The sequence below is a fragment of the Schistocerca americana genome, chromosome 2 (assembly GCF_021461395.2).
Source record: "Schistocerca americana isolate TAMUIC-IGC-003095 chromosome 2, iqSchAmer2.1, whole genome shotgun sequence".
NCBI lineage: Eukaryota > Metazoa > Arthropoda > Insecta > Orthoptera > Acrididae > Schistocerca > Schistocerca americana.
The window spans coordinates 323,362,892-323,434,980 of NC_060120.1; positions in this window are offsets into that span (position 1 = coordinate 323,362,892).

Here is a 72,089-nt window from a genome sequence, read left to right on the forward strand (position 1 = left end):
CATTTCCTACAGAATTTGTAGTTGCACTCAAATAACTGCACGGTAAGCTTCAGTTTAGGAGCTGTAACATATTTCATTCTAAGTTAAGGCTGAAACAAAAGCCTTCCTCCTTTCTTCTGCGTAACACTGATACCTTCATGACCACACATGACGGATCCACTGTATAAGTTTTGTAAGAATAGAAGTGGACTGAGATCAGCTGAAGAAAAATCGGGCGGAGAAGTTACAACTGCTAATATGGTATTTCATAAGGACAATGACAAGAAAACTGATGCACTTATTAGATTACTATAATATTTTAACAGCTGAAGCGGTATAGAAACGAAGAAATTGCACTCCGGGAGAAATGCGTTTGTTTTTCTTCGAGTTTGTTGCGACTGAACGCTGAGAACTCCCATGTGCACGCGAGAGCAAAACCGCTTACAGGCCACCACTGGGGTGTTCCGAACAGACCCGTGAGAATATTGCCAGCTATTCACACATTAATTGCAAACGCTCTACTCTTCACAGACGGGGTGGCACTAAAACTCAATGTGCTCCAGAGAACAATCTTATCGGAGTTGGAAAAATTTTGATACCCTCGAATCACTATCAGCACGTGAAATATTTTTTCACTATCTTGCAATGAAGCGTATGAGTAACAGTATTTTACCTGCTGCCACAGGTAGATAAACTAAGTTAGAACCAATAATTTATCCTCGTTGGATGTCAATGAGATTTGGCATGACGAATGTGAACCCAATACTATAATTATAAAACATCGCTGGAGATGATGCAGTCCGAGGAGAAACTAAAGACTACGCAAGTATTTCATACGTATCTCAGAAAGAAAAGGTATGATAATGAGATATTTATAGCAGTGGAACTTCTGCATGTTTTTTAATACTACGTTTCATTCCAGAAGATACCTTGTGTTCCTTCTCCCTTGTTGGGCTTTGCTAAGTCATGAGTCTTTAAACCGATTGAATGCTGCCTACAATGTTTTCCTAACGTATGGAACATAACACAGTCTAGTCTTCGTCCGTACATACTATTTCCCCCATCCTGATACTACTTCTAGCTCCACGTTTACTATCCACGGATGCCGCAGCAAATGTCCACTGAGCATTCTCTTCTTCTGATATTATAATCACATTGTCATCTTTCTTCTCTTATTTATTTTAGTACATTTCCCGGTCAAAAGTATGTGGAGACCTATTAGTGGACATTAATGCGTGGTGTATCCACCCTTTAACTTCATGACGGCTTGAACTCTGCTGGTGACACTTTACACTGTGTTTCTGAATATCTGTGGAATTATGACACCCCGTTCTTTCTCAAGAGCAGATACCAAAGAAGGTTGGACGCTGGCCTCTGAAGCGAATTCCACGTTCTAACTCATTTCAGACATGTTCTATTGGGTTCACCTCGGCATCGAGTAGACCAGTCCATTTGAGGAATGTTCTGTCCTCAAACCACAGCCTCTGCTTTGTGTAACGCTGCCACACGTGCCCGCAGGAGGAAAACGGTCTTCCCGGGTTGTCTAATACGTAGGCGCTTACAGGCCACTGCTGCGGCGTTGAGAACCGAGCCGTGAGAATACTGTCAGCTGTTCCCACAGTAGTTACAAACGCTCTACACATCGCAGACAGAGTGGTCTCTAAAACCCACTTTGCTCCTACTATCCCCTTCTACAGCTATTGTGTCTAGAGTTACAGATCCACACAGAGTTCGTCTCAAAAAATTTTCTGTTAAGCAAAATAGTGAAGAAATATTTCACTCTTCCTCTATTGTAGGCAGCACACAATACTGTAAAATGTGTTCGTATCCATGTACATTTATTGTTTTCTTATGTGAAAGAAGGGGTCAATGTCCTAACTACGAAAACCATCTCCATGCCATAACTCCATCTCTTCTGTACTTTTCTGTTGACACTCAACATGATACCAGACAAAATTCTCCAGTCATTCGCAAAACCCACACCCTTCCATCGGATAGCCACAGGATATGGCGTGACTCGTCGCTCCAAATCATTCGTTCCCAGCAATCCACTGACCAGTGGCGTCGGTCATTGCAGTGCTTAAAGCGTCATTTAGCACAAAATTCAGAAATATTTGGCTAATGAAGAACTGCTCGAACATCGTACAGTAACTGTGCACAGATATTGTGCTAGCTGGGCTGCTAGTAAGTAGCACCTTGGAACCCACGAGTGATTACTTTCTGTGATATCCCGCCATTTTTTACAACGCTCCTCCACAATGCTCGACGGGCTCTTTCAACAGTGGACGAGGTTTGACGGTCTCGGTTTAGCTGTGGTTGTTCCATAACGTTTTCACTTTACAGTCAAAGCACTTGGACAGCTTTAGAAGGGCTGAAATACCCACGGCAGATTTGATACTCAGTCCACGTTCTAAGTCGCTAAGCTCTCCTGAGCAATCGATTCTGCTGTTACTTCTTCTCTGCTGACAACACTCCACGCCTACTTTTATACTCACAAGTCCGCCTCTCGTGATATCTTGTGGTCAGTTCTGCATTACATAGGGGTGTTTGGATACTTTTGATCAGGTAGTTTACTTGTACATATCGTACTTGCCCCGTCCACTTAGTCTTATCATTCTTCAGAAGTACCACATTCCATATACTTCCAGTTCCTTCCTCTCCGCATATCAGATAGTCAAGGTATCACTTATATTCTGTGCTGTGCTCCAGGCGTACACTTTCTTCATCTGTGCAATCTTTTCATCTTCCTTTTTCAACCACCCTGCGTGATCTTGCTTACTAGACAGGGGAATTCTTTCACTTCCTCAGCTGCAGTGTTCTCCACTATTCTGCTGCTAAGCAAGTCTATAGCAATATGTTACCCAAGGCCAAGCCTGTGCACTTGTCCGGTTTGCTATTGTGCACACCAAAGGATGTTTCCTGCATTTGGAGAATGATGGGCCACTTGTCCAGCCTGATAGTGAGGTGCCGCACTTTCTGAAGCCCTAAACTGGTTAGAGCCTACCAGGCCGGCTTAATGACAAGCGTCTTTTCTCCCGGTGACTGTTGTCTTCCAGCTCCTGTTGGAAGAACATTTTGGGTGGCCGTGGACAGAAAAACGGAAGTGCTATTAAAGGGAGTTGCAAATGGCCAGTGCGAATGCCTGCAGTTTGATTCTAGGGTTGATTGTTTCAGTGGTGTTGATGTTAAAAATAATTTCGAAGATCAGTTTTGCAGCTCGCGGAATCGAAAGTCTACCAGCAACCTTGGAGGCAAGTACTGTACGCTCTCAATCGGAGGTAATGTTGAGAAGAGTAATTCTAGATCCGGTGGCTTAGCACTTTGGTTGTAAGAAACAAGTCGTGGATTCTGCTGAGCGGCGGTGTTGTTTCAGTAATGTTGAGTGTATCAAGTTATAGATGATTGACCCTCCCCCCCCTCCCAGTGATCACTAAAGATGTTTTGCCTGTGAGGCAAGCTTAGAGTGAGTTTACGAGTGCGTTTCCGGGTATGGTCGTGAAATTCGGGTTGGTCGTATACTTGTCTTGCAGTTTTGTGGGCAAACACATACTCGCTAGGAAGAGGCTTCGTCTTCGTTTGCTTATACGAGTATCTTCACACTGGTATTCAAATGTGTACCACAAGGTGTCAGCTCACGAGATACCAGGGAACAACTTTCATGGTACTAGAGGGAGCTATAGAGTTTAAAAACTGTACATTAAGACATTGGAGTTCATCCCACAAACAACTAATCTTGTAGGAGGTAAGTGTTACTGTGAGATGAAGAGGTTGGCGCGGGAAAAGAATTCGAGAAAGGCCGCATCAAACCAGTACCAGTCCTTAGACTGTTGACTCGAGGGAAAAAAGGAGTTCACAGTTCGTTTATGGTGGAGCACATAAAATTTTGGCGGATTATTTATAGGAACAGGTAACGTCAGTTGGTAAATTTAGAGATGGGTAAGTCAGCACACTTTACCGACATCCCCAGTAATAATTCTCATGCACTGTTACACAAAGAATATAAAGATATATGGGTGCTTTCATAATCCTAAACTTTTATCAACAACGTATGCAACACAATCTTTAAAAAAAGGACGAGGCTGAAAATGTTATCGTTACTCAGTGGGGATTCAACAAGGTAGCAGTGTCAACAAAATGTAAGACATTCATTCTGTCTGGGAACGAACTACTAACAGTGATATAAAACGCAAATCGGAATAACTGGAGGAAGCACGAAGTTATTCTCGTGAAATGAAGGTAACCTATATTCTATGTAGACTGCACAACTGCAGATAAAGGCGCAACCCTACTGGACTAACCGACCTCGTAGAAATTGTGCAACAATGATTTAATAACTCTTTCATAGACCACTAAGGAGTATGCATTATTTATTTATTGCTACTTCAAGAAGATCTTCTCCATTTGAATCTCTATTGTAGGCCCTTTAACACACGTGGTGGGATTATATCACAATCAAATGTTTTAAAAGTTGCCTTGTGCGACGAAATGGAATAAATGTATTTCAAATGCCTCCTACTTGCAGATAAAGTCGGTAAACTGGGTGAAACTTCCAATGGAGCCCACACAACTCAGAGCCTCAAATAGACACTCATCACCGACCGAGATGAAATTAGTCCGGAGCCAACCATTATGAGGAAGTGGTACTAATTCAGTCGGAAAAGTCCGTAAAGAAAACGTCAGAGTGTGGCATTCGAGAAAACATCTTGCTGTCATTCAGACCCAACACCACGGCCTAAACGTAAAAGTATCTTGTGCGGCTCGATTTATATATCTACATAGTGGACCTATAACATTGCACATGTGCCTCAAAGCGCGAGAATATTTCACGTTGGAAGTTGAGCAGGAACAGCGGTTCATTTTACAAGAACATAGAACCCCACAACATCCGAACATTCCAGAGTCCTCAGTTTTTTTTAATGACGTTGGGTGGTCTGTTATCGAACGCAGACATCACTTCCTGAACCTGTCAGCCTACATGTCGTTTTTCTTACCCGAGTGAATTAATAAAAAGGTAAAGTCACATGCGGTCTCTGCTTTTACAAGAATTGAGTAGAAGCATTACGAAAACTTTCGAGAATGTCACATAGGACTTGGACGAGAAGGCTTGGCGCGAATGGGACGACTCGATGGCTGACGCACACGGGGCTTATACAGGGCGAATCTACACTCCTGATCATTTAAATTAGACACACTGGCATAGTAGTTAGTAGCAACTTCTTTCGCCCGTTCGACAGGGTGTAGTAGCATATTGTGTGTAAGGCACCATAAGTGTTGTAGAGCCATCGTCATTCATGGGTATTAAGCTGTCATCCAAAACACTAGGAGGTTCTTTGGAAAGGGGTTCATTGTCCCAACAGTAGAGGATCGCTGAGGATTTGGTCTTAGTAGCTGATGTCGGCATCAGCATTCCCAGAATTGATGACATAAGCATTAGCATTCCTGAAAACGCTGAGGCCAGCATCTGGCAGTCAGGTAGTCACATCAGCATCATCATTCCTGGAAGTTGCAAGACTACTGCGACACAACTGCGACTCAATTACGCCACACACACTTTAGTTACACCACAAATAGACGCGAATAAATTGTACATACACAATATGTATTTTGTCATCCCTACAGACGTGCATTTCCACCAAGCAGATGATTGCCAGATTTATTGACTAAGTACGACCACAACATCGTCAAGCATTGCTATTTCGTAGCTCTTAAGAAAAAGAATCAGTGCATCAAATACTGAGTATTATCTACCTATGTACAATTATATGTTGTTGCTCCTGATCAATAACAGTAGGGCTCCACTCATCTTAGACGATTTGCTCACATTCTACGTCTGTGCTCTGTAGTGAAAAGGTTAGAGTGTGCTTATTTGTTACAAGAACTTATTTTTCTATTATTATTCCAGTTACAAGAGTTTTTATCATTTGCTATAGAAGAACATTAGTAGCAGAGTTAAAAATGATGAGGCGAGGTAGTGAGATAGTGTAGTGTGTGTGATGTCGTAGCATATTCTGCAAAATTGTGCTAAATGCTAATGTAAGGTTCTTTGACATTACAGTGTACGACACCTTAGTACACGCTGCGAAAATTTAAAAAAAGTTGTACCTCTAAGAGAAATTTGTGTGAGTGACAGAGTACTATGCCATCTAAAAACTCTAGCCTATGTATAATCATAACTAATGGCTACCTTCAAGCTCCATATTTTATTCAGCACAATGAGCAGTAGTGTATGGGCTAGATTTTGTAAACTGCTGAACTCTTAGCTGATTTCTTAGGAAAATGTCCTCTCTAAGTACAGGATCACAATCATTGCTACGAGATAACGTTCCTTGCACTGCCTTCTGGCCCCATCTACATCAAATATTCGACTGAACTCGGATTTTTGCAAATTCCAGTATGCCCCCATACACATGCTCTTCTACCAACTCAGTGACTGCTAAAAGTATTTGTCTCGCACTTTTGCAGGCCCCAGCTTGTCAAGACATTCTGTCTACTGGCCAAATTGGACCGTAGGGCTTAGGAAAAGGAACGAGTGTATCAATCTCTGACTATGGTTTATTGTGAAATTGCACTGCAGGTGCATCGAAAAATGACGTTTGCATGGCCACATTTCGTCGTTGTCAAGTGTAAGCAGCCGTAGAATGTACTGGAATAGGCCACAGTGCAAGCGTTTATAAAAAAGTAGAATTAGCTGCTGACGTTATGATAACACAGATCACTTTGAGTGACAATATGGCTGTCTTTAACAGAATCAGGAGCACTCCCTCCGCTGTAAAGAGAGAAAAACTTTCTACTTTTTACCAAAGAGTCCATGCGTAGCCTGTAAAGCACTACAAAGGACGAACGCCATCTGCATCGGCAGTGGTGAACCGAGCACGTTTGCATCTCGCCTGTTGTGCTGCTTGCGAGCGAGCGCAAGTTAGTTGGCATTGTTGCCAAATTTATTCAAGATGGAGAATCCAAAATGGCGGCGATAGATGTGGCAACATCGCAATGATTTCATGGAGGGAAGTTCAAATTTTGATGGGAAAATGGGTCAATTTGGCTACCTCCACGAACCCAACCCCCTCCTCTCCCTCCTCCACTCCCTTCCCCTCTCCAAGAACGCGGTGGAAAAATTTAGGGGGGGGGGGGAAGAATTGCGGGAAAAAAGATCACTTACGCTACCTCCAGTAACCTAAGCCATCCAACCACCACCTCCTCCTTGGAATTGGTGGGAAAAGGACTCAGTCTGTGCTGGGCTGCTGGATACTGTGCACGTAAGTTTTTGTTTTGCATACATTGTTTATTTAAACAATCTGAAATGCCGTTGACGTTGTCGTGCCCACGTTTAAACCTTATGGCAACGTCTTCAGTCACACTGCTGAAACGTGAAAGACGTTCTAAATATACTGTGTCCTCAGTTGGGTCTGGCAGATAAAAAATGAACTGAGGAATCACGTGCCTTCTTGCATGGTAATTGTAGGCTGCATTGCTGTCGTCATGTAGGATGGGATACTGCGGGATTGTTCAGATTGTGACCAGGAAGGCCATGTCCGCTCTTAATGTCTCCGACGTAGACTGGTTCAGAAGCCGATCGGAGGATTCACTCTCCCTTCTGCACCCACTGTGGTAACTCTATTTTATGCGTTTGTGGTGGGGCTGCCTGCTGTCCACCTCTGAATCAATTGTCACCGGCGTCGACTGCTTTCGACAATACGATGGACATTTTGCCTGTCTCGCTTCCAATACCGCAGGAGGCAGTACCAACGGGCGATGGCCGTCAGGAGAGGCAAGCCGTCCGTCCCAACCCAATGGTTGTTGATCATGGAGCGTACCATCTGGCCACTTGTCGAACGATAGCCGCCCGACATCAGACACGGAACAACATGTTAGGAGGCAATCGTAACAGAGGAAACGGAAGAGACAATGGCGTACCTCTTCTGATGACTGCCTCCGTCGGATGTGAGCACAGGTTAACGACACTCCTAATGTTGATGATCTGTCGTCTGACGCTCTAGCACCTGACGACGCAACGTCTTTCCCAGCCTCCATCTCCAGTCAGCGTCCACCTACGGACTCCGAACTTCCCCCATCTGCGTCTGATGCGGTTGCGTCCTGACACCACCTGTGGGCCACCTCTGGGAATGTTCCACTGAACTGGCCCTGTGAGACATCTGTCTTCTGAGCGGACGATGTCGATGCTAAGGATGGCCGTTCTGGAGGGGTAGGCAGCATTGGACCCCCTTCGTTGGGTCGGCTCCCTCCCTTTCACAGTAATGTGAAAGGGTCTAATAGGTAGCTTCCCATGCTTCCCCCATGTTTGAGTCCCCGGTCCTCCTACCGATGGCAGTTTTGAAGACTTATTATATAGCCACAGTCAATGCCAATACCATTTTCGTACGCCAAAAACAGGCCTTAGTCCACGACATGCTGTAAGAATGCAGACATTGACGTATCCCACCTTCAGGAGGTGTAAATAGTAACGTTTTGTGTTTCCCATGGATTTACAGCACGTCTCCCATGCTTCCCGTACTGGTAGTGGGGTGACGATCTTCCTACGTGCCGGTATCCTCGCAGATACAGTTGCCACTTTCCCTGATGCCAGAGGCATGGCTCTCGCGTTTAATGGCATCAGTATCATCAACGTCTGTTTGCCGTCTGTTTCGGTTCGCCGCCGTGAATGTGAGATAGTCACCCGTCTTTTCTTAGGTCAGCATGACACATTGATCGTGGGAAGCGATTTCAGCTCCACACAGGCACCTACAGATCAAATAGCACGTCACTTTCCATGTGCAGTGCTAGCGACAATTCCCCAGCACCTCAGTTTTGTGGATCCTCAGGAGCATGTTCATGGTGATCGTCCATGGTTTACGCATTTCACTAGTCATACTACCAGGCTCCTCGATCGTATTTACATCTCCCACGACAATGTCAGTGGGGTGTATGCTGCTGAAGTCTGGTCCATTGCGTTCTCTGACCATGATTCACATATCTGTGCCATCAATCTCTGCCGCCAAAGGGTGTGGCATGGCCGTGGACGATGGAAACTAAACACAATTTGCCTTACTTCATCCGAATGCCACCAACTCATTGAGACCATGTGGACAGCTTGTCTTCGACGTGTGCTGCGTATCAGTCTGCCCTGTCATGGTGGCTGCTCGGCGCGAAGCCTGCCCTCTGCATTCCGTGATTGGTCGCAGAAAGGAGGTCTGTTTCACAATTCTCTAAGAATATAGTACGGCACCGTATTCGCCAGAGCATCGAGCAATAGTGAATCGTGTCAATGCACACCGCATATCCCTCTCTCTACGTCACCTTGAAGGAGCTATGGTTAGGGCGCATACATACTGCGGATTAGCGCAGGAGTTTCCGTGTATGTTTCATGTGGTAGTGGAACATCGCCATCGTTGAAGAACTTGAATGTTTTTACGAATGATGATCGGCGGCGCTTAGATCCTCAAAGCCATATAGGGTCTGCCCTCTGTGCACATTATGTTTCGTCTACTCTACACAGCGTCACCATCCTGACATTACAGCGATCTTCGGACTCTTATTTGAGACAGTTCCTGGGGATTCAACGACGGAGTGCTTGCCGACGTCACGGAGGAAGAAATCAACGATGCTATCCAGGCGGGTTCTACGAACACGTCGCCTGGCCCCGACGGCCTCCCACTGGAGTTTTAACAGACACTTCGTCCCGTATTGGCACCGGTGTGGACGGAAATTTGTTGGGACCTTATGACACCTCTCACGCAGATACCGGACAGTTTCCGCGATGTTTCCTCATTCTTATCCACAATCCTCGTGGTACATCATGGGTATGTGATTACAGCCGTTTGACGTTACTCAACAGGGACACAAAGCTCTTTACCCGGCTGCTGCAAATGTCTGATCAAATTTCTTTGATAGGTGCCAATAACATCCACACCACCCTCTGCCGCTATCGGGACGTAATCGCTCTGGCTCACGGTCATCATATGACTGGACGTTAGTTATAGAGCCCCACATTGGGTGACATTTGAAGCCTTTCCCTTCTCTAAGGAATGTAATCTTTCAATGTAATTTTCTCTCAGTAAGTAATGGCACGTAGAGACAATGAATACGAAGAAATACTGCATGGTTTGCATATCATGACGAGAAACGGGATGCCTTAATGACGAGGAGTAAAATTAGATTCAGAACAAAAACAGTCTCGGCTGCGAAATTATTTCACTAGGTCTACTTTATGGTTTAGATGTCTCATGACAGATGGATGATATATTCGGTTACCCCGGTGCCTATATTACATTCTTGTGGTTTTATGACTGATGGCTCACCTATCCAGCTAATTTTACGTAAGTTTTTATTACGTTTACTTCACATTATCAACGTAGCCGTGCAAGGTATGAACATGCCATTTTCCTCCATTTGTATGTAAGTGACTGGTTCCTTTTTTTTTTTTTTTTGGTACATCGTCTTTTGATGTCCTAAAAGGATGAAACGTCGTTGACATTAAATAACTTCTCAACTGAGATTGTTTTTATCCTGAAACGTTTTTAACCCGGTTGCTGTAACAGCCTACCGTGATGAATGAGAGATTTTTAGTAATATTGGTCTCTTTTTAGAAAAATGCCACAAAATTCAGAGTATCATAGGTCAGCATTAATTTATGAAATAGTACATCGTCAAAAGTAAACCGTGAAGTGGGATACATCAGACCACTGTGGCGATCGAAGGCGTCTTTCTTTGGAGTTAGACAACCAATCAGTTTAACAGAAATCTTATAAAAATGTGAGCAAGAATGAGGACTCGATCGGCAAATAAATCTCAGGATTGTTCTGTTCTGTAATAACGAATAAATAACAAGAGAACATCGAAGTATCCGAGCGCTTTACCACCAAACAGTCCCTCCTCAATCTTTCAGATGTTTTAGCCGAAACAGTAGGAAAATACATACAAAATTATATTCGTCACTCTGTAATCGAGGAAAGCAAGATTTTTTAAAAAAATAACGTTAATTTGTATCAAAATTACAACATAATCTATTTCGATCCAATACAGGACAATGCCATAATGTGTTCATAGTTCGACATCAGATAGAGAAAAGGCGCAGATATGAGGAAGGACAAACTGAAGATAGCTATTTCCTAACGTAAAAAATGGATAGTACGACTTCTCGATGCTTCTAACGATGCAGCTCGTGAATTACAGCCTCTGGCCGTGTTATGGTATTCCATAAGATAAGAAAAGGAAAAATACATTATATCGAAATAAATGATTCAAGTACTTGACACATATCCCACACTAGCGAATGTAATGTTTAACCATTTCGTTCTCTAATGTCACTGTATACTACTCCCGTTTCTATTGATTATGCGGTTTTGTAAAGCTTGCTTCAATAACTGACTATAATAGCACTGTAAGCTGTGATTATAATTTGTTATTAACCCCCAAGCTGGCGCGCGGCGTACTTTGTACAAACGTCAAGAATAGCTGTCTTTATGTTACCAATGTGAACATATATGAGCAATATCACAGTTAAGTCTTAGTTTAATTAAACAAAGACAAAATAAAGTTACGTTACACGAGGTAAATCACGACTTAATTAAACAATAATAAAATAAAAATTGATTATATAACGTTATTGCCGCCTACACGTGTTAACCGCTTACACTATAGTGATGACACACTGTACGCTTTATACAGCGCAACTGAATCAGATCCCAGCCAACTGCTTATTAGATCGCTAATTATCTCTTAGAAAACTGCCTCATTATGGGACTGTGCTGCTAGCTTCCAGTCTGTGTCTCTTTTTCCATGGATCGTAAAGTTTTTTCTCGCCTAGCTCGTTGTTTATTGTATATTACTTCTGCTCCCTTGTTAAGTGCTATTTCAAATTAGACGGCACTGAATTCTGCACGCTCCCACTGCCATGACTATTTTCAGCCCCGATGCCACAGTGTTATAGAAGGATCGTTACACTACTTTAAATGTGGCGGCTAGATGTGAAGCTCCTAGTCTTGTGTCTTGATGTAGCAGTTAACCAAGTGAATTGGTACCTAGCAGTTACGCCAAAATAGAATCTTACGGCTGGGAACAGAATATTCACAACTTCACTCTGTGTCAGTCGCTTCAATATAATGAATTAGCGAATAATTTATGAAACAGCTAATGTGTGGTGTTTAATAGAGTACTGTAGTTTGCCTACTGTGGTAATAAGCTCCTGAGCGTGGTTAATGTATTATGTTTACGAAAGAAAGAAAACTGGAAATGAACATCACGACACCGAAGTCAGTATACTGGCTTATATGGTGCAGACAACTGGTACCAAGAAACAATATGTATACTGCTTTTGAAAAAAAGAAGAAGTTCTCAAAGTGTGTAAGCATTTACTGCAAATAGCGTTGGTAAGAAGCCATACATTGGAGTACTGGTCGAAAAATACTGTAATCGAGATTCGTTACTGCATTAAGGGATACACGAAAAATCTATTTATAACGTTCGTTTCACATCCGGATCCGCTTAAAAAAAGGACAGTTATATCGCATCTAAATGTGGTGGACTAGATGTCATACACCTAGCAACGTAACAACCCTTTTTCTGAATTTACCAATACCAATTGAACACCTGTTGATGAACATCTGTTGATGAAAATTTGTTTAAAAAATTGTTATCTTAAATGTTCTACACATTTACGCAACGCTGAAAGCAACAGTCTGCTGCCGTGATCCAAATGGGACCCTTTCTGTATAGGGAAAAATGACAATCATTTTAATATCTGATTTGATGTACACACATCATCTGGAAAATGTGTCTTTTCTCCTAGCCATGCTCTGCGCTGGCGCGTACGACCTCACGTGATGTGCTCAACACGAATTCTGATGCACGACTGCATGTAACATCCAGTCTGCCCCATGTAGATGCAATGTAAACATCGGCTTTTTAGGCAGGTACAGCTTTATAAACAGTATTTTCGTGTTGGCCTGTACAGTGTACAGTGAAGAGTTCCGATTCCGGCATTATTTCGTTCAGTACTCCAACATATGACTACTTGTCTTGCTGCTTACAGTAAATACAAATATCTCTTTGTCTTTAAAGCAATATCAGAATACTTATAATGCGTTTTGTGATAACTTCTTCTTCTTTCAAAATGTGATTTAAATATTCTTTCTTTATGGCAGTTGCCTTCACCATATAATTACTTAAGTTTTCCCTTCTTATCTTTGATGTCCTCCATTTCTAGTTCTTTTTCAAATACAACACACATCAACCGTGCTTATGACCTTATTACCGCAGGATTCCAACTGCAAACGCTGTTAGACACTAAGCCACTGCTCCGGAAGTTATTCGTTAATTTATTGTGTAAGGTAGAGATTGGCTTAGAGCACAGTGGAGTATTTTGTAAATAACATTTTTTTTCCTCTTTTCGTAGAATAAAGTGCATGATCCGTGCTGTTCCCAGCTACACGATTCAATTTAACATAAACTGGTAGACATCCATTCATTTGCTAAGCTGCTACTTCTCAGCATAAGAAATTCTGAGGAAATTAGGGGTAGACTAGAGAGAGGGACGGGTAATGCACAACATGTACAGAAGCCTGATTTAGATATCAATAGACCTCTTTTGCCAGTGATAGTCTGCTCTTGATGTCTTCCTTGCTTCTCTGCCATTGATTGATTTCTTCCCTAGGTTGTAGAATTCCTTAATTTCATCTACTTCGCGACCAGAAATCCTAACGTTTTCTCGCATTTCTCATTTCTGCTACTTCTCGTTACTTTCGTTTTTCTTCAATTTACTCTCAATCCATATTCTGTACTCATTAGACGGTTCATTCCAGTCAGCAGATCATGTAATTCTTCTTCAATTCCACTCATGATAGCAATGTCATCAGCGAATCGTATGATTGACACCCTTTCACCTATAATTTTAATTCCACTTATGAACCTTCCTTTTATTTCCCTCATTCCTTCTTTCATGTAGAGATTGTACAGTAGGCGCCAAAGACTACATCACTATCTTACACCCTTTCTAACCCGAGCTCTCAGTTGTTGGTCTTCCACTCTTGTTATTCCCTCTTCACTCTTGTACACGTTGTACGTTACCTGTCCATTCCTATAGTTTACCCTTAATTTCCTCATAATTTCAAACATCCTGCACCATTGGATACTTTTGAAGGCTTTCTCAGGTACACAAATCCTATGAACGTTTCTTGATTATTCTTTAATCTTGCTTCCATTATCAACCGTAACGTCTGAATTGCCTTTGTGGATCCTTTACCTTTCCAAAAGCCAAACTGATTGTCGTCTAGCATATCTTCAATTTTATTTTCCCTTCTCCTGTAAATTATTCTTGTCAGCAACTTGGATGAATGAGCTGTCAAGCTGATTGTGCGATAATTCTCGCACATTTCAGCTCTTGTAGTCTTCGGAATTGTGTGGATGATATTTTCCCGAAAGTTAGATCGTACGGTATATCGACAGACTCATACAACGTACACATCAACGTAAATAGTCGTTTTGTTTCCACTTTCCCCAAATATTTTAGAAATTTTATGTTATGATTCTAATTCCAGGTCCCCAGTCTCACCTAAATCGGCTCCTGTCTCTTCTTCTATCATATCAGACAAATCTTCCTCTTTCATAGAGGCCTTCAATGTAGTCTTTCTACCTGTCCGCTCTCTCCTCTGCATTTAAAAGTGGAAGTCTGGTTGCGGTCTTAATGTTACCATCTCTGCTTTTATTTCACTGACGGTTGTTTTACCTTTACTAAATGCTGAGTCAGTCCTGACAATCATTTGCGCATAAGCAATTCAACTGAATACCTGGTCACCAAGAGACAACCCAGAAAGGCGTTGGCCAAGGCCGCAGAGCAGTGGTTCCATGGCGAAAGCATACAACAGTGCACAGAGCGGGCAGCCATGATGCACCGAACGGCGGGTCAAGATGGGAGGAGTGAGATTGCGTTGTAGAATACATGGAACGTAGCTCTACGAAGGAGATTTATTACAACGTCTACAGTAGTAACAGGTATCCCTTATTAAAGAGCACCCTCTCCAGGTAGTCGTGATCGGGCCGATCGAACTGGTGGCTGAAGTCAAGAGCTGCCAAACGTCCAGTCATACGACGACCGTGAGCCAGAGCGATTACGTCCCGATAGCGGCAGAGGGTAGTGCGGATGTTATTGGCACCTATCAAAGAAATTTGATCAGAAATTTGCAGCAGCCGGGTAAAGAGCTTTATGTTGCTGTTGAGTAACGTCAAACGGCTGTAATCACATACCCATGATGTACCACGAGGATTGTGGATAAGAATGAGGAAACATCGCGGAAACTGTCCGGTATCTGCGTGAGAGGTGTCATAAGGTCCCAACAAATTTCCGTCCACACCGGTGCCAATACGGGACGAAGTGTCTGTTAAAACTCCAGTGGGAGGCCGTCGGGGCCAGGCGACGTGTTCGTAGAACCCGCCTGGATAGCATCGTTGATTTCTTCCTCCGTGACGTCGGTAAGCACTCCGTCGTTGAATCCCCAGGAACTGTCCCAAATAAGAGTCCGAAGATCGCTGTAATGTCAGGATGGTGACGCTGTGTAGAGTAGACGAAACATAATGTGCACAGAGGGCAGACCCTATATGGCTTTGGGGATCTAAGCGCCGCCGATCATCATTCGTAAAAACATTCAAGTTCTTCAACGATGGCGATATTCCACTACCACATGAAACATACACGGAAGCTCCTGCGCTAATCCGCAGTATGTATGCGCCCTAACCATAGCTCATTCAAGGTGACGTAGAGAGAGGGATATGCGGTGTGCATTGACACGATTCACTATTGCTCGATGCTCTGGCTAATACGGTGCCGTACTATATTCCTAGAGAATTGTGAAACAGACATCCCTTCTGTGAGCAATCACGGAATGCAGAGAGCAGGCTTCGCGCAGAGCAGCCACCATGACAGGGCAGACTGATACGCAGCACACGTCGAAGACAAGCTGTCCACATGGTCTCAATGAGTTGGTGGCATTCGGATGACGTAATGCAGATTGTGTTTAGTTTCCATCGTCCACGGCCATGCCACACCCTTTGGCGGCAGAGATTGATGGCACAGATATGTGAATCATGGTCAGAGAACGCAATGGGCCAGACTTCAGCAGCATACACCCCACTGACATTGTCGTGGGAGATGTAAATACGATCGAGGAGTCTGGTAGAATGGCTAGTGAAATGCGTAAACCATGGACGATCACCATGAACATGCTCCTGAGGATCCACAAAACTGAGGTGCTGGAGAATTGTCGCTAGCACTGCACATGGAAAGTGACGTGCTATTTGATCTGTAGGTGCCTGTGTGGAGCTGAAATCGCTTCCCACGATCAATGTGTCATGCTGACCTAAGAAACGACGGGTGACTATCTCACATTCACGGCGGCGAACCGAAACAGACGGCAAACAGACGTTGATGATACTGATGCCATTAAACGCGAGAGCCATGCCTCTGGCATCAGGGAAAGTGGCAACTGTATCTGCGAGGATACCGGCACGTAGGAAGATCGTCACCCCACTACCAGTACGGGAAGCATGGGAGACGTGCTGTAAATCCATGGGAAACACAAAACGTTACTATTTACACCTCCTGAAGGTGGGATACGTCAATGTCTGCATTCTTACAGCATGTCGTGGACTAAGGCCTGTTTTTGGCGTACGAAAATGGTATTGGCATTGACTGTGGCTATATAATAAGTCTTCAAAACTGCCATCGGTAGGAGGACCGGCGACTCAAACATGGGGGAAGCATGGGAAGCTACCTATTAGACCCTTTCACATTACTGTGAAAGGGAGGGAGCCGACCCAACGAAGGGGGTCCAATGCTGCCTACCCCTCCAGAACGGCCATCCTTAGCATCGACATCGTCCGCTCAGAAGACAGATGTCTCACAGGGCCAGTTCAGTGGAACATTCCCAGAGGTGGCCCACAGGTGGTGTCAGGACGCAACCGCATCAGACGCAGATGGGGGAAGGTCGGAGTCCGTAGGTGGACGCTGACTGGAGATGGACGCTGGGAAAGACGTTGCGTCGTCAGGTGCTAGAGCGTCAGACGACAGATCATCAACATTAGGAGTGTCGTTATCCTGTGCTCACATCCGACGGAGGCAGTCATCAGAAGAGGTACGCCATTGTCTCTTCCGTATCCTCTGCTACGATTGCCTCCTAACATGTTGTTCCGTGTCGGATGTCGGGCGGCTATCGTTCGACAAGTGGCCAGATGGTACGCTCCATGATCAACAACCATGGGGTTGGGACGGACGGCTTGCCTCTCCTGACGGCCATCGCCCGTTGGTACTGCCTCCTGCGGTATTGTAAGCGAGACAGGCAAAACGTCCATCGTATTGTCGAAAGCAGTCGACGCCGGTGACAATTGATTCAGAGGTGGACAGCAGGCAGCCCCACCACAAACGCATAAAATAGAGGTACCACAGTGGGTGCCGAAGGGAGAGTGAATCCTCCGATCGGCATCTGAACCAGTCTACGTCGGAGACATTAAGAACGGACATGGCCTTCCTGGTCACAATCTGAACAATCCCGCAGTATCCCATCCTACATGACGACAGCAATGCAGCAGACAATTACCATGCAAGAAGGCACGTGATTCCTCAGTTCATTTTTTATCTGCCAGACCCAACTGAGGACACAGTATATTTAGAACGTCTTTCACGTTTCAGCATTGTGACTGAAGACGTTGCCATAAGGTTTAAGAGTGGCCACGACAACGTCCACGGCATTTGAGATTGTTTAAATAAACAATGTATGCAAAATAAAAACTTACGTGCACAGTATCCAGCAGCCCAACACAGAGTGAGTCCTTTTCCCACCAATTCCAAGGAAGAGGTGGTGGTTGGATGGCTGAGGTTACTGGAGGTAGCGTAAGTGATCTTTTTTCCCGCAATTCTTCCCCCCCCCCCCCCCCCCAAAAAAAAAAATTTTTCCTCCGTTTTCTTGGAGAGGGGAAGGAAGTGGAGGTGGGAGAGGAGGGGGTTGGGTTCATGGAGGTAGCCAAATTGACCTATTTTCCCATCAAAATTTGAACTTCCCTCCATGAAATCATTGCGATGTTGCCACATCTATCGCCACCATTTTGGATTCTCCATCTTGAATAAATTTGGCAACAATGCCAACTAACGTGCGCTCGCTCGCAAGCAGCACAACCGGCGAGATGCAAACGTGCTCGTTTTGACCACTGCCGATACAGGTGGCGTTCGTCCTTTGTGGTGCTTTACAGGCTACGCATGGACTCTTTGGTAAAAAGTAGAAAGTTTTTCTCTCTTTACAGCGGAGGGAGTGCTCCTGATTCTGTTAAAGATAGCCATATAGTTACTCAAAGTGATCTGTGTTATCATAACGTCAGGCAGCTAATTTTGCTTTTTATAAACGCTTGCACTGTGGCCTATTCCAGTACATTCTACAGCTGCTTACACTTCAAAACGACGAAATGTGGCCATGCAAACGTCATTTTTCGATGCACCCGCAGTGCAATTTCACAATAAACCATAGTCAGTGATTGATACACTCGTTCCTTTCCCTAAGCCCTACGGTCCAATTTGGCCAGTAGACAGAATGTCTTGACAAGCTGGGGCCTGCAAAAGTGCGAGACAAATACTTTTAGCAGTCACTGAGTTGGTAGAAGAGCATGTGTATGGGGGCATACTGGAATTTGCAAAAATCCGAGTTCAGTCGAATATTTGATGTAGATGGGGTCAGAAGGCAGTGCAAGGAACGTTATCTCGTAGCAATGATTGATCCTGTACTTAGAGAGGACATTTTCCTAAGAAATCAGCTAAGAGTTCACCAGTTTACAAAATCTAGCCCATACACTACTGCTGATTGTGCTGAAAAAAATATGGAGCTTGAAAGTAGCCATTAGTTATGGTTATACATAGGCTAGAGTTTTTAGATGGCGTAGTACTCTGTCACTCACACAAATTTCTCATAGAGGTACAACTTTTTTAAATTTTCACAGCGTGTACTAAGGTGTCGTACACTGTAATGTCAAAGAACCTTACATTAACATTCAGCACATTTTTGCAGAATATGCTACGATATCACACACACTACACTTTCTGACTACCTCGCCTCATCATTTTTAACTCTGCTACTAATATTCTTCTATAGCAAATGATAAAAACTCTTGTAACTGGAATAATAATAAAAAAATAAGTTCTTGTAACAAATAACCACACTCTAACCTTTTCACTACAGAGCACAGACGTAGAATGCTGAGCAAATCGTCTAAGATGAGTGGAGCCCTACTGTTGTTGACCAAGAGCAACAACATATAATTGTACATAGGTAAATAATACTCAGTATTTGATGCACTGATTCTTTTTCTTAAGAGCTACGAAACAGCAATGCTTGACGATATTGTGGTCGTACTTAGTCAATAAATCTGGCAATCATCTGCTTGGTGGAAATGCATGTCTGTAGGGATGGCAAAATTGAGAGATGCCTAATAGAGATATTACACCGAAAAAATACTCTAACATATGCCATCACTAACACATATTCACAGCACCTGAGCATTTAATGTAATATTTGTGGATTACTTCGAGAATATGTCAAATATTTCGCTGGTTGATGCTAGAGGCATTAATTGTGCTAATATTGGCTATAGCGATGTCAGATTCAGCTACCCACAATTTTTTTCTACCTTTGTGGAATATGCTATGACATCACACACAGTGCAGCGTCAAAGTATTTCACCTCGTCATTTTCTTAACTCTATCATCCATCACATGGATGGCAACGATTCAGCAATCATTAATGCATAGCACCCAAATATTCTATTAATGTAGATGTGCCCCTGCAAGAAAAGGCAAATTTATACATCTGGCAGTTCGTTTTTTGGATGGTACATCAGCACTTTTGGTTTATCCTTACAACTTCACCCATCTCCGATTTGGCATCGTACCAAATTGGCAATTTTTTTCTCTGTTTTCACCAATTCCTAGATTTGGTGCCACTTGGCAAACATTTTACAGATCATTATTTTATACTGTCCAAGTTTCTAACTGTGGCATGTGTATGATGTGTGTATGGCATACATATTGTGTATGTACAATTTATTCGCGTCTATTTGTGTTGTAACTAAAGTGTGTGTGGCGTAATTGAGTCGCAGTTGTGTCGCAGTAGTCTTGCAACTTCCAGGAATGATGATGCTGATGTGACTACCTGACTGCCAGATGCTGGCCTCAGCGTTTTCAGGAATGCTAATGCTTATGTCTTCAATTGTGGGAATGCTGAGGCTGACATCAGCTATTAAGACCAAATCCTCAGTGATCCTCTACTGTTGGGACAATGAACCCCTTTCCAAAGAACCTCCTAGTGTTTTGGATGACAGCTTAATACCCATGGATGACGATGGCTCTACAACGCTTATGGTGCCTTACACATAATATGCTAGTACACCCTGTGCAACGGGCGAAAGAAGATGCTACTAACTACTATGCCAGTGTGTCTAATTTAAATGATCAGGAGTGTAGATTCGCCCTGTATAAGCCCCGTGTGTGTCAGCCATCGAGTAGTCCCATTTGCGCCAAGCCTTCTCATCCATGTCTTCTGTGACATTCTCGACAGTTTTCGTACTGCTTCTACTCAATTCTTGTAATAGCAGAGATCGCATGTGACTTTACCTTTTTATTAATTTACTCGGGTAAGAGAAACAACATGTAGGCTGACAGGTACAGGAAGTGATGTCTGCGTTCGATAACTGACCACCCAACGGCATTAAAAAAAAACTGGGGACTCTGGAATGTTCCGATATTGTGGGGTTCTATGTTCTTGTAAAATGAACCGCTGTTCCTGCTCAACTTCCAACGTGAAATATTCTCGCGCTTTTGGGCACATGTGCAATGTTATAGGTCCACTATGTAGATATATAATTCGAGCCGCACAAGATACTTTTACGTTTTGGCCGTGGTGTTGGGTCTGAATGACAGCAAGATGTTTTCTCGAATGCCACACTCTGACGTCTTCTTTACGGACTTTTCCGACTGAATTAAGTACCGCTTCCTCATAATGGTTGGCTCCGGACTAATTTTATCTCGGTCGATGATGGATGTCTACTTGAGGTTCTGAGTTGTGTGGGCTCCATTGGAAGTTTCACCCAGTTTACCGACTTTATCTGCAAGTAGAAGGCATTTGAAATACATTTGTTCCATTTCGTCGCACAAGGCAACTTGTAAAAACATTTGATTGTGATATAATACCACCACGTGTGTTGAAGGGCCTACAATAGTGATTGAAATGGAGAAGATCTTCTTGAAGTAGCAATAAATAAATAATGAATACTCCTTAGTGGTCTATGAAAGAGAGAAGAGTTATTAAATTATTGTTGCACAATTTCTACGAGGTCGGTTAGTCCAGTAGGGTTGCGCCTTTATCTGCAGTTGTGCAGTCTACATAGAATATACGTTACCTTCATTTCACGAGAATAACTTCGTGCTTCCTCCAGTTATTCCGATTTGCGTTTTATATAACTGTTAGTAGTTCGTTCCCAGACAGAATGGACGTCTTACATTTTGTTGACACTTCCACCTTGTTGAATCCCCACATTCAGAATCATGTACAGTTCTGTCATTTTGGGTAGTTGTGTACTGCGCTATAATCGTTGGTATAAAGTGCATTTCAGTCGTAGATAGTCTCCTCGGATCTGAAATTTTCACTAACTAATAACGGCCTTGATACGCCTGGGCATTGAGTCAGACAGAGCTTGGATGGCGTGAACACGTACAACTGCCCATGCAGCTTCAACACGATACCACAGTTCATCAAGAATAGAGACTGGCGTATTGTTACGAGCCAGTTGCGCGGCCACCATTGACCAGACGTTTTCAATTGGTGAGAGATCTGGAGAATGTGCTGGCCAGGGCAGCAGTCGAACATTTTCTGTATCCAGAAAGGCCCGTACAGGACCTGCAACGTGCGGTCGTGCATTATCCTGCTGAAATGTAGGGTTTCGCAGGGATCGAATGAAGGGTAGAGCCACGGGTCGTAACACATCTGAAATGTAACGTCCACTGTTCAAAGTGCCGTCAATGCGAACAAGAGGTGACCGAGACGTGTAACCAATGGCACCCCACAACATCACGCCGGGTGATACGCCAGTATGGCGATGACGAATACACGCATCCAATGTGCGTTCACCGCGATGTCGCCAAACACGGATGAGACCATCATGATGCTGTAAACAGGACCTGGATTCATCCGAAAAAATGACGTTTTACCATTCGTGCACCCAGGTTCGTCGTTGAGTACACCATCGCAGCCGCTCCTGTCTGTGACGCAGTGTCAAGGGTAACCGCAGCCACGGCCTCCGAGCTGATAGTCCATGCTGCTGCAAACGTCGTCGAACTGTTCGTGCAGGTGGTTGTTGTCTTGCAAACGTCTCCGTATGTTGACTCAGGGATCGAGACGTGGCTGCACGATCTATTACAGCCATGCGGATAAGATGCCTGTCATCTCGTCTGCTAGTGATACGAGGCCGTTGGTATCCAGCACGGCGTTTCGTATTACCCTTCTGAACCCACCGATTCCATATTCTGCTAACAGTCATTGGATCTCGACTAACGCGAGCAGCAATGTCGAGATACGATGAACCGCAATCGCGATAGGTTACAATCCGACCTTTACCAAAGTCGGAAACGTGATGGGACGCAATTCACTTCCTTTCACGAGGTATCACAACAAGTCTCTCCAGGCAACGCCGGTCAACTGCTGTTTGTGTATGAAAAATGGGTTGGAAACTTTCCTCATGTCAGAACGTCGTAGGTGTCGCCACCGGCTCCATCCTTGTGTGAATGCTGTGTAAAGCTAATCATTTGCATTTCATTCCTCCTGTCGGTTAAATTTCGCGTCTGTAGCACGTCATCTTCGTGGTGTAGCAATTTTAATGGCCAGTAGTGTATCATATCGACAGAATGTGCCTTAAGTTGATCCACATTTAAGAAGTGCTGGTGTTTAGTAAACTGAATGAAAATAGAACATCTTCATGCAAATCCTTAGAATCACTACGTTGTCGACAACAGTTATTTTTATGGTCGTGAAGTGACGGACACGGTGGCTCCCACGTTTTAGCTCGAGCCACTAACAGTGTGGTTCTGAGAAGTGGACAATGCGGTCTGCAGTTACCAAGGTCGTTTACGAGACACCAAGCCTCCATTAGCGCGGTGAGACAGAACGGTCTAGGCGAGCGCGGATTTTTGCCCCACTGAGAGAGGTATCATCTCCGAGGCGAGTTCAGGAAGTCGGCCTCCAAATTGCCACTGTGCCAGGTAATGGTGGTCGCGTCCGGGGTGGCCGCCGGCCTTGCAAAAACCGGGACAGCTCCGCCGGGACACCTGTCGGCTTCTTGCAGCTTCTGCGCCGCCGACGCTAATGACGCCTTCCGGGGACGCTCCGGGAGGTTGCGAAATCTGCCGCCTACTCCTGCGTGTCGAAGACCTGCTGATGGTTTACTTGCGGCGAGAGGCTCTTGTTGCAACAACGCCTGTTACAAAACACATCTACGTCCACATCTTAATTCCATGAACCGTCTTACGATGTGTCACGAAGAATACTACCGATATATTATGGAAAATTCGAATCCTGCCGTTCATTGACGAAGGTACCGTAGAATTGCCCTTGGGTATGGGTAGAACCCCAGTAGTCTGGACTATGGAAAACACTACAGGCCTACGCATCTATTAATTCTGTTCAGAGAAATTACACTCCTCCCTTGCTCCAAAATTTTTGCTTTTGATTCTTAAAGAAATTTGTGGGGATGCACCAGTGCAACATTCTGAACCAAATAAACCATACACTGTTTTCCCAATTTTCCTATAAAATGCAAAAAAAAATAATAAAATATGTATTTTAGTTACTAGTTAGCGCAAACAAAAACCAGTTTTTATTTCTATTTTCTATTCTACCAAAACGTGATGTTACCGACTAGATTTTAAATAGCGTTCTGTTCCTAAGAAAGGATTTGGCAACAATAGGATATTTTTATGATTTGCAGCAACTATTTGTAAAAGAAATTATTTCTAACATTCATTTTTTATAAAAATGTTACTATAACCTTGGATGAGTTTGGCAACTCTTTCCCCACACAACAGTTGTGTACTGAAATGTCTCACGTTCACTTTTGTAAGCATGTCACCTTTACATGTTGGGCGGTCTTTATCGAGGAAGTTCCTGCTGAGAGGCAGTATCCTGAAGACAGCAACAAAATACGAGAACTCAACGTTTTCAAGGAAAGAAATATCGGTTTGTTCCGTATTATACTTCTCAGATTCACTTTACTTATTCTTACTCTCCCTCATCTGCGTCTACATGCAGTGTAGCCGATATAATATTGGAAAAATTTTTGCAACAGACTTACTGACTGCTAAATTAATATTTTGATAACTTTTCTGTTGATACATGGACAGAAATTAATGATAAGCTACTTTCATTGCTTATGATGACAAAGCCCTTGTTCATACATACACTCGAGGAAGGAAAATATATATTGTCCTTATGGACCTCTTCTCCCCATGACATAACTCTAACAGAACTTTAGAGAGGCATATTTTGAATGGAAAAACCCCCTTTGTCCATCTAGTATGCCCTCCCGGTATGAAATAACATCCTGTTCTTCGAAATGCCACCAATTAACTTTGAAACTTTAGAATAACCACTCGGGGTTGTTAGTACGTGGAAAGGTGGATTTCAAGAAATCTGATGCTTATAGCGGACGTCATCAAGCACTTGATTACTACTAATCATAAAAAAGTTTTTCTCCAGCTTCATTTAGGCTTCTCTAAACCTTGGGAAAAGCATCGTGTCTTGAGCAGAAGTTATACTATCAGTGAGTCGAAACAGTTGCAAAAGAAGTAACTAAAATACTGTAAAGGGCCTCCTTTAATATCAGAAGGGTTCTCAGCCCCCATGTTGTCGTCTGAAGCACATGCATAATTTTAGTTATCGTAAAATCCGGTCTGAAGTGTAAAATTATATAGTTTTACGTTATTTCTAATAAGTGAATATCAAAATTTTACTGAGCCATGAAGTTCATTTCATATGAGTGACCTGCCCTGCTGTAGCAGGGAAAAGAAGGGAATCAGCGGGAAAATACTCCTATCGGAGCAGAAAAAAGGCAATATGCTCCTATTTATTAAAAGAATCTGACTTAAAAGTGAGATATTAGGTGCCTGGTACTACCTTCCTCAGCACCTTGAAAAAATTTCCTAAAAATATTCGTGTTTTTTTATGCTGAGAGAGAAGGACTCAGTGGTACTTGAAAAGAGGTGGAAAAATAAGAGAGACTGGAAGAGAGTAGACAGTGGTTCGCCTTTTTTGTGCTCCAATAGGAACATTTTTCTGCAGTATGTGGGTACCTGAAAAATGTGTTGTTCGACATACAAGAATTGTGTCTGTTGAATCCAGACAAGACAGAGGTGTTATGAAAATAATGTATCCTTTTGATATACTTCAGTAAGGAATCGTTTGAAGATGTTCCATATTTCAGAAAATAATACCATTTTCAATATTTTATTGAAATTTAATTCTTACGTTTCAGAATGCATGCCATTTTTTTATCTTGGTAAGTCAATGTAATGAACCAATATTCAACTATCTTGCGTAAACTATAGCAAGAAAAGAAGTTTATGTTTCGTTGTTGAACTCAAATAATGCAAGTCATTTTATTTCGGTAGCAGCCCGGTGAATCACATAAGATACTTGCCGTGCAAAAACACGTAAGAATAAAATTTATTTGTGTTATTATCAATGGCACCAGCCAAATCAGTAATGTTTGTTTGATTCGTTTTTGGTAACTCTGGCGTCGAGCTTTTGTTGTTATGGGGCATGGGCAGTTGATGCGTCCTTTTTCCTTAATGGATGTCCAAACACACAGAAGTGAGAACTGTAATGTACCTCTTACATAATTACGACAAATTACTTTATTAGTAGCCACTCTGTTGGAACTTCTTCATTACGGTGACTAGAGTAGGTAGGAATTTAACACGACTGATATGAAATCAACTTTGGTACTAACCGTCGATGTGACAGCAGAAAGCGAAGCGTATGGCCGATTCATAGGATATTTTACCCCTAAAGTCATGGAGGCATTACGGTTTTCATGTGTCGCCCTGTCCAGAGTGAATGGTGAATTATTTATTAATATTAATTCACCTGATGTGTTTGGGATTCAGGTGTAGTTGTAAAACATTAATTGTATTTTGATACTGCATAGCAGATTCTTTTGTCGATACGTGGTACAGATTTTTAATTAGCCAAAAGAGTAAGTCCCCCGTAGGACCTATTATCCTATTGTGATATTTAGTTGTTATAGATGTTCAGTTCTTGGTAGCAACTACAGGATAATGAATTTATATAGTTTCAACATTCGAAACACGGATTTCTTACAGTGATTTGAGTCACTGAAACCACATCTTTAGAAGAAGAGAAGGCGATGACTGTTAACGATAGATTGTAGAAGAGGTCTCGATTTCTGGCCGGGTTGAAGATTTTCTCCGCTCGGGAACTGGGTATTGTGTTGTATTCGTCATCATTTCAATCCCATCATCGGCCTCAAGTCTCCCAATGTGGCCTCGACTGAAATAAGGCTCGCACCTGGCGGCCGAACCCGAATGGGACCTCCAGGCCAACAGTGCCATACGATAGTTTCATTTCATTTGTAGAAGAGAGACTACCTGCAACTGTGATGTCGTCTCTCCAACCATGAAGTTGATGGTTGAAAAGACATCACAGTTGGAAGTAGTCTGTGTAAATCAGTTGCTGGTCACAGATACATTACATATATGGATCGTGATAACCCCTTCAGCATCAACTAAAGCCTGAAGACGGCGCTTTGAAGCGTCGAAACTGGTAGCTACACAGTAAATGATAACATAAGAACGGCTGCAGGTGTTTCATTTTTTTACAATGACTTTCTCCCCGTTTTGTCTCCTCTTCACTCTCATTAACTTCTTCAGGTTCTGGATTTCATACATAGCGCTTTCTGTTTCAGAATTACCGGCCTGTTTCAACATAATGTGGTATACATGTAACTTATTGTCTGGAAATCATCGCTACTGGGATAAGAACCAACTACCTATCACAGGAGTGTGGGTGAAAAAGAAGTGTAACGTACGGTGGACGAATATTCATATTTTATTCATCCAGTATTTGAGAATGAGAGCACTTAATGACCTGCAACATACTTTATACATAATATCAAATCTTTATGGAACTTTTTCTCACTGCCGACTCTCACAAAATGATGAAAGCAAGGAAGTTTAAAGCTTACTACATTTTCGCTCTTCATGCAGTAAAACAGCCGCATGTAGCAAGACGTTTTGATTTACTTCTTTTTTACTGCTAACTTGCTATTCATGACACATTTTGCAGACAGTATTTATATATACCGCTGAATGTGCCATAGAAATTATATCCTTGCACGACACGTATTTGAGGACGTACTAATTTATTACTACGTTGCCACTCATTCGATTCACAACAATGTCACCAGACAGAATCCACAGCTGCCGTTTAATGTACCCACAAAATGAATCACTGTGCGCCACATAGTTCAGGAGGTATGACTTGGTAAATACTGAGATGCGTGAAAACTGCCGCATCATACATGACGTTTAAAGTAATTACTTCTTTGTTACTTATTCTGCTCGCAAAACATTTCGCAGACAGCATCCGTATATGCCACTGAATGTACTTGCGATATTATATTATGATCCATTTCATACTTCGGAAGATCTGATATCATAAAAATTCAGCTGCATGAAAATGGAACTGCGGAACGAAATTCCGTTCATGGGCAAAGCCATGGGTAAAAAGCTTATCCTAAACCCCATGAACGATTTCAACCAAGACATATTGGTTGCAATGAGGAAAGAAATACTGTAGGAGTGAGAACTACCAGCCTCATACTGGACTGAGCGCAATGAAGTGGAGAGAGAAGAGGGGGGGGAGGGGGAGGGAGATACACAGACGGTGAAGGGAAGGAGAGGATGGGCACAGATAAGGGAAGAGATAAAGGAGGACAGAGAGATGGAAGAGAGAAATAGACAGAGAGAGAGACAAGAGGAGGAGATGGGTAGAGAAAGGAAAGCGAAGGAAATGGACAGGGTGAGTGGGGAGGAGAAGATGGACAGAGAGAGGGGGGGACGAGAAGATGAACAGAGAGACCGGGGTTAGGAGGAGATGGACAAGGAGAGGGAAAGGAGGAGATGGAATTAGGGTTGGGGAGGAGCAGATGATGCAGAAGGGGAAGGAGCAGATGGAGAGAGGGGATGCAGCACATTGTGGGGGAGGAGATGGTATACAGAGAGAGGATCTGTAGGAGATGTACAGAGAGTGAGACGTGGAGATGGGGAACAGAGAGAGTAGGCGAAGGATATGGACACAAAATGGGTGATGGAGATGGAAAGAGAAAGAGTGAAGGAGGAGATGGATTAATAGAATTCTCTGGGTCAGTATGCCAGAATTATACGCTTTCATAAATAGTCCAACAGATCTTAGCTGGATTGTGACATCATGCAATAAATACATACCTGGACAACGCTAGGAGGTAAATAAATAACGGTAACATTTCATGCTCAGCTCTTAGAAAAACAATGGTTAGTGGTTGGTTCTGACACATGACGGGTTTTCTGTGGATGATAAATAACTAAAATGCTCCTTCTGTAGACTATATCGTATAAGATATAATCGATTTTCTTACGAAATACAGCCTGCCTCACAGGTTGAATGGAAGTATCTTATGGCTTACGGATGGTCACTAGTGGATATACAAGCCTTACACACTTTTTTGAATTCGTCATGTACCAATTAATCTGCTAACTGTGCTACATTCATAAATTAGCATCTCGTGCTATGCACGGAGTCACTTCAGAACGTAGATGCGTCCTCAAACGCTTGAAACGGTAATAGTCTAGGACTATTTCTGCTTGCAGGACATGTTTTAAGCGGATGGAAGAGCATTAACGAGAGCCCTGTGTTCACTTATAATACTTGTTGTGGACTGTTATTACTGAACCGTTCTCCCGATTTCCTGGTCGACAGAATAAAGAGCCCAACACTTTAATGGTCGGAGGACGCCTTAAAAGAATGTAGAACAGGATGTCTACAAATTAGAACTCGTGTCATAAAAGTGTAGCAACTTATAACTTCAGTAACAGTAAGTAGTTACGGAGCACACACATCACAAAACATCCTAACAAGGAATCTTTTACGCTTGTGTTAGGAGCACCCCTTTATCTAAATCAGAAGTATGGGAGTATGCACAGTAGCGCAGGGTATGACGGACAATATTTATATCTAATTTTAAGTTTTCTGTCAGTTTCGTTCACTGAAAGAGAGTGAGGAGAATTACTGTTTATATGTTTCTGGAAGACCTGAAAAAAAGGAATTGTTTCTTCATGATCCTGAAGAAATAATATATCAGATATCAAAAAATGTTGACATATTTAAGTTTAAAATCCCATTCTCCCACAGATAATACTATCTCACATATCTTTTTCAATCTCTGCTAGTTCAGTGTACATGAAGAAGAGCGCTGGATAGTTGTTAATGCATGTGGAGGAAGATAACAACAGACAGTAACCAAACAGCCAGGAGACTGCAGACAATCAGATGGAAACTTCCACATCTACATCTCTACTCCATGTGTCACATTATGGACAGTATATAATTATCTGAGGTATAGTTTTTTTCTGATTCTCCTCGTCATGGTCATTTCGTAAGATGAGCGTTGGAGGCAGTAATATGTTGCTTGACCATTTTTGGAAAATTCGATCTTGTAATTTCAACCACAATCCTTTCTGTGATGTGTAATTTCGACCATAATATTTCTGTTTGTACTGGCTCACATTTATAAACTTTCTCTAGTAGTTATCTATGCTGCTTGACCTGCAACGGGTTGGGGAGCGTCTCCTGAAAGAGCGCAGCCTGTCATCCTGTGAAGCTTAAAGGTACTTACCATCCCAGTTGTATGAGGGTTGTCCAGAAAGTAAGTCCCAATCGGTCGCAAAATGGACACCACAATGAAAACCCAATGAAACTCTGCACAGATGTGTTGGGCAGTGTCTCTAGTATGATCGCCGATCGCATCAAGACTCTCTTTTCAGTTGTGTGCGCACTGTGAGCGAGTAAAGGTGCCTAGAACAACGATGTCTCTCGCCAAGTAGGAGGGCCCGCTGAGAGGCTTCGCCTTAATGAATGCAGCCCACCTGACACAACTGCCACGCACTTCCTTCTTCATGGCAATTCTCAGCCTCACTCGGCAGGGGCAGTGAAGACGCGCCTGCAACCTTTTCGATGGGAAGTGTTCGATCACCCACAACACTGCCCTAATTGGCTCGTCCTAAGCATTATCTCTGTTCACATGAAACGCTGGATACGGAGACAACACTTGGGCGCAGGCTACGCGATATAGACCAGCATAGAGATCTATCGGAAAGCACAGGCGGCTGCTCTATGACGATGGTGTTGGAAATATGGTGTAACGCTCCGACAAATGTCTGAGCCGGAGCGGCAACTATGTACAGAAGTATCTGGAAAGTGTAGCTAACTCTTGCAAATAAAATGTTCCTGATTTTCACTGCGGTTCCCATATAGCGATCGATCGGAACTTACTTTCTGGACAACCATCTAATTCTGTATGTTTTCGGCCTTCCATTGGAGCACTTGGAAGAGGCAACAGTGGCCGGGCACTGGCCGAGTGTGGTGCACTGTACCAGAACCGACCTAGAAGAGGAAAGGTTCTTGCTAGCTGGAGGCTTTCCAGCTGTAATACGCACAGTCAGTTGCAAGCATCCATTGGACGTACTGGTGCACTGGCTGTGGAAGCATGCAAGGCCCATCTTGCTCGTCTCTGGTTGATACAAGGAGCAAGCGAATTTAGTGAACATCTTTCTGAACATTTGTCCACTACTTCTTTAAACTCTAAAAATTATGCTTGTGACTGCGCAACTTTGTTCGGCTCCATGCAGTTTTTTCGTTTTTCCATCCTTGTGTAAGGTCTGAATTTTCTATCGTCTTGTCTGCCACTTAAAGTTTACATGTTAAATTATTTATTTTTATGTTTGAAAATTTTAGATTTATTTATTTGCGTTCAACCTCATGCCATTTGGATTGTCTACAGGTTGCCCTGTATTTCCACAGATGTTGGTCTTTGTTTAAGGGGACCTGAAATTTAGAAGTGTTTATAACTATCCAGATGATGTTGTGGTGTATAGTAGAAAATTTCATTAGCATTTTCAGTATGTTAGAGAAGTACAGCCTCGTCTGCATACTGCAGGTTTCAACGTTAAACTAGCTAACATAAATCTTACCTGTTAGGAAATTTCATTCCTAGGGCATTTAGTTGCTGCCAGGTGAGTGAAAGTCGACCAAGAGCGTACCAAGGCCATCCAGAAAATAAAAGTTGTCCGGTTTTTTGGACTGGTAAATTTATCAGGAAATTTATATCCAATTTTGCGCAGTTGACGGCATCCTTAAATCAGTTACGCAAAAAGCGAGGGGTTTTCCAGAGGACAGAGTCAACAGGCAGCATTTGATGCCCTTAAAATTGCCCTGACTAATGGTCCTTTCTTGGCCATCGTGGATTGTGAGTGGCTTTTTACAATTCAAATTGATGCCTCAATTTCCAAAGTCACAGTGGTCTTTCTTCAGTAGCAAGATGGTGACAGGCGAGTGGTGGCAGATGACGTGTGCTGTCTGCTACTGAATTGAAGAATTCGGTCTATGAGTTGGGGGCATTGTGGTCTTGTACGCCTTAGAAAAAGTCAAATATCTAGAACAACGGGAATCCTTGTTAGAAACAGATAATCAGTCATTGAGCTAGGTCACTAAAAACTGGACGAAGAGCGCTTTGGATGATCCACATTGCCACCTTCCGGTTTTCCTTAAAACACATAAGAGGATCAGAGAATCAAGTTTCCCATGCCTTAAGCCGTGTGTCTTAGCGGGACGGCAGTGGTTTCAAAGACTTGGACTATAATGAAGGTGGAGCTTGGGTCTTCCGGGGCGTTACTGGGATACCATTGCTATTCAGTAACCCAAAAGAAAAATGGGATCAGGGCCCGAGGATTCATGTCTGAAGCAGAGACTTCTTGCAAAGGGACAAGCCTGGGATACCAACTCAAAAAAGAGTTTCTGTTTTATCTCATTCGCTGCAATAATAAGCTGATGATTTGTCTGCCCCCAAGAATAAGATGAAGATTTGTCTGCCCTAAGGAGCTCGTTCCTGCTGTTTGCAAATACGTCCATGAAACCGTACTTGGAAATATTTGGGGATTTATAAGACACCAAGGAGCACCTCTCCTGGTCGATGTTAAGTAAGTATTAGAAGGCCAGTAATGTGGTGAAGCTCAATATCAACACATGTTGGGGTTTTCTTCTCTCAGCTTATGGGGAATACAGTTACGAGGTTTTTACTGATTATTTGGTGCCTCTTCCTCGTAATAAAAAGGGGAGTTGATACCTACTTGTAATTATTGAAACGTTTGCTCACTTTCTGTGGCTGGTGCATCTGTGGAGGCGACCGCTGGACTGACGATTCTCCATCTCAATGACGTGTTTCTTTACATTTTTTCCTGTTTTTGCCCCGCCTTAGACCTTGATTAGTGATAACTCAGCCTGCCTTTGTCTCTAGACAATAAAATAAATTTTGCTTTGAAAATGCAGTATCTCATGTGACCACCATTATTTGCTACCTCGGCCAGCCTTTGCTGAATTACTTAATCCCTGTATCAAATCTCTTGCCTGCAGAAGTGGAGAAAAACTATACATGGCTAAACCTGGCCTTCCGTAGCGACATTAAAACAACTCCATCTGCTCTGATGTTTGTGTGCCCCCTTAATTCTTCTCTCCAACTTGTGGTCTGTGGACGATGTCCTCTGAGAGCAGTTTACCTCAGAGATTAACCAAAGAAATTGGAGGTAAGACAGGGGCAACACAGAGCTTGCACATTGGAATGAGTCACAGCTCTGTATTTGCGGTAGGCATCCTGCCACATTGAATGTGGGTGATGGTGTTTTTATAAAAACTTGGGATTCCAAGAACATAGACATAATACAATCGCGAGTAAACAGATGCCACGTATTGTAGGGCTTTTTAAAGTCATTAAAGTGCTGCCACCGGTCAGGCTTTTGGTCAAAAAGCATGTCTTCTAACGAGACTAGAAGGGTTCACTTAAGCCAGATTTAAGACTAAGCCTTGTATACAATCACTGTAAAATACACTCACTCTCGTCATTTTTTTTCTTTTTTTTTAAATGGAAGGTAAATTTGGCCATGTCAGATCATGTCGTCTCTCTCTAGAAGTTATCAATACTGCTTTTCCAGCAACAGGTTCGGAAGGGTCTCCCGAGAGGACGCGGCATACCCACCTATGAAGCCTGAAGGCGCTTGTCTCAATAGTTGGATTCAGTCCGATTTCGGCCTTGAGCGTTTGGAAGAGGCTACTGTAGCCAAGCGCTGGCTCGGTGTGGTCACTGCGTCATTACCGAGCCACAAGAGAAAGGGTCCTTGCTGGCTGGAGGCTTTCCGGGTGCCACATGTAGTGAGTTAAATGGCACAATCAGTCGTAAACACTCGTTGGATGTACTTCTGCACTGGCTATGGAAGTGTTCAGGGCCTATCCTGTTCAACATTGAATTTTCCTGTGTTGGTTCAGCTCTTTTCAGGGTCACGATTCTGTGTTACATGGATCGAACAAGCTCTTGCTAGCTGAAAAGGAAGGAATACATGTTGTTGTTATCCTGTCTCCAGAAACGGCTTAAGATGTCCAAAATTAAGCAGCCGACTAGCTCTAGCGATATAGATGTTTAGTTGTATGCATCAACTCGATGACGCTTCGCACAATGCATTTTACATACCTACTAAGATTTCGAACGAGCGGAACAGATGTAGTTTTGACACGTGGTAGTATTCTGCATTGCATTACCACGCTACAGGGCTCTCATTTCTGCTACAGATCCACAACAACTAGGAACCTCAGTTTTCCACACACATTTTGACGCGTACTGGTGCTAATGATATAACAACTAGTTAATGTTTCCATTAAATCTAAGTCTTCCACCAACTTCTGCTGTACTTTACAAAGCCAAAGGTTTCTGTATGTTTTACGCAAAGTGTAATGGCACCAGATGTCTCCATTAGGCTTGTAAGTCGAACGTCAAAATATCAAAAGCACAGCCGTATCGCCTCTACAGAAATCAGAAAACATATCAGATTTACTGTTAGACATGACTATGAGAGTGTTAAACAAGGGGTTGACAATGTGATTACAAAGCGTCAAATTCTGTCTGATGCAAACCACTTAAAGCTTTCCAGAGATGTACGACGGAACTGTTTACGAAATTCACGTCCGATTACGGTACGAAAATTATGGTATATTTTCATTATTCCCCCTAAGTTACCTGAGAGTGGCACGTATTCTGTCTCCCGTTTCTCCACATGCGGGTGTAATAGCAAAAGGGGTCAAACCATTCCTCTCTCTCTCTCTCAATATGAGTGTCGAAAAAAGGAAGATATGCATATTCATCCTCCTGATGGTGGACCATACACCTCTTATAAACGACATTTCAGCACAAAACACAATCAGCAATGCCACAGGCTAAACCACAGTGCACCTTATTTTTTAACACAGAACTGAAGTCAGAAACGATAATTTCGTGTTCCAACAAATACTTGACAACATAATCGAATAGAAGGTAAGATATGTCAACCATAGATATGTCTCTCCATATCGACACATATTGCGGAGTACAATTCGTACAGGTTCACCACAACTGAACGCTTAAAGTTACTTGACAAAGGCACGTATTCGTTCTCCAATGCTCCATACGCAAGTGGAACACCAGAAGGCGACGACCACCAGTGAATATCCAAGACTCGGAATACTGGCACTGACACAGGTTCTATGATGTCCCAATCCAGCTCAGATCTGTTGGACTATTTATGAAAGCGTATAATTCTGGCATACTGACCCAGACTTGAGATACTGAGCCAGGTTCTATGACGACAAAATCTAATTTCTGGGATACTAGTGCAGTATAGGAAAATGTGCTACAGTATTTCATACAGACGTACAGGCCACTCTGTTCCTTTGGTATAGTACTAACAATTACAGTAGTAGCAGATTCAGTAAACTGAAACAGTAGGTCTCACGGCGAATTGAAAATGTTATAGGTTGGATTCTCAACCAGCTATACCGCAGCGATACACACATTCTTTTGATGAATGACCGTACTAACATTTAGCGAAAAAAAAAAAAAATTTTCACTGTAGGTACACCTTTGTGTGATGGAAATTTGACATCGATGTAAATAAAACGTTAAACTGGAACTATCATTCCTATAGAAAGAATGTGACCTAATCCCCAGGCTATAACTACATGTTTATATGATTCCTCATACTAATTATGTTTTATGTTGTGCATAGGATACCTGGAATTTCCAGTGGATTTTTATTCGCCACTTACCCATAGCGTACAGGTTTACTAGAAAACAAGAATATATTGGTCAATTTGACCATCCTGATATGAGACTCTATTACAATGGTAGAACTCACAGATCGCCAGTAAGCACCGTGAAATGTGCAACACTCGTGTGTTGGCGGGAGCACTAAGAGTGTTAATGAAGAAGATGTTAATGGAAACTATAGTTTGAGAAGCAGCTTTCTACAAATGCAGTGTATTATGTTCGACATTTTGGTGCAGTTTGGAGGCATTCTGATACAATGTTTTCTGGTGTAACACGTACGAGTTGTGGTCTTATGTAGTCTCTACGGATCAGTTTCCTGCTTCATTAAATTCTTCCAAGTCCTAACGCCATCTCAAATATTTCAGGTTTAACATAACACTTCAACAGAAGTTTCTGCTATGAATTTCTAGCATGTTATTCATATGTGAAATGCCAACACACTAAACCACTGAGCAAGATAACAGCACGTCTGTGATATCGCCGTGTAGGTGCTACCCTGCATGTTTCTCAGACTTGTCGTCTGCAATGATGTCAGAATCGAAGATGGCTGACCGGGGGATATGAGTGCAGTTAAAAATAGTTGTTCCAATTCCTGTGGCGCTACAGTCGACTATCCCCTCCACTCGTCCTCAGCTTTCAGACTCACCACTTGTGTACCATATTCCGTAGTGAAAGGCTGTTCATCATCATGAAGCGTCATCGGAGATCTGTCACCTCCAGGCAAAATAAAATGACTCACAATCTTGATTCTTAGTATGAAACCATTTTTCTCAGTTATTATTCGTTAAGAGTGTATATGTATGTATTTGTTTTTCATGGTTACCTTTTATTTATCACACATTTCAAGAGCTCTATGATGTAGATGATACAGTGCCTGGTACATCGAAACAATATCAGAAATCAAGTCAATGCAGTGAGGCTCCCTGATGCACCTCCCGACACCATGGATCAGAAGTCAAATCAGCGTGGAGCACTGTTTTCAGATTTTGAATTCCCACTACATTCATCACTGGTATCCCTAAGCCAGCACACAGATGGAGCGCATGATGTGAGTGTGGCACAGAATTATTTCCAGATTTCGACTTCCCTCTGTATAGAGTGCCGGCACCACTTGTCAAGCCTCAGCTAAGTTGTTACAGAGTGTTGTTGTCCAGCACTACTTGTCAACTGACTGCCAATGGATCAAAGCGTGTTAGTACCAACCAAACATAAACTTCAAAATTACAGTAGAAATAGAGACTGTCTAGGGGGGTAGAACGGCGCTGTTCAGAGATGTGCAGTAGGGTCAACCGTGGAACATGTTGTAATACATCCAGGACTGCTTAACTAACACGAACAATCCATTCCCTCGAGTCATCAATATCTTCAGCAGCAACAGTGCAGCCATTGTCCTCATGTTTGGTTGTGATACTCTAAAAAGAAAATCATTATGTATGATACAACTTCTATACATTCTTATTATACACTTAATACTTTACTACCCTGCAAGCTTCTGAGCCCTATCAACTGCTACAAAGACTTTAATAAAATGGTGAAGGTAATGTAAATCAGAAAACTGGGAGAAGTTGTGGCCTAAATAGCAACTGATTTATTGTTTCTTAACATGACATGACAAATGATGGCTAAGGAAACGCCACACAAATATTTTATCTGGCCATCGCTTTCAATAATATGTGGTCTGCGGTTAACATCTGGGGATCAACGCTCCACACTAACCAGAACTAATCGCTTTACCTGACTTCATAAATGTGAATCTGTGGTATGGCCCAAAAACCACGCTACTATCCAGCAAGAAAAATATGGTTCCAAAGAACAGGGTGCTGAGAAGTATATATTGGAGCCCTAAGCCATAGCAGCGAATACTTTACCATTCTGCAGGTGAGGGCGGCATATCACGACCGGATAACCGAGTGCAGTCACAGACAGGAGCAAGCTGTTATTAACAGGGCGCGCCCGGAAATATGCGAGCACGGGGTCTCACGTTTGGCTGATTCGGAACACAGATACATCCCTATAAGCCCAGTGGATTCCAGTGTGGAGGTGGACCCATTTGCTATTCTGCCAAACCAATTTGACTCCTTGACATGACTATGCGTGATGGAAAATGTCAAATGCTTAGCCGCTCGACTCAAAACAAATAAATACACCCACGCATAACTTGTTGTGTGCGTGATGCAAGAAGCAGTACCTCTGACGGTTAAGATGGTGACTGGCACAGGCTCTAAGTGGCACACTAGCAAAGGACACAAGTCTCACCGTCTAGGTAAAGATCTGCCATTCTTTACTAGTGAAGCGTCAGTACCAGAGTCCTCTTTCTCTACAGCTTCCCTCCACAGCTCGGTAGCATAGCACATTTACATGCTTAGACTACACCGACTTTAGCACAAGCCAATCACTAGCTGGAGCTCGGCATTCGAAGCTGGAAGACGCCCCCCCCCCCCTGCCCCCCTGCTCTGCATACCCAGATTTGTCCAAACAGCGTCTTTAAAAATTAATTGGGAGGAAAGGAAAAAATATTCAGCTTCGCGCCCTCTTTCCCACGCCTTTTACGCCGTATCTTTGCTAAAAGCATGACTTGGATGGAACCACAGCTCTCCATAACAAGATCGTTATCTCTCATGTTGCATCCCACTTTCCAAAGAACGGCCATAAACTTGCTAAAAGCTTCGTGCTTTCACAAATATGTTTTGTAGCAGAGTCTGGATGCCTGGGTGTCACTGCCCATCCCACAGAGTTCGCAAAAGCTCTCAGCTGTATCATCCGCTTTCTGCCTAACAAGGGCCCATACTCTGCTTTATTCCCGGCCATCGGATCTTACAATGCGGTAGTCAAACCTGCAGCAACTCCTCGGCCCCAGTCAGCCTATCTGGACGCGGCCGCCGACCGACCAGCACCACCTAATGTGTCTGCACAATGAGGCCAGGGCACTTGGCTATCAGCAACTGATTTCACCCAGGTTCTGCAGCAAAATACTCCCCTCGGCTCTCAGACCCCATACGCTTTTACTGCTGTCAATTAACTAGGCACCCTCTCTCTTCAAACACAGGTAAAGCCTACCGCTATGCCTTCACTAGAGCACATAAGCATGAGTGTTAACTACTGCCAACCATTTCATCAGATGAATGAAGTCAGATCGTATCAAATGTAAAAATCAAGTAATAAAGATCACCTTCCCTATGGACATTAAGCGGCATGACATCATATCCAAAGTGAGAGTGCCTTGCAATCTCTCAACCTGTGAGTGATAAAAAGAAACTCGTTCTCTTTTCTCAGCAGCGGTCTTATTCATCACTTTGCAACACTTTCCAAATAAGTATGTCGTATGTACATTTTTATATTGTGTTGTGTTCACCAAGCAGTGTGTAGGGCCACTAATTCAGAAGGAATTATGATTGGGAAAAACGAATTTTTTAAAATTTTTATTATCTGCCTTTCAACTACAGTTAAAGAAGAAGCCCTACTCAGAGCCACACCACGAGCCGTTCATGTGAATACCACTCAGCTACTCATGGGTCAAAATGCTGAGTTCATGGCGCCACTACTTCTGCAGTCCGCTCAGAGGGAACCAATAGTGAGCAAGGGATGTGTGACACGAGGCTCTGGAACGATCAGTGAAGAGATGTAGCCACGAAGGCAACGCTCTCTTCTCTGTGCTGGCTCCCAAACTGAACAAACGCACCTACCCTTGTCTCCCTGATAGCTTCTTCTCAGCCCCTCTGTTTCAACACCTCTGAACCTCCTGCTGGTAACGCTGCATATGGAACCTGAATACATTTTCATCACGCTTTAACTTAAAACTTTGGTTGAAAACCAAGGGATGCTCCAACCTCGTCTGTCGGTTCCTGATCGTTCTGAACAGCAGGTTCATGACACTTGGACACTTTAGATATACACAATTTTTTCGGATCTTGAGGTATTAATTTGGTCGTATCACCCTCAAACATGACGATGGATGCAGTGCTGCCGAAGATAATGATGTCTCAATGAAATGGATTGTTCTCAGTTGTTACACAGTCCTCGATGTTTTTCAACTTGATGGATAGTAGATCCTACTCCATATCACTGAACTCCACTTTTGTACCCCACTGGCCATTCTCTATTCCTACTACGAAGTCTATGTCTGGTGACAAAACCAGCATTAATATGCTATGATCCACTGGCAGTCAGTTGATAATTAGTGCTGAACAACGGCACTCTGTAACGACTTAGATGAGGGTCGACAAGTGGTGAAGGCGGTGGGTATGGTGAGAAGTCGAAGTCTGGAAATAATCCCGTCGCATGCTCAAATATATCATGCACTGCACGAGGGAGCTTGTCTGTATGCTAACTTAGTGGTACCAGTGAAGGATATAGTGCGAACTGTAAGTCTGGAAACAGTTCTCTGTGCTGATTTGATTTCCACTACAGTGTGTCCAAAGCTGTCTGCTGACCTGATTACAGATGCTGATACTGCTTCTGCTGCTCAGATGTATCAAGCACTGCAACGTCTACATCACTGAGCTCTTGAACTGAGGAAGAATTAAAGGAAAACCAGGAAAAATAAATACATACACATATAATGAATAATAAATATTAAGAGAGAGAAATGCTTTACTACTAAGAATCGTGTGTGTGGGTTATTTTATTCCACTTGGACGTCATAGATCTCCAATGACGTTTCATTATGACGATCAACCTTTCACTATGGTGTACGGGACACATGTAGTGAGTCCACTTGATGGCTAATAACCCTGAACACTTGGGTTGATTTTTGGAGGTGGACGACCGCAACGCAATGGGGATTGGAGTGTCTATTTAGGACTTTCCTCATATCCCATTGGCAGCCAGTTTGTAATCTGATATCACTGAAGACGTAGCGGAGTCTAAACTTACAAGGGAAGGTCATGATGAGTAGAACAAAACAATTTTTGTTTTGTTACCGCTAAAACGGTATTGACAGCAGAGGGAGGAATAGGTGGGGCGGTAATAGATTTCCCCTCTCTGTGCTGTCCTGGATTAGCACCTGATGTGACAGTGCTCCTGGAAAGTACAACGGTGTAATCATTTTATAGCAAAAAGACAGGTAAACACAATAATACATGATCGCATTGAGATCATGGGCACTGAAGATAAAGAAAAACTGACCCTCATACTACACTGCATTTCAAAGCTTCCAGTTCATGGGTAAAGAAATTTCAATGTGAGAATAAGACTATCTATCGCAAAATAGCCAATAAAGCTAGGAAGCGATTAGTTGAAGTTGATGCCGTTATTCAACAAAAAGCTTATCAGTCCATGAGAGGAATCAGGTCTGAGACTGAAAAAATGGTTCAAATGGCTCTGAGCACTATGGGACTTAACATCTGTGGTCATCAGTCCCCTAAAACTTAGAACTACTTTAGCCGAACTAACCTAAGGACATCACACACATCCATTCCCGAGGCAGGATTCGAACCTGCGACCGTAGCGGTCACGCGGCTCCAAACTGAAGCGCCCAGAACCGCACGGCCACACCGGCCGGCTCTGAGACTGAAGAAAAACATCTGTCACCAGATCAAGAAATTTCTGCCGACCAATAGTGATTTTATAAAGAGTTACGATGTCCACGGACTCTCGCAAAGAAGGGAAGCAAGAATTTATTTCATGCGGTTGGACCCATTGTGGCAACCACACACTCTTATGTGATAATGCTTGGGATCGTGATGGATAGTATGCTGCTGCCTATTTGTATGTATTTGTATCGGAGCCCATCGGCCATTTTCCTGCAAATATGAAATAAATTTACCGGACGTCAATATGTTTCCTAGCGAATGCTGTGCTAATATGACGAAGAGGGATTTCAAAGTGTTCCTAGAAAATGTAATGTAGCCAGACATACAAGAAAAAACTAAAGCCCTTCTTTTGGCTGACTCCTGAACAGCCAACAGCGATGACCGAATATACGATTTTACAGTTCCTGAAGATGTTGAATTCATCAACACTCTGATTACAACAAAGTGCACAGGCATTGGGCAACCTGCCGACATTTTCTTCTTACATACAGAAAAAAAATGTGAAATTTATGACAGGTACAATTATGATATATTCTGACAATGACATTCACTCAGGGTATAGGGGCCACATCTTATGCCTTCAGACGCTTGTGTATTTCCAGTTCTCAGCGGCACGATTCTCCAACTTAATAAAATTTGCATTGTTTCAATGCTTCTACACCGAAGACTTTCCTGGTGTGTTTCAAAGACGCTTGAAGTACTGCTTCGAAGAACGTTTGACGGGAAAGTGTTTCAAGAGAACGGTGACAAGCCTGCTTTCATCAAATGCGCACGTTACGAGAACTATCTATGTATTGACCATGCTGTTATTGCTGAGTTGATTATTTTTGCCTCCTATACTGTAGTCAAGTAAGCAAACTCTGTTATAAAGTGTTTCACGTTATATTATTGACTATTTGTCTCAAATAATCATTCATACTTACAGTATTATTATCTCATGTTCTAGTAGTCCATAGCAGCTACAGTTTCTATGGTGTATGTATGTTTTGTCGCTCTATTAACTGCGCTATATATGAATATAATTTGCGTGACAATACATCGTGAGCTTCCCTTGTTATAAACATGCAGGTTAGTACTTGTAGAGCGGCGTCATAGAAATACCGTTACCCTGCCAGTGGTTTACTGTGTTGGCAAGTCACCGTGAATAACATGCTAGAAATTAATAGCGGAGTCTTCGGTTTCTGAAGTTTTCTGATAAATCTGAAGTATTTCAGATGAAATTTGGATTTGTGGAGTTAATACGAAGTAGAAAATTGATCAGTGGAGACTACATAACATCTCACCTTACACATGTTACAGCAGAAAACACTGTATCAAAATGCCTCCAAATCGCACCAAAATGTCCAAAATGATACGCTTCAAATGTAGCGAAACGCTTCTCAAACCACAGTTTCCACCATCATTAGCACCAACACTCTTAGTGCTCTCACCACCACATGAGTGTTCCACACTTTACAGCGATAGTTGGTGGTCTGTGTGTTCCGCCACTGCAGAGTGTTCCCAGTATATCCTTGACGGCTTGTAAACCACGACATGATGAGTAAGTGGCGGATAGAAATCTGCTGGAAATGATAGATATCCCATGTACAACGTGAAACACTTATAATTTGTGTGAGGAAACACCTAAAAATTTATGCTCGCCCAGACATTAGATCAATTCTGTTTACAGGAAAGATGGTTCCCGTTTAACGTTTCATCTACATAAATATCAAATTTCCATCACACCAAGATGTACCTACAGAGAAAGACGATATTAGTTAAAAAGTTATACTGTTATCCGTCAAAAGAGTGTGTGGTTCGCTGCAGTACAGCTGGTTGAAAATCCTACAGCTGCTTGGGAACCTACTGCAATTTGAATTTGCCACGAGACCCGCTGTTTGAATCTATTGAATCCACTACTACAATCACTAGTACTATGCCAATGAAGCTCCGTGACCTGCACATTTGTATGAATTACTGCAGCACATCTTTCTGTACAGTGCTAGTATCCCGGAGATGGGATTCTGTCGTCATAAAATCTGTCTCATTCTCTCCCGTCTGGGCCAATACACAAAAATTCACACTGTTATAAATAACTGTCCCTTAACATAGACAAATGTAATGTATTGCGAATACATAGAAAGAAGGATCCTTTATTGTATGATTATATGATAGCGGAACAAACACTGGTAGAAGTTACTTCTGTAAAATATCTGGGAGTATGCGTGCGGAACGATTTGAAGTGGAATGATCATATAAAATTAATTGTTGGTGAGGCGGGTACGAGATTGAGATTCAGTGGGAGAGTGCTTAGAAAATGTAGTCCATCAACAAAGGAGGTGGCTTACAAAACACTCGTTCGACCTATACTTGAGTATTGCTCGTCAGTGTGGGATCCGTACCAGGTCGGTTTGACGAAGGAGATAGAGAAGATCCAAAGAAGAGCGGCGCGTTTCGTCACAGGGTTATTTCGTAACCGTGATAGCGTTAGGAGATGTTTAGCAAACTCAAGTGGCAGACTCTGCAAGAGAGGCGCTCTGCATCGCGGTGTAGATTGCTCGCCAGGTTTCGAGAGGGTGCGTTTCTGGATGAGGTATCGAATATATAGCTTCCCCCTACTTATACCTGCCGAAGAGATCACGAATGTAAAATTTGAGAGATTAGAGCGCGCACGGAGGCTTTCAGACAGTTGTTCTTCCCGCGAACCATACGCGACTGGAACAGGAAAGGGAGGTAATGACAGTGGCACGTAAAGTGCCCTCCGCCACACACCGTTGGGTGGCTTGCGGAGTATAAATGTACATGTAGATGTAGAACCTCCCCGGTCTGAGCTGGACTGTGACGTCATAGGCCCAGTGTCAGCGCCAGTATTCCGAGTCTTGGATACTCACTGCTAATCGTCGCCTTCTGGTATTCCACGCGCATATGGAGCATAAGAGAACGAATATGTACGTCTTTCAAGTAACTTTCAGTGTTCCTGTGAACCTGTGCGACTTTTACTCTGCAGTATTGATTGCTAAGGAGAGACTCAATTTGTTGTGTATGCATGTTAAACTGCCACTCGATTATGGTGTTAAGTATTAGTGGGAATATAAAGTTATCGTTCCTGACTTCTGGTCGGTATGTGAATACATAGAGCGCTGTGGTCTGGTGTCTGACACTGGGGACTGCTTTTAGTGTTGAAATGTCACGGATAAGAAGGGGACAGACTGCTACTCTCGTAAGACATAACACAGGGTGTACCATCGCTGACTGTCATTTTGTAGGGAATGATGTGAACATACCACAATTTGCGAACCGTAATTGGGCGTGAATCTCGTAAACAGTTCCCCTTATACATCCTCATAAACCTATAAATGGTTTTTGTCGGACAGAATTGACGTTGTGTTTGATGTAAAAATGTTGTAGTAACTTGATCCACATATAGTTTGTCACCCATTGTGTTTGGAGCTCCGTAAAACATTGTCAGCCTAACGCAAGAGAAATGGTTTGCAACCTTGACGATGTCTGTCATACTCTCATAACCATTTCTGACAGTAAATCTTTTATGTTTTCTGATTTCTGTAAAAACGAAACAACTTTATTCTTGATATTTCGACGTCCGACATAGAAATCCACTGTAGACATCAGATGTTATTATACTTTGTGTAAAACATAACGAACCATTTAGCATCGTAAAGCGCAAGAGACGCAGACAGAATACTTGGATTTCTTGGAAACATCTACAAGCCGTTATATCAGTCAACAGCTATTCTTCAATGTGTGTGTTAAAATCTCTGTTTCCTAGTTGTTGTTGTTTTGAATCTTAAGCAGAAATGGGAGCACCTTAACGTGATAATTCAGTGGATAGTACTACCAAATGTCAGAATTACACCCGTTCAGAATTACAGTAGAAATGTGAAATGTACTGTGTGAAGTATCACCGAGTTGACGCATACAGCCATAGGTCTATATCGCTAGCACTAGCCGGCTTATGACGTTTCTGGAGACAGAATAACAACAACATGTTCCTTCCCTTTCAAGCTATCAATAGCTTGTTCAATCCGTGTGGCGCTGAAAAGAGGTGAACCAACAAAGCAAAATTGAGTGTGTCGGTACGATATCAGGTTTTAGTCATAGAACTACACCTGTAAAGGGTGTCTAGCACTTAGAAATTTCATTGACTTCGGTAAGCTATTCGTTGATAAAATTGATGGGAATGTGCAGTGAGTTGCTGTATCTATGCTGCCTGTCATCTTTTAGAAATCCTTTGGGGGTGAGTGGTATTAAGTATGCACCGTAAAAGTAGGGTGATATGACGAGAAATTAGACCAGCTGTGGTCGGTCAAGTTACAGCCTTGGATGACGCGTGACACTGCAGGCCACTGGCTGCCGGCCGTCTGTGCTGAGTGTCAACTCGTGTGACCCACTTAACTGTAATCTATTTACAGAAACACTAAGTCTTCTACCGCGATTTTCTGCTGGGCCTCTGGCTGTACTCTTGAGGTATGGCTTGTATATTACTTTCACCAGATATAGGTAGCGTCTTCTGCTGTGTTACATGTGTTGCTAATCCGCTGTTAGTTGGCGTTGCACTCTGCTGAAGATGGCAGTTTAGCTTTTGGTCTTGAAATGTCATGTATAGGTATGGTATTGACCACCAGTCTCATAGAAAATATGTTTTCCCTTCACATGTATTTGCAGCGTTTTTGATGGCTATGGTTCAACTAGTAAATAAGTATAGATATGTTTCATTCTCAAATGTTGCTCCTACAAGTCTAGTACATGTAATTTACTATTAGTAAATAGGCACCATTTATCTTCCTTAAAATTTAATGCAGTGGTTTCACAAGCAAAGTACTTTAACAATGTGTCAGCTACCAGGGGGACAAATGTGCATCTCTACATTTTTCAATTCCCATGCAGAATGTACATGTGAGTTACGGGCTATTGTCATGCTTCCTGCTCTTTTTCATGTTCCTCATTATTTTATTTCGTGTCCTGCGGCTGCAGCTGCAATACTCTCAGAACAGTGAACTACGATTAGATATTGGAGCTATATACCCCATTTTGCATTATGTTATCGAATTGGTAGAATGAGTGTGGTGTCTCCCTGCCCAGAGTCACCATTAGATAGTGGGATAACTGCTGACTGTTGGACTCCTTGCATCTTGCGTAACACGGTGCCTGAAGCAGCTGACAGATCTGTCCAACATCCTGTGAGTGGCAGTGGTGTGCAGTGGCTAAATTCTCTACCATGGAAAGAGAGCTCTCCCAGAAAAGTTATTTGTTTAAATATAGATGCAAGTGTTTCTACTACACAGTATACAGATTGGACTTTAATTTAAGGGAATAAGTTGGGATGGTAGTGTGTCGATCAGTCTATTTCCCTGTTTGTTTAAAAATGATGCTAGTGGAGAGATCCAAACTTAGAGTGAAGATAAGCAGTATGTAGTGATCTCTGAGTGAATGATAGCTTGAGGGAAACATGACAAACAGGTCAGCAGATAGGCCTGGTCCTGCTCAAACATCCTTTGTCCCTGATGTCATAGTGCCAGTATTTCAGAACTTGGATTCTGACGCCAGTTTGGATTCTGATGTCACAGTTAGGCTGGTGCTCGCATTCAGTGTCTCTCAGTGTAACGTCATATAGCCAGGGCCAGCATTAGAAGCCATCCAGCACGACAATGTGCCGTATTGCATTTTCCACAAATTTATGCTTACGACAACTTTCAATGCGGGCGGGGGGGGGGGGGGGGGGGGAGGGGGGGATTCCATGATGTAACTAATGATGTCAGTATCCCAGAAATCCCCACCAGAACCCTACTTGCACACTTACTTCCATGTGGCTGCACAAGTTTATCTGGCTCCTGGCTTAAGCATGCATAGGCGATGATCGCTGCTTTTTTCTCGTCACTGTGCAACAGCGAAAATCTGAGAACAGGATTTTTCTCTCATCTTCTTTGCTGCTTAAAGTTTACTAGTTTAATTATTTATTTTTTTGTTTGAAAACTTTTGATTTGTGCTTAAAATGAAGTTGTAAAGTGTGACAGCTCCGGTACTGGTGGCCAGTGCCAATTTCTTACCAGGTGCATTATTAGCTTATTCTAAAGGACCTGGATATTTATTTCAGCAGCTAAGTTTTAATGTACATTTTGGCATTCATTTAGTTATCTGTGTGTTTAATTAAATCGATACTGTCCTTGGACTAAATAAGTATAAATTTTCTATCTTGATATGATTGATGTTTGTTCTGTTACCTAGCACTTACACACCCAAGTTCTCGTTCATACCTGTAAATGGTAGCAGAGCATGGTTATCTGGCTGCAGGCTAAGTTACTAATCAATGAAGCCTCTTTCACAAATTGAGTTGTCTTGGGGAACATTTTTGTTTGCTCCACGTAGTCACTATCTCTTACGAGTGTGTCTTAGGTACACTGTTATTAGCTATGGAACCACATGGCATACAAGATGTGGATTTTTTGAGAAAGGAGCAGCTTCAGTATAGGTTGAAGACATGTGGTCAGTCAGGCGGCATCACCAATCGCAGTGCACAGCTGCCTGAGATGTTGGGCTGTCAGCTGCAAGTCACCACATATGATGTTGGTGAGGTAAGCACCATCCTGATTGTGTGCTCTTCTGTGCTGCACAGTGTGCAGGAAAGTACTTGGAGTGTCACAATCTTTCCCAGGCTCAGACGTATCTAGCGCTGGTTCAAATCAGTCAGTTGCAACCAAACTGAAAAGTTAAAGTGAGGTAACGCAAGTGAAGAACAGGCCTCTGGAAATCAATCGGTACTGTCCTGGTCAAAGTAAATAAATATTTTCATTCTTGATGTTGCTGCTGTCATCTGTCACTTCCACTCCCAGCTCCTCAGTCAATATCTTTCACAGACTTTGTGAGGTATCACCAAGAACTTCATCAGTTTCACGATACATTATACGGAACGAAATATAGTACAATATATAAAAAAATGTAATGAATTTTTACTTGTTTAGTAATAAATACAAAGACTTCTTATGTAGTTTGTGGAGAGTGACGAGTGCTGCCTGCTGTTCTTCACATGCTGCAGGACTATCATGTCGCTGAATTCAGTACTCAAGGGGTCGACAACCTTCGACCACAACAAGAGCCAGGAGAAGCAGTATGCAATGACCTTTGACCGAATGATGGCTTGAGGGAAACACGACAAACAGGTCAGCAGACAGGCCTGGTCCTGCTGAAACATCCTTTGTCCCTGTTGTCATAGGGCCAGTATTCGAGAACTTGGACTCTGACGACGTAGAGCCTGTCCTACTATCGCAAGCCTTCTGCGGCGATTATGATTGTACAATGAAAATAAATGGAATGTACTGATGTCGATGAAAAAAATGGAAATGAGCGTTTGGTGTCATTGGCCGGGAGCCCCCTTGCGGTGTAGATCCGGCCGCCTTGGTGCAGGTCTTATTGCATTCGACGCCACATTGGGCGACCTGCGCGCCGGATGGAGATGAAATGATGATGAAGACAGCACAACACCCAGTCCCTGGGCTGAGAAAAACCCCGACTCAGCCGAGAATCGAACCCGAGCCTGTAGAACGGCAATCAGTCACGCTGACCACGTTTTTAAAAATATTTTTCCCATTACCACTCAGTTATCGGGGCGGACACTGATGTCAATGAAGTTGTGTTAGTCTCTTTCTGGCCACAATCAGCTCAACCTCTGTTTTATTACGCTACTTATTTTTTTTTTTTTTTTTTTTTTTTTTTTGTATACGGTATTATATTGCAACCTCAGGGTGGTAAAGAAACTCAGATGAAGTTAGTGTGAATGTAATGAAATAATCATCGAGTTATGAATATTTTCTAATCTGTCATCAGAAGAAGTTTACTTTCAAACATTATTGTTATGTAAAATTTATATCAAATGATTTTTTAAATTGTTTAAATTGGGAGAAGTTCTAAAATTCATAAATACTACCTCTGGTGTTAAAATACGTGTAGATCTATATCTACGTGATTACTCTGCTATTCACAATAAAGTGCCTGGCAGACGGTTCAATGAACCACCTTTATGCTGTCTCTCTACCTTTCCACTCTCGAATGGCACGCGCGAAAACGAGCACTGGTAGAGGGTTCAATGAACCACCTTCATGCTGTCTCTCTACCTTTCCACCCCTGAACGGCACGCGGGAAAAACGAGCACTTAAATTTTTCCATGCGAGCCCTGATTTCTCTTATTTTATCGTGATGATCATTTCTCCGTGTGTAGGTGGGTGCCATCAGAATGTTTTCGCAATCGGGGGAGAAAATTGGTGATTGAAATTTTATGAGAAGACCCCATCGCATCGAAAAACGCCTTTGTTTTAGTGATTGCCACTGCAATTCACGTATCATGTCTGTGGCACTATTTCCCCTATTTTGCGATAAAACAAAACGAGCTGCCCTTCTCTGTACTTTTTCGATGTCATCCGTCACCCCCATCTGATGCGGATTCCAAACCGCACAGCAGTACTCCAGAATAGGGCGGACAAGCGTAGTGTAAGCAGTCTCTCTGGTAGAACTGTTGCAGCTTCTAAGTGTTCTGCCAATGAATCGCAGTCTTTGGTTTGCCATACCCACAATATTATCTATGTGATCGTTCCAATTTACGTTATTTGTAATTGTAATCCCTAAGTATTTAGTTGAATTTACAGCCCTCAGATTTGTGTGACTTATCGCGTAATCGAAATTTAACTGATTTCTTTTAGTATTCATGTGAATAACTTCGCACTTTTCTTTATTCAGGATCAATTGCCACTTTTCGCACCATACAGATATCTTATCTAAATGATTTTGCAAGTCGTTTTGATCATCTGATGACTTTACAAGACGGTGAATGGCAGCATCATCTATAAACAATCTAAGACGGCTACTCAGATTGTCTCCTATGTCGTTAATATAGATCAGGAACAATGGAGGGCCTATAACACTTCCTCGGGGAACGTCGGATATTACTTATGTTTTACTCGATGACTTTCCGTCTGTTACTACGAACTGTGACCTTTCTGACAGGAAATCACGAATCCAGTCGCACAACTGGTAAGTAGGCTCTTTAGGCTTTTATGCTGGTAACGCCACGTAGCGCTCGCTCTATATGAAAATCACTGACTGTGCTGTGTGAAAGCTGTGGTTGGTTTACATTGTTGGGGTATATGCTATTGTAGTGTTGGGCAGTTGGCTGTTAACAGCGCGTAGCGTTGCGCAGTTGGAGGTGAGCCGTCAGCAGTGGTGGATGTGGGGAGAGAAATGGCGGAGTTTTGAGAGCGGATGATCTGATCGTGTGTCCATCAGAGACAGTAAATTTGTAAGACTGGATGTCATGAACTGCTATATATAATATGACTTTTGAACACTATTAAGGTAAATACATTGTTTGTTCTCTATCAAAATCTTTCATTTGCTAACTGTGCCTATCAGTAGTTAGTGCCTTCAGTAGTTAGAATCTTTTATTTAGCTGGCAGTATTGGCGCTCGCTGTATTGCAGTAATACGAGTAACGAAGATTTTTGTGAGGTAAGTGATTCATGAAAGGCATAGGTTATTGTTAGTCAGGGCCATTCTGTTGTAGGGATTATTGAAAGTCAGATTGCGTTGCGCTAAAAATATTGTATGTCAGTTTAGTGTTGATCGGAATAAGTAAAGAGCGAAATGTCTGAGTAAGTTCAGTTCTGCTCAGCTGATTAAAAAGCAAATAACGTAAGAGGTTTATCAGCACAGTAAGACATTAATTTTTCTAAGGGGACGTTTCAGACTGAGGCGATACTCCGTAGGAACGCAGTTTGATTAGAAGTCGCTTGTGAGTAACGGTGTCGAAAGCCTATTGCGTCGAGATACACTTGGAAAACACTTTCTGGCATGTTTGAAGAAAGAAGGGAACTATTAATTGAATATTGAAGAAAGATATTTATTGCGATTAGCTGAAAGTAAACAGAAAGTATACGGATGTGGAAAACTTTTAACATTTGAAGTGAATGATTCTGCAAGAGCCAGCGAGTCAAAGAATTTAGTTGAGTGTCAGGTTAGTGGTAAAGTTGCGCAACTATCGACGCGACTAGCACAGAGGCAAGGTCGTCGAATGGATACCCCTTGTTTACCCCGCATCACAGCACGAAATATCGTAATGCGGAGTTGGAAAGCGCAGAAGGGAGCCGGCTGTTTGCGGCAGCGTGATGAATAAGTGAGCAGGTTGCGACACGCACTGCGTCCTCGAGGCCCGCGACGCAGCCGGCGCCCCGGCTGACGTCAGAGCCTGGGAGCCGGTAAGGCGCAACCCGGTAGCCCATCTCCAGCCGCCTCGACAGTTATTTATGCGGCGGCTTCGCAGTAGCCTTCGGTCGCGCTATTCGGGCTCTCCTGAGTCATCCCGCTGCGGGCGGAACGAATGTGTCACAAACAGGTGTATTCAGCACCGTTAGCCGGGTGTCTCCGTATTAGGAACTGGTCGGGCTCGTCTTCTGCTATTGCGATTGTGCTCGACGCAGAGAAGAAGCGTTGGCGCGGCAACAACATCTCTGTAGTAATCATCACTGCTCTGAGTAAAATGTGTTGGGTTCCTCCTCCACCCCCCTGTAAAAACTTGTTCATGTCTACGAGTAAGTACAATATCTGACGAAAAGTATCCGGACACATAACAGTGGATATAAATACGGGGTATACACTTCACCCCCGTGATGGCTTGAACTGCCAGGGGTACTTCCAGTGATCTGTCTGGAAATCTGTGAAAGAATGGTAGCACATTCTTCCTCAAGAGTCAATACCAGAGAAGGTATGAAGTTGGACGCTGGGATCTGGAGTGAAGTCGACGATCTAACTCATCCCAAAGGTGTTCTGTTTGGTTCAGGTCGGGACTCTGGGCAGGCCAATCTATTTCAGCAATGTTGTTGTTCACAAACTATTGCCTCACAAATAGTCCTTTAAGGGGGGGACGTTGATGAAATTGACCAAAAATGTAATTTTTCGATTTATTGTTTGTTAGTACAACTCATAGACAATAAATTCCCAAAGTTTAAATGTTGAAATCGCATCCGAAATGCCGGCCTGTGTGGCCGTGCGGTTCTAGGCGCTTCAGTCTGGAACCGCGTGACCGCTACGGTCGCAGGTTCGAATCCTGCCTCGGGCATGGATGTGTGTGATGTCCTTAGGTTAGTTAGGTTTAAGTAGTTCTGAGTTCTAGGGGACTGATGACCACAGATGTTAAGTTCCATAGTGCTCAGAGCCATCCTGAGAAAAATAGATTTACAGTGCGTCTCTGCATCTGAAAAGTCAGTTGAAGATCTAGTAAAGGAAAGAAGACAGACAACAAGAAACCAGAAGAGATGCCTTGATGGGAAAAACGACCCAGAGTACAAATATGGTGCCTTCTGAAGAAGTGACATAAGGAAAAAAGTTAGGTTGAACTTAAAACCGTGTTTCCAGAAAAGTTTGTTTTTAAAGGTTTATGTACCTTTCCCTCAGATTCTATGAATGCTATAATTACGAGATTTTGTACACATATTTCTGTAAACCTAATAAACGTTGTCTGAATAGCAAATTTTGAAATTATGATTGCAAGATGAGATATGGGGCAAAGTGCTTGGAATTTTGCATGAATTTAAAATTGTACTTGTGGAATTATAATTAAAAAATTATGAAAATTCTCCTATTTGACCTATTCCAAAAACCTCATGAGAGAAGCTTACAACGTATAAAAAGACAGAGAAATTTTTGTAGAAATTTCTTGAATACTTTCTGAGAAAAAGGAACATACATTATTGTTTGAAAATAAAACTTCAAATTTCATTCAAAAAGTTGAATATGTATAATCACCCCCCCATGAACCATGGACCTTGCCGTTGGTGGGGAGCCTTGCGTGCCTCAGCGATACAGATGGCCGTACCGTAGGTGCAACCACAACGGAGGGGTATCTATTGAGAGTCCAGACAAACATGTGGTTCCTAAAGAGGGGCAGCAGCCTTTTCAGTAGTTGCAGGGGCAACAGTCTGGATGATTGACTGATCTGGCCTTGTAACATTAACCAAAACGGCCTTGCAGTGCTGGTACTGCGAACGGCTGAAAGCAAGGGGAAACTACAGCCGTAATTTTTCCCGAGGACATGCAGCTTTACTGTATGATTAAATGATGGCGTCCTCTTGGGAAAAATATTCCGGAGGTAAAATAGTCCCACATTCGGATCTCTGGGCGGGGACTACTCAAGAGGACGTCGTTATCAGGAGAAAGAAAACTGGCATTCTACGGATCGGAGCGTGGAATGTCAGATCCCTTAATCGGCAGGTAGGTTAGAAAATTTAAAAAGGGAAATGGATAGGTTAAAGTTAGATATAGTGGGAATTAGTGAAGTTCGGTGGCAGGAGGAACAAGACTTTTGGACAGGTGATTACAGGGTTATAAATACAAAATCAAATAGGGGTAATGCAGGAGTACGTTTAATAATGTATAAAAAAATAGGAGTGCGGGTTAGCTACTACAAACAGCATAGTGAACGCATTATTGTGGCCAAGATAGACACAAAGCCCATGCCTACTACAGTAGTACAAGTTTATATGCCAACTAGCTCTGCAGATGATGAAGAAATTGATGAAATGTATGACGAGATAAAAGAAATTATTCGGGTAGTGAAGGGAGACGAAAATTTAACAGTCATGGGTGACTAGAATTCGTCAGTAGGAAAAGGGAGAGAAGGAAACATAGTGGGTGAATATGGATTGGGGGGAAGAAATGAAAGAGGAAGCCGCCTTGTAGAATTCTGCACAGAGCATAACTTAGTCATAGCTAACACTTGGTTCAAGAATCATAAAAGAAGGTTGTATACCTGGAAGAATCCTGGAGATACTAAAAGGTATCAGATAGATTATATAATGGTAAGACAGAGATTTAGGAACCAGGTTTTAAATTGTAAGACATTTCCAGGGGCAGATGTGGATTCTGACCACAATCTATTGGTTACGAACTGCAGATTGAAACTGAAGAAACTGCAAAAAGGTGGGAATTTAAGGAGATGGGACCTGGATAAACTGAAAGAACCAGAGGTTGTAGAGAGTTCCAAGGAGAGCATAAGGGAGCAAGACAGGAATGGGGGAAAGAGATACAGTAGAAGAAGAATGGGTAGCTCTGAGGGATGAAGCAGTGAAGGCAGCAGAGGATCAAGTAGGTAAAAAGACGAGGGCTAATAGAAATCCTTGGGTAACAGAAGAAATATTGAATTTAATTGATGAAAGGAGAAAATATAAAAATGCAGTAAATGAAGCAGGCAAAAAGGAATACAAACGTCTCAAAAATGAGATCGACAGGAAGCGCAAAATGACTAAGCATGGATGGCTAGAGGACAAATGTAAGGATGTAGAGGCTTGTCTCACTAGCGGTAAGATAGATACTGCCTACAGGAAAATTAAAGAGACCTTTGGAGAGAGGAGAACCACTTGTATGAATATCAAGAGCTCAGATGGCATCCCAGTTCTAAGCAAAGAAGGGAAGGCAGAAAGGTGGAAGGAGTATATAGAGGGTTTATACAAGGGCGATGTACTTGAGGACAATATTATGGAAATGGAAGAGGATGTAGATGAAGATGAAATGGGAGATAAGATACTGCGTGAAGAGTTTGACAGAGCACTGAAAGACCTGAGTCGAAACAAGGCCCCGGGAGTAGACAACATTCCATTAGAACTACTGATGGCCTTGGGAGAGCCAGTCATGACAAAACTCTACCATCTGGTGAGCAAGATGTATGAGACAGGCGATATACCCACAAAGAAGAATATAATAATTCCAATCCCAAAGAAAGCAGGTGTTGACAGATGTGAAAATTACCGAACTATCAGTTTAATAAGTCACAGCTGCAAAATACTAACGCGAATTCTTTACAGACGAATGGAAAAACTGGTAGAAGCGGACCTCGGGGAAGATCAGTTTGGATTCCGTGGAAATGTTGGAACACGTGAGGCAATACTAACCTTAAGACTTATCTTAGAAGAAAGATTAAGAAAAGGCAAACCTACGTTTCTAGCATTTGTAGACTTAGAGAAAGCTTTTGACAACGTTAACTGGAATACTCTCTTTCAAATTCTGAAGGTGGCAGGGGTAAAATACAGGGAGCGGAAGGCTATTTACAATTTCTCTTGTAACGTGTAGTCGTTAATTCCGCGTGACATACGAGCTTTTGTACAGATAAGGAACATTTAAATTCCTGTAGAGAATCATTCATTTGTTGTTTCGATTAACCAGATACGACGGACAGCCAAATTCTTTTCCACTTTTCCACTGTACAGGTGTACTTCTAACGTAAAGCCTGGTCAATTCATCATACTAAAACGCAAAGGCGTAATGTGCGCTACCTCGTCTGTTGAACCAAAAATCATTGAGAGCAGTTTAGTATAATCATCATTGTCATTTGACCTTTGACATACATTTCTGGATGATGAGCTCCCGCATGCTAATAAATGTGTTACAGTTTTCCCCAGGTTCATGCTACTACAGCTTACCCTCCACAGGAGAGGTCACTAATGCACGCAAGAACGGTTGGTACTCCACTCCGAGGTCAGTCGGTTCGAATCCTGATGGCATGGAAATTTAGCTGTCAGCATTTGGCCGGAAAGAGTGGGGGTGGGAGAAGTGATGACATAAAGTTTCCGATGACCAGTCTTCGCGCCAACGTTTTGGATTCAGTTCCAAAACTCTCCGCATTGTCTCATGAGGTGAGAGGATGTGACGCTGCTGGTGGTCATTCCTCCTTCGGATGGGTGCCTTCAGCTCGGCGGCCCACTTCGTGCTTTTCCAGAGGAGTAGGCTACGTGATGGGACTGGTTTTCAGCCTCTCCCTTCTCTCATCATCTCCTGTGCGAACGTGACACTACGTTACATACACACACGCTGTTAGCTAACATGGCGGTATTCCTGTTCCACTTGGTGTATCGCTACATCCTATTTTCTTGCCTGAAACCTTGGATCATAATTCCGCCGTAATGAGTGAGGTTTTGAGGTCAGGAAAAGAATGAGATATTAGTATTATCCCTTGCAGAATTTTGGACAAAGGTTTTTGAAAAAGAAAAAAAATGTGGTGTGATATGACAGATGTTTTATTATTATTATCTACCTGTGTTACATTTCTTACCAAACTCCGTGTTATTTTGATATCAGTTCACTGTATTTAATGTTCTGCTAAATAAGTACTTTTTAACTTCCTTTTTAAATAATTTTGTTTCGTAATCCATTTAATCTCCTTGATAACCTTCTTGGATAAATTCATTCCTTGGTAAAATATGCTGATTTGAATTTTACTTTTAGGATTCCTTGGTACTTGTAAGTTAGGACTAGATCTTTTTCCATTGTCTAGGACAGAACTGTTTCTATAGTAATTATCAAGGTTATTTTTTATGTCCGTAATTGGCTGTTAATCGGACTCACATATTGTAGTTAAAACCCCAACATTTTACCGGATCCTTACAATAAGGTGTATTACCATTTTTGTTTATTATTCATACGGCTCTTCTATGTGGTCTAAGAGCTGTAATACATTTTGTGCATTTGTTCCCAAAAAAAGGGAAAGAAATCCAACATTATGCTATCAAATTAAGTTAATGTAGCTCATGTATTTAACGCTGTAGCCACAGTGTAATGCTCTTCGGAATATCAATAGGAGTGAATTGGTCAGAAGTGTCATTTTCCAAACATGCAGCTTCTCCTCCAGTGTCAGAGTGGAGTGGTTTATACCTTCTGCATTGATAAAAGTTTCTCGTACTAAGCCACAAGAGGTCTTTTTTCATGTCTCGCAAGGTTTTCTGTTGCCCTCAATGTGCAATATCTTTTTTCCACGTAATCCACTACACCGCTTTTTTTCTCATCTGACAATGGCTCAGCACACTACAAACCCTGAACAAGAGTGAAATGAGCCATAGATTCATGATCTCTGCTATTCCATTTTAAAAGGAAGATTACTTCTGAAAATGTTAGTGAAGAATCATTCAGCCGTTTCAAGCACACATGATGGTTAGATCTGCATTTCATACTACCGATGAGAACACTCACACTGCAGTTACATATGTGTTGCAACTTTTTCATGTTTCTAATTAGTCGTCAGGTCAGCACGAGGTACCGACAATTTATTTGGAACGCCATTTTTCATTGCACTAGCATATTTGTAACACAATGTTTTGCTCATTCATCATATTGCAAAACGACGCTGTACCCTTCTGTACTTCACCTGTTGAACCAAAACAGTTTATCATGAACATCATCATCTTCGTCATGAACATTATCATCATAAGCCATTTGACTTCCACTTCTGAGTAACGAACTTGTCCAAACTAATAAATGCATTACAAGTCTCCGCCTTAAGCGTCAGTACTGCTCCCGGATCTCAACTCACCTGCTCCATGTACAATCCAGTCGCCAGGCAAAATTTCCTGCTCTCCCTATTCCTCTCTCATTACATTCTTAATTAAGCCTTTTACTCGGATTTCTTCCCTAACTGACTTGTTTATTTCTCTGTCTCTTCCGATAATTCCAGTGCTGCACCTTTCAATTGTTCGCTTAGTAAATTTTTTTCATGTATTTTGCATTAAATGTGCATGCCTTACCGCCATAAGACAGAGCATGACATACACACTGGTTGTAAGCTTTGTGAATTAAATACATCGAAATTTTCACTAAGAAACCTACTTTTAGTTTACCAAGAGAATTTAAGACTATTTATATTGCTCTGTTTATTTCATTTGCTGTCCATCTAGTTGTTGCCTTTAACTGCGCTTAATAATGGATACTCATCAACTGAGTTGTTAATTTTGTATTGTATTCTTTTCGGTACTCTGTTTACACTATACTGACTACTAAATATTGAACATTAACTATACCTTACTTTAGCCCCACTGATTACCAGGCCTACTTTCAAGTGTTATTGTGCTAAATTCTACCACACGTTCTTGAATTACACTAGAGGCCAAAACTGGAAAGTATGTAAACAGTAAGTCGCTTGTGGTTCTTCTTCCATTACCTTGTATACCTTATTACTGGTCCTTGTTTAGCGATCTATAAACTTCCTCTAGGGATGCTGAAAATACTTACCATGAAATGGGATTTTCTTATCTTTCTCCATTTTCAATCTTGAATTTCCCACTAACCTTTTTTTTTTTTTCTTTTTTTGGTCATCAGCCTACTGACTGGTTTGATACGGCCCGCCCCCGCCACGAATTCCTTTCCTGTGCTAACCTCTTCATCTCAGAGTAGCACTTGCAACCTACGTCCTCAATTATTTGCTTGACGTATTCCAATTTCTGTCTTCCTCTACAGCTTTTGCCCTCTACAGCTCCCTCTAGTACCATGGAAGTCATTCCCTCATGTCTTAGCAGATGTCCTATCATCCTGTCCCTTCTCCTTATCAGTGTTTTCCACATATTCCTTTCTTCTCCGATTCTGCGTAGAACCTCCTCATTCCTTACCTTATCAGTCCACCTAATTTTCAACATTCGTCTATAGCACCACATCCCAAATGCTTCGATTCTCTTCTGTTCCGGTTTTCCCACAGTCCATGTTTCACTACCATACAATGCTGTACTCCAGACGTACAGCCTCAGAAATTTCTTCCTCAAATTAAGGCCGGTATTTGACATTAGTAGACTTCTCTTGGCCAGAAATGCCTTTTTTGTCATAGCGAGTCTGCTTTAGATGTCCTCCTTGCTCCGTCCGTCATTGGTTATTTTACTGCCTAGGTAGCAGAATTCATTAACTTCATTGACTTCATGACCATCAATCCTGATGTTAAGTTTCTCGCTGTTCTCATTTCTACTACTTCTCATTACCTTCGTCTTTCTCCGATTTACTAACCTTATGATATCTAATTGAATGTGTGGCTTAGTTGTATATATTCATCAGTATAAAAAATTGGTTTAATCAGTACCTTGTACCCCAAGGGCTGGTAGAACAGATTGTTGACAGTGAAATAAAAAAGAATTCCCTAAATCTATGAACCCAATGCAAAGTAATATTTCATACACATTACTTCATTCTGTAATTTTTAGGCGACTATCGAAAGATTATATGTTCTCTATCCCCTAATCAACCCAGCCTATCGTTGATGAAAATTCAATTTTTTCCTGTCGGTGGTTATTTTAATTAATATTTTCTTCATCAAGTTTTTGAATCTTGTTGCTTCGTAACACATAAAAAAAACAGTTGCAGCAGAGTTCCAGTTTCGGGGACTTGGCTTCCTCCAAAGACATCCAGTAGACCATTTCGCAAATTCCATTTGTATTATTTTTCCACGAGCTTTAATATTTCATGTTGGAACATCAACACCTCCAGCCACCTTTCCTTTCTTCGTAAAACGAAGGGGTTTGCGTACCTCATCTCGCATTGCTTCCAAAGTGTTATTTTTTTTTTTTCATTGTGAAGCTATTAGTATTTGTGGATAGTATTTTGCCTGTGCTGAAGGCTACACCGAAGGAGAGTGTAGATATATGATGCATCAGGATAGCCACTAGGATGGTTGTTGTGTTCTAATTGTGCAATAAAAAATAATGTACTGCGTAACGTTTCACATTCTGTAATGTGAGGGAATTCAAGTAATTTGTATTTCCAAATCAGACTTGTGGACATCATCTGCCTATATTGTAAGATGCGTTTTCCCCATTAGACAATAGTTGAGATGAACAACATTGTTTACTTCGCCCACTGATGTCATCTGTGTTACATTAAGCTCTGGTTGTTACTAATTTTGGTTTATTTCAGTCCTTGATTCTTTTTTTTCTGTTCACCCTGTTCCTCTCTTTACATGGTGCACTGTTGTCTAGTGAGTGTGAAAAATATTTCTTTTATATTCTTCGAATTTGTCCTAACCTTTGCTTGCATAATCGATGCACCTTCTACGTAATATGCTATTCTTCATTAGCATCAAGCTTTTCATATAGTACGGAAATATTAAAGGACTTTCTCCAACGAAGACTCGCTGCTCTCACCGGCCAGGGTGACCAAGCGGTTCTAGGCGCTACAGTCTGGAACCGCGCGACCGCAACGGTCGCAGGTTCGAATCCTGCCTCGGGGATGGGTGTTTGTGATGTCCTTAGGTTAGTTAGGTTTAAGTAGTTCTAAGTTCTAAGGGACTGATGACCTCAGAAGTTAAGTCCCATAGTGCTCAGAGCCATTTGAACCATTTTTAACTCTCGGTACTGGACGCTTATGTCCGCTGTTAGCACTGTATGTAGGTAGTACTCCGTCTTCAGGCCACAAGTGGCCCATCGGGACCATCCAACTCCCATGTCATCCTCAGCTGAGGATGCGGATAGGAGGGGCGTGTGGTCAGCCACTGTTCTCCCGGTCGTTATGATGGTTTTCTTTGACCGGGGCCGCTACTATTCGGTCGAGTAGCTCCTCAATTGGCATCACGAGGCTGAGTGCACCCCGAAAAATGGCAACAGCGCATGGCGGCCCGGATGGTCACCCATGCAAGTGCCGGTCACGCCCGACAGCGCTTAACTTCGGTGATCTGACGGGAATCGTGATATCCACTGCGCAAGGCCGTTGCCTGTTAGCACTGTACCTTCGTATTATTCCGCCGACTGTGTGTGATGTGTCTCTAGAGTCTTAGAATGACAATAAATCCTTGTGAATAACGGTGCGTGGAGTTAGGAATGAAACAGTTACTGCGATTAAACTTTTCACTCTGCGTATGATACCGAAAAACGGCAGTTACTCTACGAAGAAGATAGCTTATGTGACTTGATGATGAACAAAGAAGAACGACGCAAATTACCATACGCATGTTTAATTGACAAGAGCATTTTAGGGAAATGCTAAACAATTTCAATTACCAGATGTAAGACGACTATTACCTCGTAGTTACCTCACGAAGATCATAGAAAAAAATCCAAAAATCAAAGATATTCCTCAATTTACTACTTACCACTTTCGAAAGAGACGGTAAGAGAAGAGGAGGTTGACAACGGTTCACGCGGAAGTGTATCCGTATTCTCTTCAGCCCTTGTCAATGAACAGAACGAAAAGGAACATTAATACTTGGGACAACCATAGCCATAAATTCCGCACGCATTTTCTCTTCTTAGTTAGTTCTTTTCACTATCTCAAATATTTTTAAATGATTTTTTCTAACTACAACTTATAACAACTGTATAAACTTATTAACTGTGGTCGTTTCTCTTTTTTTTTTTTCGCGGTAATAATCACACAAAAGTGTCGTGCTCCGCACGAACAACTCGACCAAGAACCACAGTAACACCGCCGACGTGGAACACGTATTGGTCCCACCGTGGACTTCTAATACTAAGCCACGCACAATTGATATCATCAAAGTGTACGGGCCTGAAGTGGTGTTGACGCAACGTCGAAACTAGTAGCCAAATAAATATGAAATCTTAAGTACATCTGGAGGAGTTTCATTTTTAATAAAAATTATAGTAGCTGATGTCCCACCATCATCCAAATTAAATATGGATGTACGAAGAATATCTGAATTGGTCAGTCGATGCACCAGTGTAACTTTGTAAGATTTCAGTTCAGTTAGTGCACACCTCTGTGAGGAGACTCTGCTCAGTGGCGCAACAGATTTCTTGGGATTCTTTCCAAGCTCGCTCTAAACTTATCTACTTTGTTCTCGGATAAAAGAGATACGCCACCCGCTACGGTAACCAAACTACGGCCCAGAATGCCTGCACTGATCGGAGGCTGCCTGCGGAGCTACTTGCTGCTTGCCACACAAATCCAGAGAAAGCACTTGCCTCGTGCACGAAACATTCCATACTTTCTGTCTTCCAGAAACCTCGTTTATCGTTATCATCGTAGTACACGTATTTCTCTGTGGCGCGCCGTGTACGACTCGGAAACTTAAGAAGTTGTATAGACTGGTCACTTTATCTGATTGATTAAGTACCAACCCAGCGATAACACAACGAGTTTTTTTTATGACAAATGAGCAGTTACTGATCCACTCATTCCCTTTTCGGTCAAAACACTTTATTCAACGGAGATTTCGTCTACGACTGTGATGGATATTTAACATTGCTTTTGATTACTTTGGTACATGTTGAGCAGTAACGCATGCCAAGTATCAGCCTGGTCTGCAGAATAGTTTTATTTTATGTAGCTGTTTATTGTAATCTTATTGCGTGAGTCAAGTTCGAATTTATGAAGTAGAATACCATGGGCCTGGGCGGTTATTCGCAAATGAAAAGTTGGCGAAGAATGTTATTTTATTTACAAACTGTTAAGAAATGGATTAACAAATCCAAGCATAGCCTCGCTTTTCTTGAAGATGATCCACGCGAAGAATGTCTGTAAACTGCAACTGGTGATGAGAATATCGAGAAAGTGCACAGTATGGTTCTGGAGCAGTAACCATTAAGAATTTATGAAACAGCTGACACTATAAATGTGTCAGAACAATTAGAACTGCACTGTTCTACGAATAATGAAATATGTAATAGGCTGGCGTAGTATTAGTGGTATGTTTGGTGATAGCTGACCGAAAGCAGATGTGAAAAAGAAATTCTCAGTAACGCTTAAATCGTATAAAAAAATTAATTGCTTTTGTGTGCCTTTTTTGGGTGGATGACTATGACTTCACACTACGAACTAAAGAGAAGTTCAAGTAATCGGTGGAGTTTATTCGGCCCACACTAAAACTGGCGAAGTCGATTTCACTTATCGAGGAGGTTATGCATAGTCTCTTTTATAGATTTCAAAAGAGACTATTTTTATGATTATATTGCAAAGAAGAAAATAACAGATGGCAATTATCATGCACCTCCATTGGATCGCCTGTTTTTAAATAGAAAGAAAGGTGAGAAAGACCATAGCTCAACAGGAGAAAAGTTGTTTGGCAGTGGGAAAACCAAATGCGAACATTTAGCCAGTGGATATCCAGCTTATTCATCAAATCTGATTCTCTCCGACTTCCGTCTACTTCTGAATCTAAAGAAACGTGTTTCTGGGAAAGCTTTTAAGTGCTGGGTGGTTATAATTAAAGAGCAACTACTCACAGAGGTCCAGTGTTGGCTGTAATTTTCGTTTGACGGTGAAACTTGGTAGATATTCTAATACATTAATGCCGAATCGATTTACGCTGGGAAAAAAATAGTTCCAGTTTTGGCCACGATGTGTAAATCTCGTGCTGTACAGCATTTCATCGACTTCTCTGGTACTCACATTAAACAAATTATGTAAGCAGCGCTTAATAATAACATCAGTGTTAAGCCTTTCTCACTTGTTAAAACCTTTCTGCCCACTTTCCTTTCCTGATACATCCCTATAAAGTTTCTCTAAAATTCAAAAAATGGCTCTGAGCACTATGGGACTTAATATCTCAGGTCATCAGTCCCCTAGAACTTATAACTACTTAAACCTAACTAACCTAAGGACAGCACACACGTCCATGCCCGAGGCAGGATTCGAACCTGCGACCGTAGCAGTCGCGCGGTTCCGGACTGAAGCGCCTAGAACCGCTTGGCCACAACGGCCGCCCAGGATTCGAACCTGCGACCGTAGTGGTCACGTGGTTCCAGACAGAAGCGCCTACAACAGCTCGGCCAGAATGAGTGCACCTCTTGCCAGTCCTCCCACCAAGGGAAAATCCTAGGAAGTACTGGGAATCGAACCAAGGTCCTCCACATTGCAGCAAGACATGTTGGCCTACGAGCTACAGAGGCGAACAAGAGGTTATGACAGTGACTGATATGTATTTGGCAGTCTTCCAGAATCTACACCTCACGAATGGAGTAATTTAGCTAGAAACACGTTGGAAAAAACATGTCATCTCGAGAGTTTTCATTTGGCGTCTTTGTTGATTGTCAAGAGGCCTTGCTGGACTCCTTGCACACTCATATCTTGTTATTATAGTTTCCGTTCGGTGTGGGTTTCGGCAGGAAGTCGAACATCGCCAAAGTGACGCAAAACTTGCAGAAGCGGCAGCGCTCGGAGGACGACGCGGCAGGCGGGGGAGGGGAGGAGGGGGAGAGGGGGTGTGTGACCCCTGACCCTGGCGGCGATGCGACTGGCCGGCCCGGCGCGTTCCCACGTTTCACTTTCCAGGCTGTGCCACTGGCTGGAGCTGGAGCTGGACTGGAGCCCCGCTGGCTTTCATCGGCCCCGCTGCTGCCGCCGCACTGTGTGGGTCAGCGGGTCGCCTGCCGCCGCCGCTACCGCGCGGCTCAGCTGACGCGCCACTACCTGTCTGGCGGCGCGCGGCCGGCGGGGACTCCCCAGCCCCGGCAAGAGGTCACTGCCGCTGCTCGCAGTTACTGCGTGCTCCGTATCACCCATATCCACACTCCGCGAATCTTCACCTACACTGCTCAACCCACCTCAGTGCCCGTTTTCACGTTCCTTCTGGCGCACAAAAAGTGAAATTGTTGTGCGGAGTGCAAGAACTCGCTACCACCACCCTGCTTTTGCATTTTGCCCGGAGCCGAGGGCAAGTCTGTAACAATGAATGAGTTCGTATGCGACGATGCATGACTGTAGCCGATAAAAGCAGTCGCATACGTGTTGCTTCAGACGGAGAAGACTTGTGTGCACTACACAGCCTCCAGCCTCCTCTTTTTTGTCCGTCTTCTGACTGTTTTCACGAGGCCTGCTACGAAATCCTCTCCTACACCAGCATCTTCATCTCGGAGTAGCTCTAGCAATCTATGTCCTCAATTATTTCCTGTCTGCCTCTACAGTTTTTACCCTCTAAACCTCCGTCTAGTTTCATGCAACACTTTCAGTGTTTTCCATATATTCCTTTCCTTTGCATACTTTATCTGTCCACCCAATTTTCAACATTCTTGTGCAGTACCGGATCTCAGACGCTTCACGTATCTTCAGTCTCGATTTTCCCACTGTCTGTGATTTACTAACATACGATGCTGTGCTCCAAACGTACGAGGGTAATCCCAAAAGCCGACCGAAGTGGCCGAGCGGTTCTAGGAGCTACAGTCTGGAACCGCGCGACCTTTGCTGTTGGATGTTCGAATCCTGCTTCAGTTATGGATGTACGTGATGTCCTTAGGTTAGTTAGGTTTAAGTAGCTCTTAAGTTCTAGGGGGACTGATGACCTCAGCAGTTAAGTCCCATTGTGCTCAGAGCCATTTGTTTTAATCCAAAAAGTAAGGTCTCCTGCTTTTTATAAATGCATAGACCTATTTATTTACACAATGGTTTGCATGAGTTTACGGCTTGAACATTTAGCTATTTTTCGACATAATCACCATTTCTGTCGATGCATTTTTGTAGCCGCTGTGGCAGTTTTTGTATGCCCATGTCATACCAGCTCAACGCCACGCTGTTCAGAAAGTTATGAACCTCTTCTTCCACCTCGTCGTCGGAGCTGAATCGCTTTTCGGCCAAATGCTCTTTTAACCTAGGGAACAGGTGATAATCACTGGGCGCCAAGTCAGGACTATAGGGTGGGTGGTTGATTACGTTCCGCTGAAACTGTTGCAGGAGAGCAACGGTTTGGCGAGCGATGTGTGGGCGAGCGTTGCCATGGAGAATCTGTACGCCCTTGCTCGACATTCCTCTTCTCCGGTTCTGAATTGCCCGTTTGAGTTTTTTCAGAGCTTCACAGTACCTGTCAGCGTTAATTGTGGTCCCAGCGATTCAGCTCCGACGACGAGGTGAAAGAAGAGGCTCGTAACTTTCTAAACAGCATAGCGGCAAGCTGGTATGACATGGACATACAAAAACTGCCACGGCGTCTACAAAAATGCATTGACAGAAATGGCGATTATGTCGAAAAATAGCTAAATGTTCAAGCTGCAAACTGATGTAAACCATTGTAGAAATAAACAGATCTATGTACTTATAAAAAAAATAGGAGACCTTACTTTTGGGATTACCCTCGTACATTCTCAGAAATTTCTTCCTCAAATTATTGGTATGTTCGATATCAGCCAACATTTGGCCAGGAATGACTCGTTCGCCTGCGCTAGTGCGCTTTGTATGTCCTCCTTGCTCCGTCCGTAATGGGTTATTCTGCTTCCAAGGTTGCAGAATTCCTTACCTTCGTCTATTTTTTCGTGATCACCGATTTTTGTGTTAAGTTTCTCGCTATGCTCATTTCTGCTACTTCTCATTTTTTTCCGGTTTATTCTCAATCTACGTATATTCTGTACTCATCACACCATTCTATTCAGCACTTCAAGTAATTCTTCTTCGCTTTCAGTCAGGATAGCAGTGTCATCCGAATTTCATCATTGAAATCCTTTCACCCTGAACTTGAACTCCTCTGTTGCATTGCGTCTTCTGTGTACAGATCGAACAATAGCGATGGAAGACTACATCACTGCCTTACACCCTTTTTATCCGAGCACTTCGTTCTTAGTCTTCCAGTCTTACTATTCCCTCTTAGTTCTTCTGAATATTGTATATTACCGGTGTTCCTCTACAGCTTAATCCTATTCTTATCAGAATTTCGAACATCTCGCCCCGTTTGACACTGCCGAACGCTTTTCTAGGTCGACAAAACCTATCAGCGTTGCCTGGTTTTGAGTCTTCTTCCAGTATCAAGCGCAACGTTAGAATTGCATCACTAGAGACTTTGCCTTTCCTAAAGCCAAAGTGTTCGTCATATAACATATCAACACTTTTTTCCATTCTTCTGTATATTATTGTCAGCATTTTAGGTGCATGAGCTTTCAAGTTGATTGTGCGATAGTACTCGCAACTAGCTGCTCTTGCTATAAATGTATTGTCTGAACAGTATGAAGTCGTATGTTTTTGACATGAGTAGCTGAAGGTTGCCTATCCCAGTGACGAGTTTCAGAAACTGTTTCTTCCGCGTATTTTAGATCGCAGGCATTTCGCAACGATGTTTCTGTGCCGAGCAGTCGACCACTGACATTAAGTCTTGACAAACTGTAGAGGGATATCGCAGGTAAGACGCTTAGGTCAGCCGTGGTTCTGGTCGGTGGCTGGGGAGCGAGCTGCATGTTTCGCTGGGAACTGACCGTTTCATCGGCACAAAGCAAGCACTGCCAGGATCTTCCAGTCGGCGTGCTTCAGGGTACAGAGGTCCTGCTGCGGTGTCAAGTTGAACTGAAGTTGCTTTATATTGACCATTCTCAGATTTCGTGTCACAAATCTTTTTCGAGATTCTATCTTGCGTCTCGCAGCTTGGCATAAATGTATCTGGCACTCTTACATATCTTTAACGTGAATTTATTTAGATCCAAACTTAGTGTTCGTTGTTCGGCAAGGTGGTCAGCTTTCGAGGCACGGTATGGACGAGTTTACTTTAGTTCATCCGAATACTAGATCCGCCGAATTCCTCACACCCTCGGCTAACAATCTGTTTTCACAATTTACTAATGCATAATTCATGTTGTGTAGTTCTCTGCCTTGTGATGATCTATTATACCAAGTGTTCCGCACACTGGCGATCGTATGTTTTATAGTATCCATTAACATATTTAGTTGAAATAATAAACACTTGGAAATTTATGTGATCTACGCCAACAACTGACCAAGAAAGCATTAACCGTCTTACGTGGTCTCTCGTAAACCTGTGTCATTATTTTCACGATGTAGTGTGCAGTTTGCAACCTGATTCGAGCTGTCACGCGTAACATTACAGACTCAACTACCTTCGGCAGCGATGCAAGTCTTAGTGAGCCGTTTTTTAATAAGTGTATTTGTTTCTTCAATCTGCAATCAGCAGTGCGCTTTGGCCCTTCTTTGCGCGATTTTCAGGTCAAAAGATAAGTAAACATATGGTGACGCAGATAAAAGTAGCGGTATAGCCCCACATGTACGACGTGATTGTTATGTGTACTTAAATTTCATATTTCTCAATAGAAAAGTTAGATTAACAGATTGAGTCGTGCATCCTCTCTGCATGTAACTTGCAGGTCTGGTCAAGTCAGGTAGTACGATCATAGAATTCATTCAAGTATTCGTTTAAGCTCCTAATTGTCTCGTTGGACCAAGTAAGTAGTACCTATCAATTAATGTGTTTAATTTACGATAAAATTGTACACAGACAGTGTTATAACATCATTTCTTGGACGTAGACTTCATACAGAAGAGAACATTTCAGGGCATGTTTCAGGGTAGATATCTGCATTTACTAAGTAATTTCAGCAAGAAGGAGGTATCTTACAAAGTAAAGATTATCACAACAGAAGCGTACGTGAAACAGCATTAAATGAAATGTGGAGCATGTTAAGACAGTGTACGTCACGGACAAGTGTGGAGAAAATTAAAAACAGAATGAGAACTCCGCTGCATAATACCGTCCATAATAATGTCGTGTGACGAGGGCCTTCCGTCGGGTAGACCGGTCGCCGGGTGGAAGCCTTTCGATTTGACGCCACTTCGGCGATTTGCGTGTCGATGGGGATGAAATGATGATGATTAGGACAACACAACACCCATTACCTGAGCGGAGAATCGAACCCGGGCCCTTAAGATTGACAGTCCCTCGCGCTGACCACACAGCTACCGGGGGCGGACAATACCGTCAATAAAGACATACCATTGAGGCGTGAAACAGGAAAGAGGATGTTCACGTATCTAAGCAGAGTATTTTAGCAGATTACAGTTGCTACACTCGCGCTTGACAGATGGTAGCAGCGTGTGTAATTTATAGATAAAACAGGACTACTGAATAAACCCCATCGATTATTTACAGCGGAAAGTTGAGTATTTTGCACATTTTACGAAATCTGGTATTTTTATTACTACAGTTCAGTGACATTCCTCGAAAAGAAATTGTTTTCGTAGGAATATTAAGCTTCACCACTCACCCACGCTATTTCGCATTTTTCTCGCTCGCAACTTTTTTTTTTGCCACGGCACGTAACGCAGTGGGCGCAGAGAAACCCAGTGTTTCAGATTTTATTGTATCACTGGACGCCACGATAACTCGTTCTCTGTGTCTGTGGCGGCCTACTGACGTGCGCCTTGTGTCACGTCCCCGTTCGCTTTAGCGAGCCTCAAGCAATGTGCGAATGGGGACTAGCGATGTGTGGGAGACGACGTCACTATTAATCCCCCTCCCCTTCCGTTTGTTCCCCGGTGCTTCCCCTTCATGTTCCATTCACGAACGGTGCGCGGTAGAAATGGCTGGCAGTAATCTACCGTATAAGTTGGAATTCGTCTGCTTTTCCCCATATGACCATTTTGCAAGGTTCGCCACAAAAACCAGAGTCCATCTTTGGCTTCGCAAATCAGCCTCTTCTTCAGTCCATGTACTCATCTCCAACTAGTCCCACCATTCTCATATCCTCACTGTTCCCGTCAATCCATCTTGGTTCAAAATGGTTCAAATGGCTCTGAGCAATGGGACTTAACATTTAAGGCCATCAGTCCCCTAGAACTTGGAACTACTTAAACCTAACTAACCTAAGGACATGGCACACATCCATGCCCGAGGCAGGATTCGAACCTGCGACCGTAGCGGTCGCGCGGTTCCAGATTGAAGCGCCTAGAACCGCTCGGCCACCCCGACCGGCAATCCATCTTGCCTCTGATGTATGTGGGAGGAAAAAATGTGTAGCCTTACTCTTCTTGCAAAGATAAACTTCCCTGTCTTCTGTCTTACAAGTATTTTTTAAATGTTTCGATACCTTAGTATTTATTCATAATGTGGCTACAAGTTTTGAGTGATTGCTTTGTGCTTCTTAAGGAATTATTGTGAGAAAATGAACTTTCTTCTTCGTCATTCTACCACATGGGAATAGTACGCTTCATTAGCTCGTCAGTGAAACTATAATGTTTGTCCTGCACATATAAGGGCGCAAAAGAAGTAAAAAATTGCAGAACATAAGGCTGCAGCAGCTTTCAAAATGCATTCAATAAAGACAGTGTACTGACGAAGACATACCACTTCAAGGTGGCTGGAAGCGCGAAATGAATCTTGGCGTAACTAAATCTGCACGGAATTTTGTTGGTTACTTTGTTCAGTGATCATTTCCACAGGGAAGCTGCGAAGGAAGAAAGCCAAACGCAACACTTTCTGCAGATCTTCTGCCTTGTTTAGCATTTAAAGGATGTTTCTTTCAATTGCTTTTATAGTAGAAGGTAAATAACTGTGGTACCTGTTTTTAAATTACTTATTGTTATTTAGTGCCACTTCATTAGGAGATCTGGTTTTCTCTGTGGTTTTTAACGAATTATGCAGATAACGTCATACACTGAGGGATGTGTCCATTACGACAGGTGTAATATAATTGTTGGTTTCTTATTCCATTGATGTTTATAACAGGTGAAATGTATTTGGTCCAGTAACAAAGTAAATTTAGTGACAAAATACAAGGATGAAACACTGGTAAAGAAGAAACTGAAATAATTGTTTGCTAAATCTTGTGGAGCTTGTGTCTGTTTGAGGACGCCGCGGTAGCCCGGTAACCGCAGTGTTACTGCTTATTTCAAGGAGTAATTTCGATTACATTATCATCACCAACTCAGGCTACTGAATCTTACCGGATAATTATGGCTAGTAATTGTCACTTGTTGTGTGTGGAGTTTCACTGAATTTCCCAGACGTACAAGTATATGTGCAGTTGCTAATTATGTTCAATGATTCATGGCTCGATTATGCTGACCAGACGATTATTAAACTAGTCGCTTACTAAAATAAAGTCATACTGAAGCTTTCAAAAGCATACCTTCCTTTTTCAGAACGTAATTATTGATGTAATTTCTCAAATGGCCTCTTGATATCATCCAAATCTCTCTAATGTCGACTCAGGAAGTTGGAGACGGAAAGTCATGTAATAGTAACTTATGTATGAGAACACTGCTAGCACCCATAAAGTATCAGTTTCTTTGAGAGTAGAAAGTAATAAGTATCATGTGGAAATATTTTGTGATGAGTAATTCTCCTTAGCAGGTTCTACCGTCTTATTTCACTATTATTACAACACACACTAACATAACTATCAGACAACCACACTATTGTTGCAGCTGAGAGTGAGGCCACTTCGATCGGCTTGTAAGTAGGCTGTTTAGCTTTTTATGTTGGTAACGGCACTTAGCGCTCTATATGAAAATCACTGACTGCTGTGTGAAGGCTGTGGCTGGTTAGCATTGTTGTAATAGTCGCCATTGTAGTGTTGGCAGTTGGCTGTTAACAGCGCGTAGCGTTGCGCAGTTGGAGGTGAGCCGCCAGCAGTGGTGGATGTGGGGTGAGAGATGGCGGAGTTTTGAGAGCGGATGATCTGGACGTGTGTCCATCAGAGACAGTAAATTTGTAAGACTGGATGCCATGAACTGCTATATATAATATGACTTTTGAACACTATTAAGGTAAATACATTGTTTGTTCTCTATCAAAATCTTTCATTGCTAACTATGCCTATCAGTAGGTAGTGCCTTCAGTAGTTTGAATCTTTTATTTAGCTGGCAGTAGTGGCGCTCGCTGTATTGCAGTAGTTTGAGTAACGAAGATTTTTGTGAGGTAAGTGATTCATGAAAGGTATAGGTTATTGTTAGTCAGGGCCATTCTTTTGTAGGGATTATTGAAAGTCAGATTGCGTTGCGCTGAAAGTACTGTGTGTCAGTTTAAGCACAGTCATGCATAATTTTTCTAAGGGCCGTTTCAGGCTTACTGTCAATCTTTATCGTGATACTGCGCGAGGACACAGTGAAACACTTGACAGTATATGCAGAGCTGTCCTGAAATCATTCAAAGTGCTACGGATTTTCCATAGTCACCACAGTACTTATTTACTGTAACGTCACTTCGCGTTTCTGATAACAGCCATGGGAGGCCTAAGTGCAACAGTATCGTGGTCGAGCAGTACTAGTCTAAAGAATGTCACATTCTTCATTGTTCACTGTTTACGTCACACTAGAGTCGAAAAGGAAAGGAAAAAGGCTTGACATGCAGTCGACATCCACATCCTTACAGGTAGAAATGCGACAGCCGAAGGTACTGTTTTAATTTGCCTGAAAGTATTGGTTAAGACACAGAGACAAATATTTCCAATGTCATCTCAGTATTTTATTGGCTGTTAGTCTTCAGTACACGTTATGAGATACAGTGGCAACTGTGGTGTCTCGCCAAGGCTAGCGAGACTGCTGATTCCGAGGAAAGAGTGAGGGTCATGGCAGCTGCGACGCTGGAGGACGGTGCCCGGGAAAGGCCGCATGCTTTCCGCCACCTGAGTGTGAAGGCACCTAAAAGCCCACTCCCGGGAGCGCACTGAAC